General features: G+C 43.7%; 4 protein-coding genes and 1 non-coding gene across 7 annotated transcripts in view; all 5 read left to right on the top strand.

Annotated features, from left to right (window-relative positions):
* The window catches only part of neo1a (neogenin 1a), a 145,800-nt gene extending 136,068 nt beyond the window's left edge, over nucleotides 1-9,732 (top strand). The window contains exons 21-26 of the mRNA XM_065011183.1: nucleotides 2,940-3,178; nucleotides 3,480-3,572; nucleotides 4,045-4,218; nucleotides 4,863-5,141; nucleotides 6,426-6,556; nucleotides 7,420-9,732. Of these exons, the coding sequence (XP_064867255.1) occupies nucleotides 2,940-3,178; nucleotides 3,480-3,572; nucleotides 4,045-4,218; nucleotides 4,863-5,141; nucleotides 6,426-6,556; nucleotides 7,420-7,503 (1,000 nt within the window). The 3' untranslated portion in view covers nucleotides 7,504-9,732. The remainder of the gene's footprint in view (nucleotides 1-2,939; nucleotides 3,179-3,479; nucleotides 3,573-4,044; nucleotides 4,219-4,862; nucleotides 5,142-6,425; nucleotides 6,557-7,419) is intronic.
* Nucleotides 9,733-12,508: 2,776 nt separating this feature from the next.
* On the top strand, nucleotides 12,509-21,596 carry snx1b (sorting nexin 1b). Its single transcript, XM_065012310.1, has 15 exons — nucleotides 12,509-12,654; nucleotides 15,053-15,212; nucleotides 15,325-15,461; nucleotides 16,233-16,299; nucleotides 16,930-16,973; nucleotides 17,219-17,360; nucleotides 17,520-17,598; nucleotides 17,821-17,896; nucleotides 18,135-18,248; nucleotides 18,508-18,601; nucleotides 18,680-18,885; nucleotides 19,387-19,530; nucleotides 19,634-19,714; nucleotides 19,826-19,897; nucleotides 20,052-21,596. The coding sequence occupies exons 1-15, from the start codon at nucleotides 12,538-12,540 to the stop codon at nucleotides 20,100-20,102; spliced, it is 1,584 nt and encodes a 527-aa protein (XP_064868382.1). The 5' UTR covers nucleotides 12,509-12,537; the 3' UTR covers nucleotides 20,103-21,596.
* Nucleotides 21,597-21,909: 313 nt separating this feature from the next.
* csnk1g1 (casein kinase 1, gamma 1) lies at nucleotides 21,910-63,313 on the top strand. Of its 3 annotated transcripts, XM_065012308.1 has the most exons (14): nucleotides 21,910-22,123; nucleotides 24,176-24,254; nucleotides 32,141-32,508; nucleotides 35,638-35,678; nucleotides 39,276-39,345; nucleotides 47,988-48,139; nucleotides 48,483-48,717; nucleotides 49,102-49,187; nucleotides 49,275-49,359; nucleotides 49,597-49,745; nucleotides 49,846-49,953; nucleotides 52,091-52,198; nucleotides 54,866-54,972; nucleotides 59,137-63,313. In XM_065012308.1, exons 3-14 carry the CDS (start codon nucleotides 32,334-32,336, stop codon nucleotides 59,189-59,191), a joined length of 1,371 nt encoding a protein of 456 aa, XP_064868380.1. In that variant the 5' UTR covers nucleotides 21,910-22,123; nucleotides 24,176-24,254; nucleotides 32,141-32,333; the 3' UTR covers nucleotides 59,192-63,313. The 3 variants fall into 3 exon arrangements, with proteins under 3 accessions (XP_064868380.1, XP_064868379.1, XP_064868381.1); XM_065012307.1 differs by lacking the exon at nucleotides 24,176-24,254; XM_065012309.1 differs by lacking the exons at nucleotides 24,176-24,254; nucleotides 52,091-52,198 and having other exon boundaries at nucleotides 21,911-22,123.
* A 951-nt stretch (nucleotides 63,314-64,264) lies between these two features.
* LOC115114956 (small ribosomal subunit protein eS17-like) lies at nucleotides 64,265-69,043 on the top strand. Its single transcript, XM_065012306.1, has 5 exons — nucleotides 64,265-64,332; nucleotides 65,137-65,288; nucleotides 67,116-67,221; nucleotides 67,662-67,727; nucleotides 68,923-69,043. The coding sequence occupies exons 1-5, from the start codon at nucleotides 64,330-64,332 to the stop codon at nucleotides 68,998-69,000; spliced, it is 405 nt and encodes a 134-aa protein (XP_064868378.1). The 5' UTR covers nucleotides 64,265-64,329; the 3' UTR covers nucleotides 69,001-69,043.
* Nucleotides 67,443-67,570, top strand: LOC115114957 (small nucleolar RNA SNORA71). Its single transcript, XR_003861305.1, has one exon. It is a non-coding gene; the product is annotated as a small nucleolar RNA SNORA71 (small nucleolar RNA).
* Nucleotides 69,044-71,113: the final 2,070 nt, after the last annotated feature.

The raw sequence follows: 71,113 nt of genomic DNA, 5'->3' as shown, positions 1-71,113 counted from the left end.
ACCACTTAATTTGATTCCCCTCCTTCAACCGACATCACCCCCCTTCAACCGACATCACCCCCTTCAACCGACATCACCCCTCCCCCCTTCAACCGACATCACCCCTCCCCCTTCAACCGACATCACCCCTCCCCCTTCAACCGACATCACCCCTCCCTTCAACCGACATCACCCCTCCCTTCAACCGACATCACCCCTCCCTTCAACCGACATCACCCCTCCCTTCAACCGACATCACCCCTCCCTTCAACCGACATCACCCCTCCCTTCAACCGACATCACCCCCCTTCAACCGACATCACCCCTCCTCCCTTCAACCGACATCACCCCTCCTCCCTTCAACCGACATCACCCCTCCCTTCAACCGACATCACCCCCCTTCAACCGACATCACCCCTTCAACCGACATCACCCTCCCCCCTTCAGCCGACATCACCCCTCCCTTCAACCGACATCACCCTCCCCCTTCAACCGACATCACCCCTCCCCCTTCAACCGACATCACCCCCTCCCCCTTCAACCGACATCACCCCCCCTCACTTCAACCGACATCACCCCCCTCACTTCAACCGACATCACCCCCCTCCCTTCAACTGACATCACCCCTCCTCCCTTCAACCGACATCACCCCTCCTCCCTTCAACCGACATCACCCCTCCTCCTCCCTTCAACCGACATCACCCCTCCTCCCTTCAACCTACATCACCCCTCCTCCCTTCAACCGACATCACCCCTCCCCTTCAACCGACATCACCCCCCTCAACCCCCCCTTCAACCGACATCACCCCTCCCCCTTCAACCGACATCACCCCTCCCCCTTCAACCGACATCACCCCTCCCCCTTCAACCGACATCACCCCTCCCCCTTCAACCGACATCACCCCTCCCTTCAACCGACATCACCCCTCCCTTCAACCGACATCACCCCTCCCTTCAACATCCGACATCACCCCTCCCTTCAACCGACATCACCCCTCCCTTCAACCGACATCACCCCTCCCTTCAACCGACATCACCCCTCCCCCCTTCAACCGACATCACCCCTCCTCCCTTCAACCGACATCACCCCCCTCCCTTCAACCGACATCACCCCTCCCACCCCTCCTCCCCTTCAACCGACATCGACCCCTTCAACCGACATCACCCCTCACCCCCCTTCAACCGACATCACCCCTCCCTTCAACCGACATCACCCCTCCCCCTTCAACCGACATCACCCCTCCCCTTCAACCGACATCACCCCTCCCCCTTCAACCGACATCACCCCTCCCCCTTCAACCGACATCACTTCCCCCTTCAACCGACATCACCCCCTCACTTCAACCGACATCACCCCCCTCCCTTCAACCGACATCACCCCCTCCCTTCAACTGACATCACCCTCCTCCCTTCAACCGACATCACCCCTCCTCCCTTCAACCGACATCACCCCTCCTCCCTTCAACCGACATCACCCCTCCTCCCTTCAACCGACATCACCCCTCCTCCCTTCAACCTACATCACCCCTCCTCCCTTCAACCGACATCACCCCTCCCTCCCTTCAACCGACATCACCCCTCCCCCTTCAACCGACATCACCCCTCCCCCTTCAACCGACATCACCCCTCCCCCTTCAACCGACATCACCCCTCCCCTTCAACCGACATCACCCCTCCCCCCTTCAACCGACATCACCCCTCCCCCTTTCAACCGACATCACCCCTTCCCCCTTCAACCGACATCACCCCTTCCTCCCTTCAACCGACATCACCCCTTCCTCCCTTCAACCGACATCACCCCCCCTTCAACCGACATCACCCCCCCCTCAACCGACATCACCCCCTTCAACCGACATCACCCCCCTTCAACCGAAATCACCCCCCTTTATTGCTGGTGGCCAGTAATAAACTGGTCCTGAACATCTCTAAAACCAAGAGCATTGTATTTGGTACAAATCATTCCCTAAGTTCTAGACCTCAGCTGAATCTAGTAATTTAATGGTGTGGCTGTTGAACAGGTTGAGGAGACTAAATGACTTTGTGTTACCCTAGATTGTAAACTGTCTTGGTCAAAACATATAGATTCAATGGTTGTAAAGATGGGACAGGTCTAGCCATAATAAAGAGATGGGGACAGGTCTAGCCATAATAAAGAGATGGGACAGGTCTAGCCATAATAAAGAGATGGGGACAGGTCTAGCCATAATAAAGAGATGCCCTGCTTTTTTGACACCACACTCCAAAAAGCAAGTTCTGCAGGCTCTAGTTTTGTCTAATCTTGATTATTGTCCAGTCGTGTGGTCCAGTGCTGCAAGGAAAGACCTAGTTAAGCTGCAACTGGCCCAGAACAGAGCGGCACGTTTTGCTCTTCATTGTAATCAGAGGGCTGATATAAATACTATGCTGCCAGTCTCTTGGCTAATAGTTTTTATAAGAAACATTAATGTGTTGGAAATCCCAAATTGTTTGCATAGTCAACTTACACACTGCTCTGACACACACACTTACCCCACCAGACATGCCACCAGGGGTCTTTTCACAGTCCCCAAATCCAGAACACATTCAAGAAAGCGTACAGTTTTATACAGAGCCCTTATTGCATGGAACTTCCTTCCATCTCAGATTGCTCGAATAAACAGCAAACCTGGTTTCGAAAAACAGATAAATCAACACCTCATCGGCAAAATAACGCTCCCTTATTAGACCTTGTTAGCTTGTGTCTATACATTGATATGTAGGCTACGTCTGCCTTTAAAAATAATATGTATGTAGTTCTGTCCTTGAGCTGTTCTTGTCTATTAGTGTTCTGTATTATGTCATTCTGTATTATGTCATTCTGTATTATGTTTTGTGTGGACCCCAGGAAGAGTAGCTGCTGCGTTTGCAACAGTTAACGGGGATCCACCTCCCCCTTTTTAGCTGACATCTCAACCCCCCCTTTCCTCTTCTCTAACCCATAGGAAGCGGGCGGCCTCCAAGTCGTCCAACAGCTCCCACAAGTACAAGGGCAACTCCAAGGACCTGAAGCCTCCAGACCTATGGATCCACCACGAGCGGCTGGAGCTCAAGCCCATTGACAAGTCCCCCGAGCCCAACCCGGTGATGACTGACACCCCCATCCCCCGCACCTCGCAGGACATCAACCCCGTGGACCCCAGCCTGGACAACAGCCTGCTGCAGAGACGGAACTCCTACCGAGGTCAGGTTGATGTAGTCAATTTGGGGATTCCTTTGTCTGTGTTTTGAAGAGGCAATGTCTTTGTCGTTGTCATGCTAAACATTTCCTGCTTTTCATACATTTAACATTTCATACATTGTGTTTAGAGGGAAGAATCACCACTAACCAAACACAGCCTCACGACTGAGTCACAGATTTCTCTCAGGAGCCAGATTACCAAATCCTACGATTGTTCCTGTCAATCCAAGAACAGTTACATTTTCAGACGTTCTTCATTCAGAGTCACTACCAATAGTGATCAAGGAAAAATTCTGACTTGCAGGCCACGAATCAGAAGACAGCATATCTGCGCTGGCAGGGCGCCGGGGGATGCGGCCTAAAATGATGATGCCCTTCGATACGCAGCCCCCCCAGCGTAAGTGTGTGTTTGGGATCTGTGCTCTCATTGGTCAATACACTGAGGTCAATAGATTATTTACCACTCAGACTACCGTACTGTTCAGCTGAAAGGAAAAGAATATGCTGGTTTCTCCCTCCCGTGATAATGCACTACAGTCAATAGACTGAGCGCACTACAGTCAACATGTGGTTCTATAGGATCTGTTTCTATATTTTAGCCTTCATCTCATTTCAGTTTAACACATTCATTCACTACCAAATTATGCTGCCAATTCAAATGTACATCAGACGCACTCTGTGGAGTTATTGTATACGTGTGTATGGTTAAATACTACTGCTTTATGGTGTCACTATGAACCTGGCCTGTGTGTGTGTGTGTGTGTTTGCACGAGCGCAAGCATGTGTGTGTATTTGAACAGCACTGCTTCCCCAACCCTTCGTCAGCGCGGCTGGTTAAATGTTGTCTCTGTGTGTGTGTCCATTCACAGCTGTGATTAGCGCTCACCCCATCCATTCCCTTGATAACCATCACCACCATTATCACACGGGCAGCCTGGCATCCCCGACACGCAGCTACCTCCATCACCACCAGGGCAGTGCCCACCTGCGCCCGCACGCCTGCGCCACCCCCATCTCCTATCTAGACATGGTGGGCTCCACAGGTGAGAGACCGCTGCCGCCCGCAGGATGGAGGAGGGATTACAAGCGGGCAGCGCCAAGGGCCCACCTGGTCTTTCTGTCTGTCTTTCTGGCCTGATTTTGAGGAAGAACACAGGAGCATTATCTTTCATCTTCATGTCACATCCTCTTATCTGTGGGTCCACTGTGGGGCTGTCACATCCTCTTATCTGTGGGTCCACTGTGGGGCTGTCACATCCTCTTATCTGTGGGTCCACTGTGGGGCTGTCACATCCTCTTATCTGTGGGTCCACTGTGGGGCTGTCACATCCTCTTATCTGTGGAGCGGTCTCATTTCATTGTTCTTGTGGCCTTGTCCACTATTCACTCGCCGATACTCATTAGTGTGTGACTTGCCTAGTTAAATAAAGGTCAAACGAATAAATAATAATTGTAATTTATAATACATGAAACCAGTCATGACACCTTTGAGTGTTGCAGAACCAAACAACCTTGATAACACATTTATTCCATATTTTCCACCAAACTCATCAGGCTTCATCCTGACGCTGATACTAACGCCTCTTATTTATGGACACAACCACTCTAGAACCCAGGCTATACACATACTGTCTCAAACACACCATCCACTGACCTGTCCCCCCCCACACTCCTTTTGTGACTGCAGAGTCGGTGAGGAACACCCCCAGCACAGAGCCCCTCCCACCCCAGGCCCAGCCCCCCTGCCAAGCTGAGCACCAGCACCCGGAACCCGAGGGCAGCTACCAAGACTCCACGGCCACCGACGATGAGCCCAGCGCCAGCGGCAGCTACTGCAGCACCGGCCAGCCCCCCACCGCCCACGTGCGCCCCACTCACCCACTCAAGAGCTTTGCCGTGCCCGCCAACCCCGCCGCCATCTTCGAGTCGCCCGCCCTGCCCAGCATGCCGCTGCTTACTCAGACTGGTGAGGAGCACATACACGCATGCATACATGTACACACATATGCACACCATGCATTAGGACAGGCGTATGTACACATACAGGTAACTGCCAAAATAAAGGAAACACCAACAGTGTCTTAATAGGATGTTGGGCCACCAAGAGCCACCAGAACAGCTTCAATGCACCTTGACATAGATTCTACCAGTGTCTGGAAGTCTATTGGAGGGATGTGACACCGGCCTTTTTTTTTTACCCCTTTTTTCTGCCCATTTCCGTGGTGTCCAATTAGTAGTAGTTAGTCTTGTCTCATCGCTACAACTCCCGTACGGACTCGGGAGAGGCGAAGGTCGAGAGCCATGTGTCCTCCGAAACAACCTAGCCGCACTGCTTCTTGACACAACGCACATCCAACCCGGAAGCCAGCTGCACCAATGTGTCAGAGGAAACACCGTACACCTGGCGACCTGGTCAGCCTGCACTGCGGCCGGCCCGCCACAGGAGTCGCTAGTGTGCGATGAGACAAGGACATCCATGCCGGCCAAACCCTCCCTCCCATAGAGCCAATGGTGCGTTGCCCCATGGACCTCCCGGTCGCGGCCGGCTGCGACAGAGCCTGGGCTCGAACCCAGAATCTCTGGTGACACAGCTAACTCTGCGGTGCAGTGCCTTAGACCACAGCGCCACCCGGGAGGCGTGACACCGTTCTTCCACTAGAAATGCAATAGTTTGGTGTTTTGTTGGTGGAAAATGCTGTCAGGTGCTGCTCCAGAATCTCCCATAAGTGTTGGATTGGGTTGAGATCCAGTGACTCTCACACACACACACACACACACACACACACACACACACCCTATGCTCCTTTGATACACCTGTTTCAAAGTCACTGAGATCTCTTCTTCCATCCATGGGAGCCAAAATAACGGGCAACTGTAGACACCCTAAGAATGATGGGATGTTAATTGCTTAATTAACTCAGAACCTGCTTACAATATACTTTGTATCCCTCATTTACTCAAGTGTTTCCTTTATTTGGGCAGTTTTCTGTACATGTTTTACACTCCCAAACTGCAGATGAACATACATTTCGCTACACTCGCATTAACATCTGCTAACCATGTGTATGTGACAAATAAAATTTGATTTGATTTTAGAGCTTCTTGAGAAAGGAAAGGAAACACATTTAATGAAGATGACTTGTGATTCCCTCTAACTATCAATCCCTTTGGAACTGTGTCTGTCCGTCCTGTCCTGTCTCTGTCTCTCTTTCTGTCTGTATCTCGGTCTCTCTCTCTGTCTGTATCTCAGGGCCCCAGCTCCACTCAGTAAAGACAGCCTCCATCGGCACCCTGGGCAGGGTACGGCCCCCCATTACAGTCACGGTGCCCAGTGCGCCAGACGTGCCCGAGACCAGTAAGATGCTGGAGGATGTAGACAGTGTGAGTACTGCTCCCCCCAGGTCTTAGTGTAGAAAGGCTACAACATGCTGATTATGACTGTTAAATCAGCTGGCATATCATGTAATGTTGGTTGTTATTGTAGTTTGCACACACTTTAAATACAGGAAGTACACATGAATTACTGTCATGTTGGGGTAAAAACCTGGTCATAGATCAATCAAACCCATTGAACTAGTGAATATATTCCAAGAGCATGTCATGTTTCTTTTTGGACACAATCCTAAATGACATTGACATGGATTTTAATCACATTTCTGTTTCTTTTCTCTCTTTATTCTTTGCAACTTGTTGCCTCCCTCACTGTTTTATGGTGTTATCGTTGGCTGCTTGTGATCATTGATATTATTGCATTCAATTTCTAATACTTCCTCTAAACCCATTGGAATGGTTTTGCCCATGATAATTCCCCTTAACCCATTGGAATGGTTTTGCCCATGATAATTCCCCTTAACCCATTGGAATGGTTTTGCCCATGATAATTCCCCTTAACTCATTGGAATGGTTTTGCCCATGATAATTCCCCTTAACCCATTGGAATGGTTTTGCCCATGATAATTCCCCTTAACTCATTGGAATGGTTTTGCACATACATTGATGTCTTGCACCCTTTCAATGCCTTAACATATTGGTTGGCTGTTGATGCTGCTTTGTTTGTCTTGGACTTGGCTTCATGCTGCAGTCCCATTGACCAATTCCCCACCCACCCTTTATTTTGTAAACCTCATTACTCCCACCCCCGCCAAAAACAAACTGACCCTCTCCTCTCCCTTCCCCAGGTCCTTGCCTCCCTCCCCTCCTGTTCCTCCCTTGCTCCCCGCAGTAACCCTGTTCCTTTCCCTCAGAGCTACGAGCCTGATGAGTTGACAGAGGAGATGGCCCACCTAGAGGACCTGATGAAGGACCTGAACGCTATAACCACAGCCTGAGAACCACACGCCCACTCATTACGCTGCTCACACACATACAAGCAGACACACACACACACACACACACATCCAGGTAGTGACACACACACACAGGCAGGAACACACACACTGCCAGCCCTCAGCAAACTGGGAGCCCGATGCCCCGGTACAAAATGGATACCGTAAATGGATCTTACACACCCCACTCGAGACAAAACAAAAATCTCAACTGAAACTTTTCAACTTTTGGCTTACCTTGCTCAGTCTCAGGAAGGAGATGGCCATTTTAAAAAGCGACAGTTCACCTTTTTATGAAGAAACATTCTCAGAGACGATATCTAACATTGGTCGCTTTCAACCAGAAGATTGTGAATTTTCTCAGCACAAAAACTGAAATGCATCAGAAGGTTGCTCTCATACTTTGGTTGCCGGGGAGACCGCTCCTATGGTTGCCGGGGAGACCGCTCCTATGGTTGCCGGGGAGACCGCTCCGACAGACATCATATTGTGATTCCAAGTCAAGAGGAAGAGTCAAATATGCCGGTATTTCATGTTGGTGCTCACAACACAATCTAAACACAGTGTTTGTTTAATTAGTGTCACTTATTTGTGCGTTTTTGTATATCTATTGCCCTGTTTCAGTGAAGTGAACGTTGGACAACAGTCCCCTCCATTTCCATAAAAGCGGTAATTTTATAGCTATCATTTTGATCCAATGACGTCTGTTTTCCCTACTGTGTTATATATTGTGCCAAGTCTCTTATTATTCTCTAATATGCCATGTATGTTTTTTACATATCCGTATAGATATGTACATATGTTTTTTTAAACGGCCTCATTCTATTCCCCCCCCAGCCTAGCCAATCATTTCATTTTATTTGGGAGGAGAGTGACAAAATAGACCCTCAAACGTTCACTTTTCATATCTTGTAGGGAGATGCCTTGCGTGTTAGTACATTACATTTGAATGGTTTATTGCGTTCTCTGGCATTGTGTTGCCCCTTTATACATTGAAATGTTCAGTCTTTTTTTGTTTGTGGGAGCTCTGTTTCAAAAAGCCTTACGAAACGTGTCCGTACGTTTACATTGGAGATGACTGTGCCCTCTGTGGACGTTTTCCAGTTACACTGTGATCCCTCTGACACACAGCATCACCACTCTCAGGCCAGCCTGGCCTTGGAGTGCCAAGTAGTAGGGCTTGTTAGCTGGTGTCCTTTCAGAACCATCTGTGGGACATGAACCCTCCAGAGGCTGCTGGACTCGGAGTGCCTCACCTCGCAATCACACATCCTACCCAGTCAGTCGTTTCAATGGAATGGCAATATATCATATGAAAGTGCTATGAAATGGATGTCTTGTTTCCAAGAGCCAATATTTGGTTGAAGAGGTCTGTTTTTTGCTCTTTATCTCTCTCTGTCGTGTGAAAACCAGGTTTTTCAATCAAGGATAAGTGTTTACTGTTATCTGAGGTCTCTTAAAGAAACACTGCTTCATCGCTCTTTTTAAATGCTACTTGCAACGATGTTGGCCTATTGAATGGGACTCCCAGATTCAGATTTTTTTTTTACATGTAGTTTGTTTTGTATGAAGAAAAAATAAACTTGTTCTGTACACAATTCCAATGTAAAAAAATTAAATATGATAATGTAAGAAGCTAGTTTTTCATCTGCCCTCTACCCAAAGAAATGTAATTGCAATCCTAGTTACATGCTCTACTTTTGTGAATACCATGTTTCTCATAATGTACATCATCATGAATGTCAATATAACTGTAAGAGATTTTACTTATGGATACAAAAGGAACATGTATAAAGAATTTAAAAAAGAAAGTGGACCGTGGGAAAAAGACAGGACGCTATAACCCGTTGGGAATAACCTATTAAGTTGTAGACAGTCAAGCCTGTATTGCACTTTTTCACAATTTTTGAAAAAAAAAAAAAAATCTTCCATATCTTGTGTTTTAAATATAAAAGTGATGTTTCTGTAAAGTAGTGTCCTAGGTTAGCAGCAGGCAGCTGGTCTTGTTTTAATGGTCATTTGTTTTTGAGATATGAAATTGAGCGGCAGGTTTTACTGTGCTGCTGAGGTATTCTGTTGCTTGTTTCTGTACAGAGATCTCTTTGCTTTCTGTAGGATATTCTGTGGCTTTAAAAAAAAAAAATGTTTGAGAAAAAAAGTTTTTTTATTTTTATTGGTGCCCTTATACATTGTGTATCCAACTATTATGAATACTAACAAAGTTGAAGCTTCTACTTGTCTGTTTTGTCATGCATGTCGTATTTTATTGGTTGTGTGTGTTTGTCGTGCGCGTGTGTTTGTGTGTTTGTGTGTTTGTGTGTGTGTGTGTCAATCTATTTCTCCATGAGACTTTTTAATGGGTGACTTACTGCCTGCCTTCATAGACTAGGTGTAACATCGTAAATGGAAATCGGGGACACTCAAATAAGTATGTTACGTTTGTATGGAAACACAAGACAGGTGGTTACTTAAGGTAAAAACAAAAGGAGGGTGGATGGATGGGCGTTATAACGTCTAGGACTTACATACAGAAAAATAGGAAATGCTCTAGGATCAGGTTGATGTACACACCGTGCCTTACTTATTCTCTATAATACTTACTGTAGCTCTGCTTAATACCAGTAACCAGTCATTGACCTGTTGGCACAGGCAACACTTTCATATACTGAGAGTCAACTATATATAGGCTGGAGTGTGATTGTCAATGGAGGAAGGGGACCTGAGGAGACATTGCCACTTAGATCAAAGAGACGCTAGACGTGTTCACTTAGCCTGGTCCTAGATCTGAAAATACGCTTAGCAATGTCTTTGCAGCCATTGTCAAGCCGAACTTCCCTTCTTTAAAAAAAAATGAACTAAATAAAGAAATACACAAACTTGTCAAGCCAGCCAAAGGAGGTTAATAGTTTTTACATTTTAAATGAACCAAGCCAGTGGAATACGTGAGCTGCATGCAGGTAAAAAGATGTGCACATTTATGGGGCTGAAGAACAGTATCAGAACGAACCAGTGACTCGGCAGTAAATCCAGATCTCTGTGAAGCTCAGTGACAACATAAGTGTTAATGGGTAGGAGAGTGAAGGAGGACGACTGTCAGGACCGAAGATACTCAAGTCAAAGAGAGAGAGCTAGGACAAAGCTCTTGCATCTATACACATTCTATGCAAATGAATGAAAATTAAATTGTTTTCTTCCTTTGAAACTCATCTGAAAATCGAGGACAGTCAAATTTGATCTTAACTTAACCAGGCAATTCTATATTAACCCCCAACATTACTTGGCTAGCATAACAATAGTTTACCTATCAATTATTACATCTATTAATGGGGTTGGCCACATATAAATGCTTAGAACGTGAGAAATCCTTCATCGGCAAGACAAACCTGTTCGGTCATGAGGACTCACACAGGGGAGAAATCATACAGATGTCCAGAGTGCAGCAAAAGCTTTTCTAAAGTCATTTGAAAATTCATCATAGAATTCACACAGGTAAAAAATATATCGGTGTAAACGATGTGGCAAATCCTTCAGTCACGAGGTTAAACATGTAGACTCACACAGGTGACAAATCACATCAATGCGAATAAAGTGGAAACTCATTGAGGGCGAGGCCAGACTGGCCCTTTGAGTTCTTTCCGGTTTCTCAATGGAGAAACCGGAAGTTGTACGTTGACGGTCAGCGGAGATGACGCGTCCATAACCATACAATTTCAATCCATTTTTCACATACAAAAATATCTGAGTTGAACTTTGGACGGGCCGAAGGATACGTAACCATCCGTTTAGCGAATTAGAAAAGAGCAGGCGTTGTCCATTCTCCACGGGTCAGTACGGCCTTGACCTTGTAGTCAGAGCGGACATTTGGTCAAGCATACGACATTTCAAACAGGGGAGAAACCGTTTTGCTGCAATGAATGTGGTTCATGCTACACCAGAAATTCAAGTCTTAAAAGCATTTTGTGCTTTATGTGTCGAAAATGGTTAATATCAACCACTAAAATGCCATCAGTCAATTCACTGAAGAGAAACTCCTGTGCTGCCATGACTGTTGCAAACTCTTCCAAAACAAGAAGAACATTGATAAAAATATCAAGATCAACAACGAGGAGAAAATATATTGCTGTCATATATGTGTCAAATGCTTTAGACAACAGTACACTGATGGGTATATGAAGATACACATGGAAGGAAGAGAATGGATTTCGTCTTATTAAAAACCATACAAACACAAAACATAGCCAATGCTTCTACAAAGGGAGTCTGGTTAGGCTCACTCAGTCTGATTAAAAAAACATTTTTAATTACTTTTTAATCTGTTTTCTCTTAGACTGTAGGCCTACATTTGAACTTTTATCTGTTTTCAAATGACACACTTCTGTCATCAATAAGAATCATTGTTCAGTAAAGTAGTCTATCAAAAATAAATTATTTTGAATGATAATTTTGGAGCTATTGTTCCCTTTGTTTTTCTATGGCTATCAAACTGTTAATTTGTCAGGACTCTAGGGGACAGAGGGACTTTCTCTCCTAACAAATACCTATAGAGGATCTCTTTCACAGCCTAATTTCCTTATGTCTCTGTCAGAATACTTTTTAAATACATGCTTCTTTGAGTCCTTCCTATAAATTGTGACTGATAACACATGACTGGATTAGTGAAGGGTATAAGGACCCTCGCTTTCATCTGTCAAATTAGTGATTAATTCAAGGAGAAGGTAGAGGTGTATTTTTAAAAACTCTGACCAAGCCACTTTAACCCATGCCTAACCTAACACCTGGCGCCACATGGTAATGAAAAAACATCACATATAATACAGAATGGCGATTGAAATACATTATATAGGCTAGATATTTTATACAAGGTGCTTCATTATATTGCTATTTCCAGCACCATTTACAGTTGGTCACACAATACAGTAGAAAGCATAGAGGCCTGTGACGTTCCTAAATGCGTTGCCGTTTAAATAACCAGCAGGTGTCGCTCCAGACAGTACTTTGCACTTGTCAACTTCCGTTTAGAGACGTATCATCACAGACATGGCGGCTAGCTCACGGCGGAATCCCCCTCCTCTCCCTGGAGCAGAGAACCAAGACCCACTTTCCGAAATGGCAGATGAAGACAGTGACGAAGGGGAGGATATATTCGTTGCCAATGTAAGCACTAGGCATATCAGATGATACCAGCTACAGCTTGTCCTGACTGAAACCTGATCTGTACACCATTCCATAGCATGCTAATGTTAGCTAAGCTAGTAGCCCTGTACACTACAGAACGGAGTTTAGCCAGCTAGCTAGGCTAACATTAGCTAGCTACCTGTCAAGCACAACTCTTCAAGTCTCCATTCTGGTACAATCCATTAGATAGCTTACTGACGTTAACTCCTTTTGTTTTTTTGATTGCAGTCAGCATGCTGCACTCACTCAAACAATTACTAATTTATTAAGCGCTGCACTCCAGCCTAGATATCTACATGTGTGAAGCTAGTCACAAAAAGGATGAACCATAATAGTGGAATTTTCGTTTCGCTTTCAAAATAAAAGTGATACAAATAGTGGAAACGTGCTAAATTTGGACTAGCTAGGTAATGCTAAACAATGTAGGAATGTTCTTACACATTCAACAAAAGACTAATTAGTTTTGACACAAAGTAAAAATCAGTTGACATCGCACTGTGGATGTATTAGACTAGAATTGCATTGTGGGCATACTTATATTTCATTCTACAGCCTTGCCTAAACATCACAGTTACCATGGTTATTCCATGGATAATCCGTCTGAAAGAAATCGCTGTAAAATGAAAATAAAAATATGCAAATCTATGCAAGCTAAAATGTTGAATAAAAATGATATGAGGTTACTGTCCGTGCAGAACCTACCGGCGCAGCAAAAAGTAAAGTAAACAATTATTTACTGTGGACATTTGATTTCCAGCACCTGTCAATTCTGTCACTTGTATTTTCCATCTCCTTAGCATTTCACGTGATGCACAATATGTAAACAATAGCCGAATGTAATCGAACATGGTCCTGTCTATGCTTCGGTTAAACTCGGCCATTGTTGATATATTGTCCAAGTCATGCGAATTGCGTCAGTATTGGAAATAAAAAACAGAAATACAAACCGATATACAGACCAGCGTACTGAAATTCGTGTTAATAACACTACTCTGTGGATAGTCTGTCTCGGATTACCGCCTATATAAGGAGAAAATCAGGTAAAGTATGTTTAAATTAAGTTTATTCAACGTTCTGACTTGTCTTATGACTGTTCACAAAAAGTGAGCCTACATGTTAGAGATGAGAGAAGAGTCTGCCACGCTCGGATTCGTAGAGACTATGTACAGGCTAACCTATGGATGTTGCACCCATGAAATGGAGTATCAGCCTACTCCGTGACATTCACAGAACGCTAATATGTGTGAAAACACTACACAGTTGTGTTCTGTGAGTGTCACTCAATAGGCTGATACCCTATTTCATGGGTGCAACATCCTTAGGTTAGGCTGTACAGTGCATATAAGTATGCCACAAATGCATTTCTAAAGTCTACATCCACCGTGCGATTTCAACTGATTTGTATTGCTTTGGGTCAAATTAACTAATTATTGTCTTGAATCTGTATAACATCCGACCATTAACTAGTCCAAATATGGCATTATTCCACTATTTGTATTCGTTTGAATCTCTTTTAATGGGGCACTTTTATTTTGAACCGCAAATTCCCAGATTGTTGCTCATCCTTAGTGTGGCTAGCTTCACACAGATGTAGCTAGCCAAGGTGGCTAATTCTGTTTTGATTTTAGCCCATCTGGGCAATGGTTGACCTCTTGTCCAGGACCGGGGCAGCTGATAATGTAACAAACTAGCTTGTTAAATCGGTTCTATTTTTACAACTTCACTGCACGTTGGCTAGCTAGTTCTACTAATATCTATATATCTAACTTCAGTTGGACATACACTTGTTTCCACCCAAATAAAGGAAAAGATGAGAAATTGTCTTCAAATCCCATAGTGGACATCAGTCTACACTTGACCAGTTACCCCCACCTTCATTTTGGACGAAAATGAGTTTGATAGTAATGGACATGTGGCTATGTAGGCCCATGTATTCTGTTGCATAATTGTAATACAGCAATGTAATACATAACTAAAGGGACAATTCACTATTTTCCAACACTAAATTCATCATCTCCAACACCCCCAACATCAACATGTGAACATGGTGGGTTTATATGCTTTTGAGTCAAAAAACACATCTTCCTATCTCTTTTACTTCAAAACACAAATGCACCATTTTCATATGTTGATGTCGAGCTGGTGCTGGAGATTAATATGAAGTTAAACATTATTTTTTATATAATTGCCTTTGTCACAATCAACTGACCTGGCCCCTTTTCACTGATAACCCAAGTCCACCCCACACAAATAGTGTGGTTTGTGCTTCTCCTTGTATGTGAAAGGTTTAAATGCCGGCACTAAAAAAGTGACCTGTTTTAATACCCTCAATTCTAAGTGCTGTACTCTTTATTGATGTTTTTGTATTGCCCTTCAGAGCAACCCTGTTGCAGAGGCCTTTCAGCCTGACACAGCCAATGGTGAAGAACCAGCTGACCTCTTCAGTGAAGCAGAAACTAGCACCGCTGTCAACAGTTCCATCACAACCTCTAAGTCCAACGGTGTCCATTCAGACAATGAGAATGATCTATTTGCAGGTATGTTATAATTTTTACCTTTTATTATTACCCCTACTAGACTGAAAAGCAGAATTGGTTCATCTCCCTGTGCTTATGTTGTATGTGGCCCCCCTTTCCCCTGTCCCCTCAGAGGTCTCGGTGGAGCTGTCCATGGAGAACCCCAGCACCATAGCCAGGGAGAACCCCAGCACCACAGCCAAGTCCTCTGGAGCTGAATTCACCCCGTCACTTACACTGTCAGCAACACAACCTGAGTCTATGGAGCAGGTAGGCTACAACAGGACATCAGCAACACAACCCAGGTCTATGGAGCAGGTAGGCTACAACAGGACATCAGCAACACAACCCAGGTCTATGGAGCAGGTAGGCTACAACAGGACATCAGCAACACAACCCAGGTCTATGGAGCAGGTAGGCTACAACAGGACATCAGCAACACAACCCAGGTCTATGGAGCAGGTAGGCTACAACAGGACATCAGCAACACAACCCAGGTCTATGGAGCAGGTAGGCTACAACAGGACATCAGCAACACAACCCAGGTCTATGGAGCAGGTAGGCTACAACAGGACATCAGCAACACATCCCAGGTCTATGGAGCAGGTAGGCTACAACAGGACATCAGCAACACAACCCAGGTCTATGGAGCAGGTAGGCTATAACAGGACATCAGCAACACAACCCAGGTCTATGGAGCAGGTAGGCTACAACAGGACATCAGCAACACAACCCAGGTCTATGGAGCAGGTAGGCTACAACAGGACATGCCCAACATATTCCACCACAGTTTAGTTTAATGTAATATGTTGTTGTCTGCTGCTCGTTGCTTTGGAGGGCCATTATGCCATAACGTAATTATTATCAGCCCTAAAAAGACAGATACAGGGGATAGGGAACACTGCTGACCTTATGAGACTAGCAAAACCACAAATGTTTTCATCATATGCAGCATTAGCAAAAGAGAGAGAATAATAACAGTAAATGTAAGTGCAATTTCCCGAAGTCTTGTTGTTCACCAGCTCATTTCCACCAATTCAGTTGGAAGAGGAAAAGGATGAGGACAGCTTTGACATGGAGGTTGCTGTCACCAATCCAGAGAAAATTGGTAAGGAATATTTTTTTCTCACTATCTGTGAACTGATGTTTAGCAAACTTTTAGAAGCATTGGAAGTGTGTATTGTGGTTGAATCCATGGAAGCTATGATGTAATTATCTCATCTTCCTCTCAATTGAGTTGAGTTTTTAAAGTAGGAAGCCAAGATGGCATCGCTGGGTGAGGGAGTGTTTTCTTGCTTGTCCAAGCAACTTTGAGGGTTAGGAGTCTAATATTGTCTATCAATATAGCAAGAACTAACTATAGCTTTAGCTACACATGGCAAGTTGAGAATTTTGATTTTGTCAATTTGAATGGGAAGAACACAACAAAGACAACAGAAGATGGAATATCAAAGCCTCACAGAAGCCGCCAGGCATGCTAGCTAGCTACGACAAGAGCCAGAACAGCATGGATACACAAGATGCCGTGAGCTCAAGACGGACCAGGACCAGATCCTTGAAACCTCTTTACCTCAGTTTAGTTTTTAAATGTTGTTCACGCTTGGTCCTGGAGGGTTGTAGCCAGGATATGCCTGTTTTTTATTTGATTTTACAGTTTGTGTGTCATTTTCCCGTCTCTCGGATTTCATATTTGAAACTAAACTATGTCTCAACCTGACAATGTGATTTTCCCTTTTAGGAGATGGCATGAACGCTTACATGGCCTACAAGGTGTCCACTCGGGTATGTAACATCTGCAGCAGCAAAATCAGGACTTTTTAAACAACTAGTTTTCGTTTTGGTCATGTATATAGTAGTACTCCCAAACCATTTTTTTCTATACTTTGCACTGTGACCATGAACAATTTGAAGGAATTACTCTGCTTGTGTTGAGTAGGCCTACTTCTGCCAGTGTCCTCTATGAAATCAGAACTTGTGATTTTGTCTTGCGCAAACTGATACTAAGCCTCACTATTTCCACCCCCTAGACTACATTACCCATGTTCAGGAACAGGACATTCTCGGTGTGGAGGAGGTTCAGTGATTTCCTTGGGCTGTATGAGAAGCTGTCAGTGAAGCACTCCCTGAATGGCTGTATCATCCCTCCACCACCAGAGAAGAGCGTTGTGGGTAAGGAACTACATTTGTCAGTTCATGTCTGCCAGCCAGTTTCAAAAACCTGGTTGCAGGCATAGTATGCAAACCCGGTAGATTTCACAGGTGCAGGGTACTGATCACGGCACATGAAATACAGAAAGACACTAGTAACACCATGTCTTGACTCCCTAGGGATGACCAAAGTGAAGGTGGGAAAGGATGACTCTTCCTCGGCTGACTTTGTGGAGAGGAGGAGAGCGGCTCTGGAGAGGTAGAACCTGAAGAAGCACCTTTTACCATTATTGTACTCAGACTTTACATGTACAGCACGGTGAAGTATCATGTTCAGATTGTGTTTTATATTAGCCTGTTGATATTTGTCATATTCCTTTGCTTTTGTGAAGAATGTATTGCTGTATCTTCATTGCTATGGCAGGCATTGCATTGTTTCCTCCCTGTAGTCTAGCCCGTTGATATTTGTGGGATTTTTTAGGTACCTGCAGAGAGTAGTGTGTCACCCGTCCCTGTTACAAGACCCTGATGTCAGAGAGTTCCTGGAAAGAGACGAGGTAGGTGCTCTAAAGTCATTAGCTGTCAATACTGTCACAGACTACTGGAATCATGCATTAATTTGTTCACTGTCTGCGTGCGTGCGTGTGTCTGCGTGCGTGTGTGTCTGCGTGCGTGCGTCTGCTTGTGTCTGCGTGCGTGTGTGTCTGCGTGCGTGCGTGCGTGTGTCTGCGTGCGTGCGTCTGCTTGTGTCTGCGTGTGTGTGTGTCTGCGTGCGTGCGTGTGTGTGTCTGTCAGCTGCCTAGGGCGGTGGGTACACACACACTGAGTGGAGCTGGCTTCCTGAAGATGATCAACAGAGCATCAGATGCTGTCAGTAAGATGACCATCAAGATCAGCGACTCGGATGCTGTAAGACAATCACTGTTCTGGTTGATTTACTCAAATGCCAAACAAGAAATCATAGCAGTAAAGTCAGTTATCTAAATTAATGTTGGAGCTTTTGCATTTTATTTTTTTTCTGTAAAAATATGATATTTTTCTTTACTGTCTGCTAAACGGGATGCATATGCCTCTGTAAAGCTTTGGGTCGATACGTCCCCTTTGTCATTCAAATTAGTTTAATTGATGTAGATTGGTTGCCTGATCTTACCTCCCACGTGTGTTCCAGTGGTTTGACAACAAACTGCAGGAGGTGGAGAGCGAGGAGCTGCAGCTGAGGAAACTCCATGCGGTGGTGGACTCCCTGGTCAACCACAGAAAGGGTGAGATTCACAGAAAAAAGAGCTTTAAAGCAGACCTTCTTTTTTAAATTTATGACCCTGTTATATCTGTTTCGTCAGAGCTCTGCGGGAACACAGCAGTGTTCGCCAAGAGCATGGCCATGCTGGGCAACTCGGAGGACAACACAGCTCTGTCCCGGGCCCTCTCCCAACTGGCCGAGGTGGAGGACAAGATGGAGACGCTACACCAGGAGCAGGCAGCCAGCGACTTCTTCATCTTGGCAGAGCTGCTGGCCGACTACATCCGCCTACTAGGGGCCGTCAGGGTACGGAAACTTCATTCTACATCCGCCTACTAGGGGCCGTCAGGGTACGGAAACTTAATTCTACATCCGCCTACTAGGGGCCGTCGGGGTACGGAAACTTCATTCTACATCCGCCTACTAGGGGCTGTCTGGTACGGAAACTTCATTCTACATCCGCCTACTAGGGGCCGTCAGGGTACGGAAACTTCATTCTACATCTGCCTACTAGGGGCTGTCTGGTACGGAAACTTCATTCTACATCCGCCTACTAGGGGCCGTCAGGGTACGGCAACTTCATTCTATGGCCTGAATTTTAAATAGAACACTACGACTACATTAACTGGATGAGTAAATCCAAAATGTCAATGGAAGATTAGTGCAAACGTTGCTAGCTTTGGTGCTAAACTGGGTAGCTACCAGCTAGAATCTGTGTGCCCTCGATGTGAAGTTGATGTGGTGCAGATTTTGTTCTGAACTCGTGCTGTGCGCTTAATTTGGGCATTCTCGTTATGTTGTCCTCAGGGCTGTTTTGAGCAGCGCATGAAAACGTGGCAGCGCTGGCAGGAGGCTCAGAGCACCCTGCAGAAGAAGAGGGAGGTTGAGGCAAAGCTTCTGTGGGCCAACAAGCCTGACAAACTACAACAGGCCAAAGAGGAGATCACTGAGGTACAGGAGCCAGCACTGTGTTAATGCATGCTTAAAGGGAGGTGGTATTGCTTTGACTTCTAGTTCCACATTACTCTCCTTATTCTCCTCATGTCTTTCACAGTGGGAGGGTAAAGTCACTCAGTACGAGAGGGATTTTGACAGGATCTCTGTAACCGTTCGCAAGGAATTCCTCAGGTTTGAGGTAAGGATTTATTTTTTTTTTGCATCGGAGCAACATCGTGCTCCCGTATTCAGGATAGTTTTGCATGAGAAAATCTACATGACAGTTATTTTCTTCCCCTCCATCTAACAGAAAGAGAAGTCCAAGGACTTCAAAAGCCAGATAGTGAAATATCTGGAGTCTCTTCTACAGTCTCAACAGCGGGTAATCTGTACTCTTTAAAAATATATATATATATATTTATTTTTTAATCTCTTCAAATGTGTATTTTTTCATGTAACTGTTTGCTTGAAATGTTGGCCTTTATACTCCAGATATTGATGTGCTCTCTTTTCACTTTTCTCCCTCTTGGATCTAGCACGTAAAGTTCTGGGAAGCATTCCTGCCTGAAGCAAAAGCGATAGCATGATGAGGCTTGAGGACGTTAGAAAGAGAACGACTGCCTTTTTGAACACTTTACCTCCTGACTATGTACCCAGAAGACAATGCAACAGAATGGACAACTACTCTACAGCTCATCCATATTATTTTAGCATTAGTGATTTATTTTCCAGCCTTTCAGTATGCTCTACATCGGCACAATGTATCGATTCAACAGAGATGAATTTGACAGTATAGCTTTTCTAAGTGAACAAGTCAGTGGTGTAAGTGGGATATTTTTTACTCTGTGTTCTTGGGCCATCCTTACTCAGATAGGAAGAGTTTGACTTAACAATCCTAAAGTGTTCACATTTTGAGGTACTTCCCTAGAGTAGTAGTGTTTGTTTACAGTGGAGGGCAGTTCATAACTGTTTACAAAAGCTCATGAAATAACTTTTGGATCCACAAACGCATAGGGGAATGTAGTAAATTGTGTGTGTCGTGTGAAATACCACTTTGACTAGAGAGCTCATTCAAACTGATAGACGGACTAATACCAACTGTCCACAATTTGTGCATTTGCAGACCTACAGTGAAGGGACAAAATAATGGAAGCATGGAGTGTATGTTTATGGTGACCCATCAGATGAGTGTGCCTGTCTGTGCGTGTTCACCTTTGTTTGATCATCAGTTGATATACATCTGTAACCTCAAATAATTATGACCAACAACAGTCTTTCTGAACTGACCATCAGTATATTTTTTACATCTGTGTTCAAACATGTAGCCTCATTGAATTCAATGTGATTGTGAAATGTGTCATGTTCAGTGTTGGAAAAAGTACTCAATTGTCCTACTTGAGTAAAAGTACAAAGTAAAGGTCAATGCTATACATAAAATTCCTTATATTAAGCAAATCAGATGGCATGATTTTCTTGTTTTTTATTTATTTACAGACTGTGGCACATAATTCTATTCTGCCTCAGCATTCAAAATGTAATAAGTTATTTTGGGTGTAGGGATAAATGTATGGGAGTAGTACATATCTTTAGAAATGTGGTGGAGTAAAAGTAGTGAAATATAAATAGTAATGTACACATACCCAAGTATTTTTTTCTTCAGTACTTTAAACCACTGGTCAAGTTTCCTCACAATTTTGATAAACTAGCAACAGTGCTTGACTTGGACTGAAATAGGTGTCAGTACTCATTTTGTGTGCTGGTACTGTTAAGGTGCAGGAAGTCCATAATACTTTTGAACTAAATATTCTATATAAGGTGCAGGAACTCGAGCAGTAGAAAATTAGGTGCGGCTATTCAGTTCCGGTTGGGGTTATACCCAAATCCAGCACAGACTAGCAGTGTGTAATGATGATGAAAGCAAAGTGATAACAAGTGTTGACTCCTTTAGTTTTCTTACCCAACATTTATATGAGTGTCTGTTCTTTTTCCTCGAGATGTGCTTTATTTTTGTAACCACTCGCATTTAGATAAGATATTCCTGAAAATTCTATAGAAGTGAGTAATAAAGATGATTGACTGAACTTCGTTTAATGTTTGAGGCAGTTTTTTTTGTCCATAAAATGTTATCAGTATCCAAAAATGTAGGACGGAATATCAAATGGAGGCTATTTGGTGCATGGTTTCAAACATTCTATCCACATAATATACATTTCAAATAACTGAGCTTGTATCATTGCATTGTTAAAACCATTGAGTTAGAACATTTGAAGTCATATACTCAAATAATTAATCATCATTATTTAAAAACATTTTTTTAAACTTGGGCCCCCCCCAAAAAATGTATCGAGCCCTGTGCAACCTGGAAGTGTTGACGCAAGCGGGTGTGTCGTTCAAAGCTCAATGGTGCGACTGCCTGTACTTCCGGAGAACGTCAACCTTTGACGAACAGCGAGATAGCAAGAAGAAGACAAATAATGAAAGGGTTGCTTGTCTCTCTCTATTGACTGATAATTATACAATATTTATATTTGATAGAATTAAATACACTCGAACACTTAGGTGAATCGCAAGAGGCGTCCGAATCAACAGCAGGAGTACCACAGCTAAAGTAAGTCGGTGGTTGTTTGCATGATGATAGCTAGCCTCGTTGCTAATGACGATAACTACTAGCGAACGTTAGCTATTTTCCATTTCCTCGTTCCACCTAATTTGGGTTAACCGAAATTACGTTCCCCCTGAAATAAATGTAGTTCCATGTCAATGAGGCTGCTATAGCTAAATACCAATTAAATAAATGGCGCTATTAATTGGCCTGCTAGCTAGCTAACGTATCCAAGCAAGTAACGTTATTGCTTTTTCATCCAATTCAGTTTGTTTTGTATAACCTAACGTTAGCTAACTAGCTGTTGGCTGGATATATGAAAGTTATGGTTGGATAAAATTGTGGTTGCTGCTAAAAGTGGTGGTGGTTGCTTTTGACAAAATAAACGCTATCTATCTAGCTAGCTAACGTTATAAACATTCCCATCATTGGTGAAAGCTAAGTAACTAGCAAGCTAAGGTCAATTTACACATCTAACGTTACTGTAGGTGGCTAGCTAATCGATATGTCCACATTGTCAGGAAGTATCTTTTGTCTATGGAAGAAGCATATAATAACAAACGTCGCTGCTGGCATCGTTTTTTAGCTTGTGGAAAAGCATCTCTGCAGTTAACGTTAAATCAGTATTGTCCCTGTTAGCTAGGTAACGTTATGTCTTGTTATTAAATTGTGTAGGCCTAGATATAGCCATTATTTTTTGGGGCGAAAAAGATTAGACCTACAGTAGAATGATTACTCATTTGATGTTAATCTGGCTATCTGAGACGAAATATATTGACGTGTATATAATATAAATTACGTTATTTACAGTATATATGGACATACAGTACCAGTCAAGTTTGGACACACCTACTCATTCAAGGGTTTTTATTTTTTTCTATTTTCTACATCGTATAATAATAGTGAAGACGTCACAACTATGAAGTAACACAGATGGAATCATGTAGTAACTAAAAAGTGTTAAACAAATCAAAATATATTTGAGATTCTTCAAAGTAGCCACCCTTTGCCTTTATGACAGCTTCAAATCAAATTTGATTTGTCTCATGCGCCGAATACGACAGACCTTACAGTGAAATGCTTATTTACAAGCCCTTAACCAATAATGCAGTTTTAAGAAAAATAATTACCTAAAAAATGGATAACAAATAGTTAAAGAGCAGCAGTAAAATAACAGTAGTGAGGCTATATACAGGGGGTACCGGTACAGAGTCAATATGCAGGGGCACCGATTAGTCAAGGTAATTGAGGCTGGAGTCTTTGACACTTTTTTTTGGACCTTCCTCTGACACCGCTTGGTATAGAGGTACTGGATGGCAGGAAGCTTGGCCCTGGTGATGTACTGGGGCCGTACGCACAACCCGCTGTAGTGCCTTGTGGTCGGAGGCCGGCAGTTGCCATACCAGGCAGTGATGCAACCAGTCAGGATGCTCTCGATGGTGCAGCTGTATAACTTTTTGAGGATCTGAGGACCCTTGCCAAATCTTTTCAGGCTCCTGAGGGGGAATAGGCTTTGTCATGCCCTCTTCACGACTGTCTTGGTGTGTTTGTACCATGGTAATTTGTTGGTGATGCGGACACCAAGTAACTTGAAGCTCTCAACCTGCTCTACTACAGCCCTGCTGATGAGAATGGTGGAATGCTCGGTCCTCCATTTCCTGTAGTCCACAATCATCTCCTTAGTCTTGATCACGTTGAGGGAGAGGTTGTTGTCCTGGCACAGACAGGTCTCTGACCTCCTCCCTATAGGCTGTCTCATTGTTGTCGGTGATCAGGCCTACCACTGTTGTTGTCAGCAAACTTAATGATGGTGAAGTCATGGGTGAAGAGGAGGGGACTGAGCACGCACCCCTGAGGGGCCCCCATGTTGAGGATCAGCGTTACAGATTTGTTGTTACCTACCCATACCACCTGGAGGTGGCCCGTCAGGAAGTCCAGGATCCAGTTGCAGAGGGAGGTGTTTAGTCCCAGGGTCCTTAGCTTAGTGATGAGCTTTGAGGGTACTATGGTGTTGAACACTGAGCTGTAGTCAATTAATAGCATGTTCCTTTTGTCCAGGTGGGAAAGGGTACCTGTGGAGTGCAATAGATTGCATCATCTGTGGATCTTTTGGCATTCTCTCAACCAGCTTCATGAGGTATCAAATCACATTTTTCAAATGTATTGGTCACATACACGTGTTTAGCAGATTATTGCAGGTGTAGCAAAAATGCTTGTGCATCTGGCTCTGACAGTGCAGTAATATCTAACAAGTATTATCTACGTTTTACAACATATACCCAATACACATAAAAAATAAGTAAGGAATGGATTAAGAATATATATAGATATGTCAGAGTGGCATTGGACTAAGATACCGTAGACTAGTATAGAGTAGAGGTCGACCGATTATTGGAGGACCAAAAAAAAGCAGATACCGATTTAATCGGACAATTTTAATTTTTTATTTATTTGTAATAATGACAATTACAACAATACTGAATGAGCACTTATTTTAACTTAACATAATACATCAATAAAATCTATTTAGCCTCAAACAAATAATGAAACATGTTCAATTTGGTTTAAATAATGCAAAAACAAAGTGTTGGAGAAGAAAATTAGTGCAATATGTGCCATGTAAAAAAGCTAACGTTTATGTTCCTTGCTCAGAACATGAGAACATATGAAAGTTGGTGGTTCCATTTAACATGAGACTTCAATATTCCAAGGTAAGAGGTTTTAGGTTGTAGTTAATATAGTATTTATAGGACTATTTCTCTCTATACCATTTGTATTTCATATACCTTTGACTATTGGATGTTCTTATAGGCACTATAGTATTGCCAGTGTAACAGTATAGCTTCCGTCCCCCTCCTCGTCCCTACCTGGGCTCGAACCAGGAACACATCGACAACATCCACACTCGAAGCATCGTTACCCATCACTCCACAAAAGCCGCGGCCCTTGCAGCGCAAGGGGAATAACTACTCCAAATCTAAAAGCGAGTGACGTTTGAAACAGTATTAGCGCACACCCAGCTAACTAGCTAGCCATTTCACATTGGTTACACCAGCCATTAGGCTGATAGGCTTGAAGTCATAAACAGCGTTGTGCTTGCGAAGAGCTGCTGGCAAAACGCACGAAAGTGCTGTTTATATGAACGATTATGGTTCTGCTGGTGCTCAGTCAGACTGCTCTATCAAATCAGACTTAATTATAACATAATAACACACAGAAATACGAGCCTTTGGTCATTAATATGATCGAATCCGGAAACTATAATTTCGAAAACAAAATGTTTATTTCAGTGAAATACAGAACCGTTAGGTATTTTATCTAACGGGTGGCATCCCTAAGTCTAAATATTCTTGTTCCATTGCACAACCTTCAATGTATGTCATAATTACGTAAAATTCTGGCAAATTAGTTCGCAATGAGCCAGGCAACCCAAACTGTTGCATATACCCTGACTCTGCGTGCAATGAACGCAAGAGAAATGACACAATTTCACCTGGTTAATATTGCCTGCTAAACTGGATTAGTAGTTATAACTAGTGATTATGATTGTTTTTTTATGAGATAAGTTTAATGCTAGCTAGCAATTTACCTTCGTTTCTACTGCATTTGCAAAATAGGCAGGCTACTCGTGAAGTGCAATGGTTAGAGCGTTGGACTAGTTAACTGTGCGGTTGCAAGATTGAAACCCCTGAGCTGACAAGGTGAAAATCTGTCATTCTGCCCCAGAACAAGGCAGTTAGCCCACAGTTCCTAGTCAGTCATTGAAAATAAGAATGTGTTCTTAATAACTGACTTGCCTAGTTAAATAAAAGGTGTAAAAAATATATATTTTAAAAAATTATCGGAAATCGGCCCCCAAAAATACAGATTTACGATTGTTATGATAACTTGAAATCGGCCCTAATTAATCGGCCATTCCGATTAATCGGTCGACCTCTAGTATAGAGTGCAGTTTATAGATATGAGATGAGTAATGCTAGATACAGAAACATTAAAGTGTCTAGTGATCCATTTCTAAAAGTGGTCAGGGATTCCTGATCTATGTGTATAGGCAGCCGCCTCTGATGTGCTAGCGATGGCTGTTTAGCAGTCTGATGGCCTTGAGAGAGAAGCTGTTTTTCAGTCTCTCGGTCCCAGCTTTGATGCACCTGTACTGACCTCGCCTTCTGGATGTTAGCGGGGTGAATAGGCAGTGGCTCCGATGGTTGATGTCCTTGATGATCTTTTTGGCCTTCCTATGCCATTGTGTGCTGTAGGTGTCCAGGAGGGCAGGAAGTTTTTCCCCGGTAATGCGTTGGGCAGACCACACCACCCTCTGGATAGGTTTGCGGTTGTGGTTGGTGCAGTTGCTGTACCAGGTGGTGATACAGTCCAATAGGATGCTCTCAGTTGTGCACATCACAAGGTAGGGGTCCTATACAGAAGATAGCCCTATTTGGTAAAAGACCGAGTCCATGTTATGGCAAGAACAGCTCAAATAAGCAAAGAGAAACGACAGTCCATTACTTTAGCCTTTCTGGCACGGGTGTTCTGCTAGCGACCCACCTCGACAACATACGGTGAAATTGCAGAGCGCCAAATTCAAAATACAGAAATGGTCATAATAAACATTCATAAAAAATACAAGTGTTAAACATCGGCTTAAAGAGTTACTTCTTGTTAATCCAGCCGCTTTGTCAGATTTCAAAAAGGCTTTACGGGAAAGCATACCATGCGATTATCTGAGGACAGCGCCCCGCATACAAAAGCGTCAAAAACATTTCCCAACCAAACAGATGCATCACGAAGGTCAGAAATGGTGATTAAAATAAATCGCTTACCTTTGAAGATCTTCATCTTTTTGCAATCCCAAAGGTCTGTTACACAATGAATGGTCGTTTTATTCGATCAAGTCCTTCTTTATATCACAAATGTCAGTTTATTTGGCGTGTTTGATTCAGAAATACACCGGCTCCAACTCGCCCAACATGCCTACAAAGGATCTAAGTTACCTGTAAACTTAGTCCAAACATTTCAAACAACGTTTCTCATCCAACCTCAGGTACCCTAAAATGTAAATAATCATTTTCAATACCGGCGAAAAACACCACCTGAGTGACACTTAGAAACAATACGACTACTTCTTCATTAAAAAACAAAACAAATTTAAACATTGAACATTTTCTGATGACTGTTGACTTCTAGTGGAAGCCATAGGAACTGTAATCTGTGTCCTAATAATTTGGCTTTCCCATAGAAAAGCATTGGGTTTCGCCTGCCAAATCAGTTCTGTTATACACACAGACATTATTTTAACAGTTTTAGAAACTTTAGTGTTTTCTATCCAATACTACCATGCATATGCATATCCTAGCTTCTGGGCCTGAGTAACAGGCAGTTTACTTTGGGCACCTCAGTCATCCAAACCTCTGAATACTGCCCCCTATCTCTAAGAAGTTTAAGAGGTGAAAGTTGGTCAATCTCAAAAATGTCATGAATTTTTAAAGTTTCTTCAAGTGCAGTCACAAAAACCATCAGCGCTATGATGAAACTGGCTCTCATGAGGACCGCCACAGGAAAGGAAGACCCAGAGTTACCTCTGCAGCAGAGGATATGTTCATAAGAGTTAACTGCACCTCAGAAATTGCAGCCCAAATAAATGCTTCACAGAGTTCAAGTAACAGACACATCTCAACATCAACTGTTCAGGAGACTGCGTGAATCAGGCCTTCATGGTCAAATTGCTGAAGAGAAACCACTACTAAAGGACACATAAGAAGGAGAGACTTGCTTGGGCCAAGAAACACGAGCAATGGACATTAGACTGAGTCCAAATTTGAATTATTTGGTCCAACCGCAATGTACTTGTGAGACGCAGAGTAGGTGAACGGATGATCTCTGCATGTGTGGTTCCCATAGTGAAGCATGGAGGAGAAGGTGTGATGTGGTGCCAGGGTCTCAGGCTAACCACAATGGCTATAGGAGGCACCAGACCCAGCAAGGTGTCAGGGTCTCAGGTTAACCACAAGATGTATAGGAGGCACCAGGCCCAGCAAGGTGCCAGGGTCTCAGGTTAACCACAAGGTCTGTAGGAGGCACCAGGCCCAGCAAGGTGCCAGGGTTGTTCTCAACCCACTTTTATCCTTTTATTTATGGCAGAACTCCCTTCCACCAAATGTGTACGATTACTGGAAATTATTGTTAATTGTCAGAAACTGAAAAATTGACCACACTATGAATTGTGGGTTTAAGGATGCAACACATTCTTTCTGTTCCGTCCAGTGTTGTCACGATTCCAGTACTACGAAACCAGATTTTAAACTCGACGGTCCTTTAAAATCCTACGTTATGTAAAATATTGTGTTTTGTAGTTTACAAAATAAACAAATATGACTGAGTGACAGCATAATATTTTTTCCCCCCAAACATTAGGACTGTTAACCTCAGGAAATTAAGTCTGCTTCATGTTTTGTTGCCTTTGCTTCTTTACTTCCTAGTATCACGATACTGGTATCATGACAACTCTAATTAGGTCAGCCCGTGTCCCGACAAGTTTTCTTTGAAGGCCTGCTTGGAAAAGTTGAGTTGGCCTGTGTTGTTGTGTGGGGAACTTTGAAAGGAAGTCAATGGGGCTGAGAAATTGCCTCAAGCTACAGTGCATGAGAGAAGACAGTGGGAGAACCAGCTGCTAGCTGGCACTGCCACAGTGGGAATCCCTCCATATTGCCCCCCCCCAGATCTGATCTTTCCACTAAAGGTTAATGACTCCTTTTTAGAGCAGGGGTGTCAAACTCAGTCCATGGAGGACTGTGTCTGCTAGTTTTGTTAGTTCCTTTTCATTTGGCCAAATAAGACCTAGACGACAAGGTGAGGGGAGTTTTTAACCAATCAGGGACCCTAGTTGATCTATAAAGAACAAGGGAGGAGTGAACCTGCAGATACTCGGCCCTGCATATGAGTTTGACACCTGTGACAAACTCTGATGTCTGAGCTACCTCAACTGTATAGCCTACTAGAGAGATAATGCGGCCTGTTGTCTGAGCTACCTCAACTGTATAGCCTACTAGAGAGATAATGTGGCCTGTCTGTTTGAACTAGAGAGATAATGTGGCCTGTTGTTTCAACTGTATAGCCTACTAGAGAGATAATGTGGCCTGTTGTCTGAGCTACCTCAACTGTATAGCCTACTAGAGAGATAATGTGGCCTGTTGTTTGAACTACCTCAACTGTATAGCCTACTAGAGAGATAATGTGGCCTGTTGTCTGAGCTACCTCAACTGTATAGCCTACTAGAGAGATAATGCGGCCTGTTGTCTGAGCTACCTCAACTGTATAGCCTACTAGAGAGATAATGTGGCCTGTTGTCTGAGATACCTCAACTGTATAGCCTACTAGAGAGATAATGTGGCCTGTTGTCTGAGATACCTCAACTGTATAGCCTACTAGAGAGATAATGTGGCCTGTTGTCTGAGCTACCTCAACTGTATAGCCTACCAGAGAGTAGAGTAGTACTTTATTGATCCCTTACTTGGAAAAATGTTTTATCACCACAGACAAATATCAATACTACAGCCTACACATAATGATTAACCGATATTAAGACAACTGCACCTCAGGACCATTAAGAGAGTTCTTTTTTTGTTTTAGCTAATAAATGCTTTTGTCTATCCTTTTCTGGGGAAACGAGCAATAACATTTGTATCATGGACGTAATCATAAATCATCACATTCAAAGACTGATGGCTATGAGTAAGAATATACTATATACTCCTATTACAGGATTTCCCACCGCCTGGTGTCTGAAAAACACTTCTGATGGTGTCATGCACACACATGATGCCAAAAAAAACTACTTAGCAGGAAAGCCATCAATGTTATGTTTTTTTGGCATCGTGTGTGCATGACAACAGAAGTGTATTTCAGATACCAGGATTTGGGAAATCCTGTGTTGAAGTTAATGGTTGTAATGCACAGATGGCTTAACATATGGCTACGGTCATATAGACTTAAAGTAAGGTAACCTACCCTGTTATCTAACTTTTATTAGATGACAGTATTAATGCAAGTTAATGTTATACCCACCACTAGGTGAGCAGCATGTAGTAAATATCGACCCCCTAAAAACACACATGAAGGCCAATTTCCAATTTGATTATTGGACTGGAAAAAAGTAGCACACTCATTCATATAAGGCAATCACACTAGTCATTTAGGTCTAATACAACCATGTATGCACACAAGATCCAGCATGACTGTTGTGCAGCCAGATAGATGGAAATGATTGCCTCTGGCTGGGACTGGATAAGTTGTCACCTCACCAACACCACTGCTGTCTTTGCTGTGCTGTGCTCTCCCTGTTTTGTAGTCATGCACTGTTTTGGGGGTTTATGTAATGGGAAGGCTGTGGAGCTGCCCTTGGGAGAGACTGGCTGTCTTTGACGCTGAGATAGAATTTGAGAAACTGAACATGAGTCACCGGAGCGTGCACACACACACTACTCCAGCTTCACCCATGCCTCCATGTCTCAGCAAATCATCTATGCTTTTCAGGATTCATTGTGTTGATATAAAACAAATACTTTGAGCAGTTATCGATGTGCAAACATAATTTAGTTGATGTGCAAACATAATTTGGTTGAGGACGCACTGGTGGCTCTTGGGAAAGGGAGCTTGCTTTGTAGGTCCATTGAAAGTAGTCCTAGGCTACATCTATTTTCACTACTTTTGTCTCCTGACTGATCATTTTATGAAGTTGTTACACACCACTGGTGTGCTGTTGTAATTAATGAGCAAGAAATCATTACTGACAATCAGGCAGTCTCAAGACCGTGTGATGGGGTTTACAATGATTAGGCCTGTTAACACACTCTCATGGGCAAGACATTCTGTTGATGAAGTCCAGGCTGTGTGTAAAGTTGTTATTTTGTTTCCCTGCTGTGAGACAACTTTATGTAATGGTTTACATAATAATCTCACTACCCACATCCTTGAGATCAGCCAGTGGGTGTAATCTAAGATGATTAAAATCACGACTTTCACTTTGTCTCCAGGGTCAAACCTCTTGACTACATTTCATGTTGGTTAGTATCTCTCTATCAAGTCTTCGGTGGTAGAGCGAGACGTACAACAATGTTGTTCTGTTCACCTTTCTAATAGTAGACAATGATAAGAAACTGACTGTAGTCCATGTGCTCAACTTTGTCCTACTCAACATATTATTTGTCTCCTTAAGGCTAGAATCCTTAGTTAAAACAATAACAAGGTGTTACCCTGCCTCTGTTTTGGTAAAAGCTTAGGGATGGGCCTAGAGAAATGTTAACTCAAATTCATAGGCAGAGCTATGTATGCAAGACCTGACCATCCATGATATCAAAATTATATTTCAATTGAGGCTATTGTTTACAGTAAAATAATCAGTTTATTTTGTGTTCTGAATGGGTATTGACAGTTGATCTAAACACTGCATTTATACATTTATAGTCATCAAATCAATGGGTAAAAATCATTAAGTTAAAAACATTGCTGTAGCAAGTAAGGATTCCTAGCTTTAATAAGCATGGTAGCTAACAGTCCAGCATGCTCTGATTTGAAGTATGTCCCGTTCAGCCAGACAAAAGATCTCAGTAGCTATATTTTCTTTTTATTTATGTTTTTTCTTTTTTTAACTGGTCAAGTCAGTTAAGAACAAAATCTTATTTACAATGACTGCCTACCCCGGCTTAATCCTAATGACGCAGGGCCAATTGTGCGCAGCACTATGGGACTCCCAATCACGGCCGGTTGTGATACAGCCTGGAATCGAACCGGGTCTGTAGTGACGCCTCTAGCACTGAGATGCAGTGCCTTAGACCACTGCGCCACTCGGGAGCCCATATTGGCCAGGTGCCTCGTAGGACAGTCAGTATAGATTTATTGATGGCCTGCTGGTGAAACCAAAGTGCTGAGTCATAGATCACCTCTTTAAACCACCATTGTCCTCATTCACTCGATGACATTGTACTGAGGGACTTCTCCTAACGTGTTTACTTCCTGCTTGCTCCCTAGGTCTCCTATCTCTTCCCTGGTCCGACCCCGATGTCGAGCACATCGGCCAGCCACCACAGTGAGTGGTAGGGGGGGGGCGAAGGGGCAGCCAGCGGCCCTGTGCCAGTGACGGGCTGTGGTGGGCACGGCCCAAGGCCTCTAACTGGATCCCTCGAAGCAGCAGCAGCAGCCGCCCGGCGGTTCCCGCAGTGCCATGGACCATCCAAAAGAGGGTGAGCGGCCGGCGAGGAGCAGCAAGGTGGCACAGGGGCGCAGCGGGCACTCCAGACCCTCCAGCTCCTCAGCCTCCTCCGGGGTTCTCATGGTGGGACCCAACTTCCGCGTGGGCAAGAAGATCGGCTGCGGCAACTTCGGAGAACTGAAGCTCGGTAAGAGGAGTTCATGTAATCTTTATAATGGTAGGACTGTATTTCATATTGATCCACCCAAGGACACTCGGTTTACATGTGGTAACATGAACTGCTCTTTGTTGTCTTGATAATTTCATACGATGTGTTGGACACTAGTGTTGTCATGATACCAACGTATTACTTACAATACCAGACCAAGTGTCACGATACTGAGTAGTATATTACCGTGGTTTATCTTGGCCAGGTCGCAGTTGCAAATGAGAACTTGTTTTCAACTAGCTTATCTGGTTAAATAAAGGTGAAATAATTGTTTTTATTTATTTATTTTTTAAATACCGTGCATCACTCTTGGTCACACAAGCCTCCCAGACCCAGTATCGCTTATGTTGTCCATAGTGCTTTTATTTTGGCCTCACGGGGATAGGCATATATTGATAGTGATTTATTCATGCCTGCTTCATAGTAATCACATAAATAATGCACAGTCTTTCAGTGGCTTGGCCTATCATGGCCAGGAACATAAAAGCCATATTTCAGATGCTAAATTCATGACATTCTGACAATCCAATGACACTGAGAACTGAGAAGGTTTATCAGCTTCAACGTGTGCTGTTATAACTGGTTATATTATAACCTCCCACAGCAACACAAGACCGACACAACAACTGTCTCTGAGACCCATCAGCACTAATGTTGTGTCTGTGTACAGAATTCCGTTGTAGTAGTACATGTGGTACTCTGCTATGCTGCTGTACCAATAATCAATGCATTTCTCTTAATTGAGTAGATTAGTTTAGTTTAGATTAGATTAGTACACGTGATGGCCATAGGCGGGGCCTGCTTGCTGAATGGAGCATGCTGGGGTCACACCAATGATGTTTATAAAACCTGGTATTGGCCATTGAGAGGTTTTGAAACTACCGGTCGGCCATATTGGCGCTCCTCATTTAAGAGCAGTCCTCCATAGGAATGACTGGAATTCTACATTATTTACATTTTTTTAAATAACATTACATTTATTTAACTTTTGTTTTCGTCCATAACATTTATCTAAAAATATATATGTTAAGGAAAATGTTATATTTTACTTTTGTGTTTAGCTCACGTAATATAATTTGAAAGTTTGCATAAGGTTTCTGTAATATAATATGAGGTTAAAACAAATGTAGACATTAATAAATGCATTTCTATAACTTTCTAAATATTTTTTTACAATTGTAGGGGAGACCCAAAATGTCAGTGCGGTGGCTTCAACACAGCGCCCACGCCTTAGTAATCTAGTGTATATAGACATTTGAAGTCGGAAGTTTACATTACACTTAGTTTGGAGTCATTAAAACTCGTTTTTCAACCACTCCACAAATTTCTTGTTAACAAACTATAGTTTTGGCAAGTCGGGTAGGACATCTACTTTGTGCATGACACAAGTAATTTTTCCAGCAATTGTTTACAAACAGATTATTTCACTTGTAATTCACTGTATCACAATTCTAGTGGGTCAGACGTTTACATACACTAAGTTGACTGTGCCTTTAAACAGCTTGGAAAATTCCAGAAAATTGTCATGGCTTTAGAAGCTTCTGATAGGCTAATTTACATCATTTGAGTTAATTGGAGGTGTACCTGTGGATGTATTTCAAGGCCTACCTTCAAACTCAGTGCCTCTTTGCTTGACATCATGGGAAAATCAAAATAAATCAGCCAAGACTTCAGAAAATAAATTGTAGACCTCCCCCAAGTCTGGTTCATCCTTGGGAGCGATTTCCAAACGCCTGACGGTATCACGTTCATCTGTACAAACAATAGTACGCAAGTATGAACACCATGGGACCACGCAGCCATCATACCGCTCAGGAAGGAGACTCGTTCAGTCTCCTAGAGATGAACGTACTTTGGTCCGAAAAGTGCAAATCAATCCCAGAACAACAGCAAATGACCTTGTGAAGTATCTATATCCACAGTAAAACAAGTCCTATATCGACATAACCTGATAGGCCGCTCAGCAAGAAAGAAGCCACTGCTCCAAAACCGCCATAAAAAAGCCAGACTACTGTTTGCAACTGCACGTGGGGACAAAGATCATACTTTTTGGAGAAATGTCCTCTGGTCTGATGAAACAAAAATAGAGCTGTTTGGCAATAATGGCCATTGTTATGTTAGCTGGAAAGGGGGGAGGCTTGCAAGCCGAAGAACAACATCCCAACCGTGAAGCACGGGGGTGGCAGCATCATGTTGTGGGGTGCTTTGCTGCAGGAGGGACTGGTGCACTTCACAAAATAGATTGCATCATGAGGTAGGAAAATTATGTGGATATATTGAAGCAACATCTCAAGACATCAGTCAGAAAGTTAAAGCGTGGTTGCAAATGGGTATTCCAAATGGACAATGACCCCAAGCATGCTTCCACATTTGTGGCAAAATGGCTTAAGGACAACAAATTCCAGGTATTGGAGTGGACATCACAAAGCCCTGACCTCAATCCTATAGAAAATTTGTGGGCAGAACTGAAAAAGTGTGTGCGAGCAAGGAGGCCTACAAACCTGACTCAGGTACACCAGCTTTGTCACGAGGAATGGGCCAAAATTGACCCAACATTTGTGGGAAGCTTATGGAAGGGTACCAGAAACGTTTGACCCAAGTTAAACAATTTAAAGGCAATGGTACCAAATACTAATTGAGTGTATGTAAACTTCTGACCCACTGGGAATGTGATGAAAGAAATAAAAGCTGAAATAAATCATTCTCTCTACTGTTATTCTGACATTTCACTTTCTTAACATAAAGTGGTGATCCTAACTGACCTTAAACAGGGTATTTTTACTCTGATTAAATGTCAGGAATTGTGAAAAACTGAGTTTAAATGTATTTGGCTAAGGTGTATGTAAACTTCCGACTTCAACTGTGAATCATAGATTGATGCATACACACTCATTTCTTGAGGCTGGACTGAAGTTCCCCTGAGCAACGCAAAACTCACTATTTTTCTATGGCTTTTTTGTCCTGCTCTGAAACTGCTTTTAGAGATGGTCATTTGCTGTTTACTAAGCTAAACACCAAAACACTCTATTTAGGCAAGCCCTTCAGTAGGTTGAGTAATAACCAAAGTGTTCTTATCTGAATGCCACCTCTCTCTCTGCTTTGTTTCAGGTAAAAATCTCTACACCAACGAGTATGTAGCTATTAAACTGGTAAGTACTCTGTCCTGAAAAAAATTAACTGCACTGATCAAAAATATAAACACAACATGTGTTGGTTTCATGAGCTGAAATAAAAGATCACTGACATTTTCCATACACATAAAAAGCTTATTTCTCTTTTTTTTTTTGCACATATTTGTTTACATCCCGTTTAGTGAGAATTTCTCCTTTGCCAAGATAATCCTTCCACCTGACAGGTGTGGCATATCAAGAAGCTGATTAAACAGCATGATCATTGCACAGGTGCACCTTGTGCTGGGGGCAATAAAATGCCACTCTAAAATGTGCAAATTTGTAACACTACACAATGCTACAGATGTCTCAAGTTAAGGGAGCGTGCAATTGGCATGCTGACTGCAGGAATTGAGTTGTTGCCAGAGAATTGAATGTTAATTTACTGTACCATAAGCTGGCTCCAACATCATTTTAGAGAACTTGGCAATGCGTCCAACCAGCCTCAACTACAGACCACGTGTAACCACGCCAGCCCAGGACATCCCCATCCAGCTTCTTCACATGCGGCATCGTCTGAGACCAACCACCCGGACAGCTGATAAAACTGTGGATTTGCACAACCTAATAATTTCTGCACAAACTGTCAGAAACCTACTCGGGGAAGCTCATCTGTGTGCTCAGTTCGGGGTCGTAACCGACTTCGGTGGGCAAATGCTCAGCTACAATGGACACTGGCACGCTGGAGAGGTGTGCTCTTCACAGATGAATCCCAGTTTTGACTGTACAGGGCAGATGGCAGACAGCGTGTATACCAGTGCCCAATGGTAGCAGTGGGGTTATGGTATGGGCGGGCATAAGCTACGAACACAGTTAGCGGTGACCCAAAGGCCTTATGTAGGCTACAGTTAGCGGTGACCCAAAGGCCTTATGTAGGCTACAGTTAGCGGTGACCCAAAGGCCTTATGTAGGCTACAGTTAGCGGTGACCCAAAGGCCTTATGTAGGCTACAGTTAGCGGTGACCCAAAGGCTACACGCATAATCTGTCACTCATCAATAATTGAGCAAAGGGGGCTACCTGGGTGGCCCAGTGGTCTAGGGCTAACCAGGTCGCCAGGTGCACGGCGTTTCCTCCGACACATTGGTGCGGCTGGCTTCCGGGTTGGATGCGTGCTGTGTTAAGAAGCAGTGTGGCTTGGTTGGGTTGTGTTTCGGAGGACGCATGGTTTTCAACCTTCGTCTCTCCCGAGCCCGTACAGGAGTTGTAGCGATGAGACAAGATAGTAACTACGAACAATTTGATACCACGAATTTGGGGAGAAAGGGGGGTAAAATAAATAAAATAATTTAGCAAAGGCCTAGTGAGGCACGCATGCGACCAGCCTCGATTTTACACTCCCAGAGGACACATCGCCTGAAAAACATCGGTCTCTGCCTTTGAAGCAGAAGACTGTTTTTAAGTTGTTGACAGTCAACATGGTGAGCCCTGGCAGTAATTTCTCTGAAGGACAGGTCTAGAGGAGTTTGGGGGCTGTCGTATGAGGCACTTGACAGCAGCACTGCTCTGTATGCTTAGAATCGGGCCAGAATGAATGCATATCAATTGTAGGCTACTGAAGTCTTTGTTTACAAACTAAGATTTCTAAGGGTTGATATTGAAAGGGAAATTAGACTTGTACTTTTTTATGTGGAAGTGACTAGGCCTAATTGTCAGCATACCAGCATACCACCCTGCATCCCACTGCTTGCTGGCTTGCCTTTGAAGCTAAACAGGGTTGCCACTAGTAGGTCCCTGGATGGGAGACCAGATGCTGTTGGAAGTGGGGTTGGAGGGCCCTCTGGTCTTAAGATCGAATCCCAATGCTCCAGGGCAGTGAAGGGGACATTGCTCTGCATAGGGTGCCGTCTTCCGGATGTGACATTAAACAGGTGTTCTGACTCTGGTCATTAAAAATCCCATGGCACTTATCCCAATTGTATAGGTGTTAACTAGAGGTTGACCGATTATGATTTTTCAACACCGATACAGATTATTGGAGGACCAAAAAAAGCAGATACCGATTTAATCGGACAATTTTTATTTTTTATTTATTTGTAATAATGACAATTACAACAATACTGAATGAACACTTATTTTAACTTAATATAATACATCAATAAAAATCAATTTAGCCTCAAATAAATAATGAAACATGTTCAATTTGGTTTAAAAAATTGTGCAAAAACTAAGTGTTGGAGAAGATAATACGTGCAATATGTGCCATGTAAAAAAGCTAACGTTTAAGTTCCTTGCTCAGAACATGAGAACATACGAAAGCTGGTGGTTCCTTTTAACAGGAGACTTCAATATTCCAAGGTAAGAGGTTTTAGGTTGTAGTTAATATAGTATATATAGGACAATTTCTCTCTGTACCGTTGCATATAATTGATGCGGTGCACATTCACGGAAAAATGACTGTCGTTGCTCCAACGTGTACCTAACCACTGATTGATTGTTTTTTATAAGCTAAGTTTAATGCTAGCTAGCAACTTACCTTGGCATCTTACTGCATTCCCGTAACAGGCAGGCTCCTCGTGGAGTGCAATGAGATGCAGGTGGTTAGAGCGTTGGACTAGTTAACTGTAAGGTTGCAAGATTGAATCCCCGAGCTGACAAGGTAAAAATTTGTCATTCTGCCCCTGAACAAGGCAGTTAACCCACCTAGACCTAGGCCGTCATTGAAAATATCAGCACAAACTTGTGCTTCAGTAGAACGGCATTCTATCAGCAGACAGCGCTCTGACTGGTATAGTCTACTTTTCTCTGGTACTTTTCTCAGTGTAGTCTACTTTTCTCTGGTACCTTTCTCAGTGTAGTCTACTTTTCTCTGGTAAAATGCCAGATTAACTTCAAGCAAAACATTAGGAACTGTAGCTGGCTGCATTCTTTCTATAGTAAACATTAGAAATTTGATGGCCGTGCATTGTTTTTTGCAACACAGGAAAAACTAGCTTATTCATTGTAAGCTCATTTACTTGTGTGGCTGCCAGCCAAATAGCGTTGCACTTCTGTTGTTATCTGATGAAGATGAAGCTATTTTCTGCCAAATGTGTTGCATTAATGTATTTTTGGTGAAGGAGAACTGTAGTTGCCCTCCCCAGACCACTTTATTTATATTGAAAGACCAAACACTTGACTTTCAATATAAAACACAGGTGAAATGATTTAAACTGATGTTTTTTGAAAATGCAGATTTCTGAGCTCTTAACGCGACCCCTGTAAAGGATACCTGCTAACATGTATTGAAGTTAATAGTCCTAATGCTCTTCATACATCACAAGCTAGGCTGGGATATGTGTGGCACAATGGTTGCCTGGCAGGACTGTTCTGGACAAGCAGATAAATAGTAGCTGGTGGAAATGCCAGATTAGGTGTGCCTCTAAAAGCTGTGGCACGGGAAATGACTCATGCCATTCTAATAGCTCTCCAGACGGCTATAAATTGCTGTACTACCAAAAAATATGAAGCTCGCAAAAGTCTCATTACAATTTAAGTCAGCAATTTGAACCCAAATGCTGTGGGGGAAACTGCCAGTCAGTAAAAGTGTACCCCCCCCATTGTTAATTGAAGTGCTTTGTTGTACCCTGTCGCGCAGGAACCAGTCAAGTCGAGGGCACCACAGTTACATTTGGAGTACCGGTTCTACAAAACATTAGGAAGTACAGGTAAGGTCACGCTCTGGATTATCTTCATTCCTGTTCCCTGGTGTTCTTGTGTTTGCTGCATGACAATCACTCAACTGTTTTTGGTTGATTTAACAAAAAGATTACCCCATATCCACAATAAGTGATTACTCGCTCTAGATGACAACGATAAGCTTTGACATTAATTTTGAGAATATTTTGGCTTCATTTCATGCAAGGGACTAGTTTGACCTGTAAATTGGTTGGACATCTCAAATATAAATGATTAAAATCCGTTGTGGTTGGTTTCTACAGCTGAGACTATGATCTTAACCTAGTTGAATGGGCTTGTATGACACATGAAGCACAACAGACAATGTTTGCAAGACAGGCACTAAGGGAAACCTAGTCAGTTTTAGAACAGAATGCCTTCAACTGAAATGTGTCTTCCACATTTAACCCAGCCCCTCTGAATCAAAGAGGTGCGGGGGGCTGTCTTAATCGACTGCCTTGCTCAGGGGCAGACCGACAGATTTTTACTTTGTCCGCTCGGGGATTCGATCCAGCAACCTTTCGGTCATTGGCCCAACGCTCTAACCGCTAGGCTACCACTATACCTCATGTTGGTTTTGACACTAGGATGTTGGTTTACCAGGGAGGGAGAATCCACAACAGGAAGGAAAGGCTATCCCCGTATTTCTCGCTCATACAACTTGAAGCCCCCCACCACCAGGCAGCAGAAAGCAACTTCCTTTCCCCCGTGCTGATAAGACTCCTTTGGCCTAATGTTCCTGGGAACAACTGCCCTGGTTGTTTGTGTGTCTGTTCTCTGGGGAGGAAGATAAGTGACCGTGGATGCATGGCTACGACAAGCCCTCTCCTTTGTCTGTGTGAGCCGCCGGTGGTGTTTGATCTCGGCATTTGCACCCCCCCCATACAGGAAGTGCTGTCATTCGCCACCACCAACACCTAGCAGAGATGTAACCCTTTACAGTTTACAGGTGTCACGTTTAAATGCCAGCTGTGCTAGCTATGGGTCATTATCTCAACGTTTAGAGAGAAAGTGTACGATGCTGAGGATGAATTTGAGCTCTCGGTTCTGGTTGCTGCCATGGAGGCCTTTTTTGTGTGACTCCTTCATATTATTACCATGAAAAGGGGGGGCTGAGACCTGTTAATACAACAAAATCTGGAATTGTATAACTTGCCTGTTTTTGTCTAAAGGTCTCCACCTAACAAGTTCTGCATACAGAACATGATTTTTTTTTAATAAAAAAAATGTTGATATGTTTTTAAGCAAATAGGCCTTAACGATTTGGACATCAGACAAAAAAATAATTCCCCCATAGTCATTGGTGCCTGTCTTGATGCTTATATGTTTCACACTGCTTGAATCAACTTCAGAAGAGGTGGAATTTGAGTTTGTTCAAACTTGCCTAAACATTCAACAGATGCTCACTGCTGTTGCATTTCTGTGTAGAACAGTTACTAGTTAATGCTGTATAGACCATGGTAGAAATGTTATCCCCAAAAGTTCACACAGGTTTCACATACAGGCACACAATTCCCCAAATAATACCCCCATCCCCACCCAGACATCCAGAAGGTTGAAAAAGTGACTCCGTTTCTCATCAAATAGTATTCACGACACCTCTTCAACTGTCCGTGACCCCATTTCCCTCAACACCCCCCACTACACCAGCCATTGTCAGGAATCTTGTGAAGACCTAATGATCATTAAAGAGCATTAGATTATGGGAAACACTACTTTTTTCCCCTCCCTGAGTATCTGAGGAAATGGGTGGAAACCCACACGCTGAGATACAATAGAAATGAAGGGATCTTTTAATAGCTGCTCTAAGAAGCTCCTGTGAAAACGGTACTTTTTCATTGGTGTTTTTTTGTTTGTTGGGAAAACAGTAAAACTCTACCGAAGGTCATTCTTCCAGAAATGGAGATAGGATATGTCCTTGTCAGACTCACGCCAGCCAACTATGGAGCAGACTAGTGCATCAGACAACAACATCAATTGCAAGGTTGCTCTTTGTTTCATAATCAGGTGTTTTAAGATTAAGCTTCAAAGCTGAAGCACGTCAGTTTTTAATAATACAGAAATACTTCCTATTGGACTTCCATTGTCTTTCAAGTACAGAACCACTTCCTATTGGACTTCCATTATCTTTCGAGTACAGAACCACTTCCTATTGTACTTCCATTATATTTCAAGTACAGAACCACTTCCTATTGGACTTCCATTATCTTTCAAGAGTGGCTGAGATGTACAACCAGTTTGTTCTCCAATTCTTGCGTCTGGCTTGGAATGTGAAGGTACTTCTTGTTCTTTTGCCCAGGTCACAGCTCTCTGAAGGTGCTGCCTAGTGCCTTTGCCCTACAGAGTAGATCGGTTGGTGTGAGTATTGTCTAGTCCAGGGGTGAGAAGGGCCCCATCGGGATGTCCACATTCCGATAATATTTATTTAGTCAAAAGTAATTTGCGGACCTGATAAAGGGAAGTTATTTGAAAACGAACCGGTCCATTTTTTTCTACATACTTTCGATCTAGTTTTAGACGATCAAGAGTGGCCTGATGTTTTTGTTTACCCAAAATAATCATTCCCCCACCCCCTAAAATAACCTCCCGCAGGCCAGATTGAATGGGATCTGGACAGCAAGGCCATATGTTGCCCATCCTTGGGCAAGTCCAACAAAGAGTATGCCGCTTCTACTGTCACGCTCGCAGACGTAAAGAGTGGAAAAAGCCAACCATGCGGAAACTCATTCATTATTTAGTGGGACTGCCTGTCTCAGCACCAACTTACCTCATATTACATTTTAGTCATTTAGCAGATGCCCTTATCCAGAGCGACTTACAACTAGTGCATTCATCTTAAGATCGCTAGGTGAGACAACATATTGCAATCGTAGTACATTTTCCCTTTATCAGCTAAGTCTGTGCTAGTGGGGAAAAGACAAATTCTGCTTTTTTTCTACCTCCTACCCAAGCTTTTTGGGTAAGTGAAAATGTTGTATGCTCCAAATGCCATGATGTCACACTCATTTCTGCTTTTCATCCAGTGTGCCAAGTAAAGGCCCTGGCAGGAGCCAGGCCCAGCACTGTACCACTACACCAGCGCTCTGGTCACCACTACAGCCTCTGATTGGCTGTCTGGTCACCACGACAACCTCTGATTGGCCAGGAGACACCTAGCCCATAAACCAACCGACCTATCATCTGAATGTCATTCAGCAGAAAAGTTCAATGAAATTTAAACAGAGCTGAATTTGTTCAATAAAAGTTGCCCCTTTTGTTCCTACTGACTTGAATGTCTATGGATTTATGGGGAAATGAGTTAACTTGTATAGCTCTGCATAAGTCTCAACATGCACTTGCACATTTAAATCCTGACTCCCCTCGGGATCATTATCTTGCTACCATTGAGGGCAGATGTTGGCTCTAGATGTGAGGGATAACCAGATGGATTAATGATTCAACCACATCTAATTGAGATGAATGGAAGCATCCTGTTTGGTGGAATGCTGCTGTTCTTCTTAAAGAAAGAGAGCAGCTTAATCTGTGCCCTTTCAGATTGGGGCTGTGTGCGGTTGTTGTTTCTATAGAAGACTAAACCCTTTGCTATATCATCTTGCTGTGAGGTCCTTCAGTGACATGGTACACCTAATGTTTCTGGGTGGATGGTTCTAAATGTAGTAAGAAGAGGATCAAGACATGCCAATGAGATGTACAGCAAAACCTACTCTACCAACCCAGTCCATGTCACTTGGTGCTATGCAAGGAGAAATTGCAGGCGAAAAGCACCCCGATTCTATTCGACTTGTCCAATCAATCTCAAACACAATATTTTCCAAAGTGTTGTCAAGTAAATGTTTGCTTGGGAACATTTTGTAGCGTGGGAGGGTTGGGCTACTCATTTGTCATTTCCAGAAATATCCATGATGTGTTCCTCCTATGGCTTTCAGCATGACTGCCTCTTAGCTGCAGCCTCCAACCGACCTCGTCTTACAAGCACCGCTGCTCTCAGAGAAGAGACCTCCCCCGTCCTCTCATGTGTTTATTGAAAGAACTTTGTTCCAGAGCAACATTATCTATAGCCCTTTCCCATAAACCGGCATAGATGGATCAGTCACATGACGGCTCTGTAGGCGTGTCATACACCGGCATAGATGGATCAGTCACATGACGGCTCTGTAGGCGTGTCATACACCGGCATAGATGGACCAGTCACATGACGGCTCTGTAGGGGTGTCATACACCGGCATAGATGGATCAGTCACATGACGGCTCTGTAGGCGTGTCATACACCGGCATAGATGGATCAGTCACATGACGGCTCTGTAGGGGTGTCATACACCGGCATAGATGGATCAGTCACATGACTGCTCTGTAGACGTCTGCAGGCAGTCAATGGTGCTCTAGGGCTGACTGGCTGGGACAGGTTGCTGTTAAGTTGGATTTTGCTCTGCCCATCTTCCTCTCGCTCATTCACCACAGGACCTTAACACGGGATCGTTTCTACGGTGATTCTCAAAATACTGAATGTTTTAGTTATACTTAGTATGTACCCTTAATATAATATCTTCCTTTGTCTCCAAAGAAGTACCAGCTTCAACTTAATATTTAATTGTGAGGGTAAGAGTTGCAATGACATGCTCTCCCCAGCCCCGGGGGGAAAACAAAAAAGTATATATCAATGCTGTTTGGACCGGTGGGTGGCTGGAAGTATCCAGATATTGCCCAACCCTAGTGAGGGTTTACTAGGGTTGCTTAAATATTATTTACTTAATAAATATTGACAGTGATAACACACAATGCTGCTTGATATAGGCCTACTACATCTTCACAGTGTGAATGTATTTTCTCTCTAGGAGTTCAGTAAGTTTGGACATTCCCCTGCATATCCCTGTGGGCATGCCTGGACTTGTTTCGGGGGGAACAAGTGTTTCCTTGTATTGTCAGCAATTGGTGGTTGGCATTTTCCAGGCTACCCAAACTCCTGTCTCCGGCCAAACACTACGACACGCCCACGGACATTAGTTGCTTCTCCGCAATGAGTCTGGATCTAAGCATATCCCCAATGATTTATAGGACGCAAACACATTCTAACCGTTCGGATTGGTCCCAGAAACCGATGGGTTGGACCAGAGCCAGAACACACGTGGCTAAAGCAGGGTTTTGAGAATGTGTCACTGGCTTTGATACTCTGATTTGGTTAGAAATGATCTAATGGCTGATGACTGTTTTGTACAACACCCCTCATTCTGACATCTCCTACAAACAACTTTAATGATAGCAATCTCAGACTGTAGCGAACAAAGAACAGTGGAATAATTCCGTTTGAGTTGTCAGGCAAGGTTGGCATATGGTAGTAGTTTTTAAAATGGTGCGACAGTTGAAACATTTTTATTTGGTTCGTTCAACATCTCAATACCATGAGTAGAGTACAGAAGCACCTTGTTCAGAATTATAAGCACAGTGCTGCAGTGTTATGAGATGAGAATATCTGATGTGCACAATGGCTTGAAAGTGGATACTAATGGTTCATCAAAGCGCTCTCCCGCCAGCCAATCCTTCCCATAAATGAATGTTTTATTACCGTAAGGCCCAGGCTGCTCAGTCATCTGTCCGGGATGGATGAAGTCTGCTTCCGCTCCAGTAATGACTTGTTTGGCCACCTGTGTCGCTCGTATTTTAGGCCTGACCAACTAGATTTGGTGAGGTAAACCTGCCCTTTGTCTCCCTGATTATGATTCGTCATTGACAGAACTGAACATCAGTCTACAGCAGGATCAAAATGTCCCAGTTAGCTAAATCTATTCCACCATGCATCTTCTGCCTCTTGGCAGTGACATGGGAGGTCCTGTTTGAAGCCTCTTATTAGCCCTTGTTCACAGCTCATCCCCACGGTGCCACTTGGTTTTTCACTCCTGCCTTGGCTCCCCGCGACCACCCGAGATGTCAATGCCTACTCCTGTTTCACAATTGGCAACCTACAAAACAGGCTAATTGGCCCCCGACAGACACAGCACAAAATAGAACCTGTTCCAGCTGTTTATTCCCCCCTAGTGTACAGTGCCTTCAGAAAATATTCGCACCCCTTGACTTTTTCCACATTTTGTTATTTTACAAAGTGGGTTTAAAATTGATTTAATTGTCCATTTTTATCAACGATCTACCAAAAGTAGTCAGTCAAAGTGGGGGAAAAATTCTAACATTAGTAATAAATTACTGAAAAATCAAACACCTTCTTGGTTCGATAAGTACATAAGAATCACCTTTGGCAGTGATTACAGCAGTGAGTCTTTCTGGGAAAGTCTTTTCCACACCTCCAGTCATGTTTGTGCCTGTGAGATTCAGTCTTAGTAGAAGCATTGTCTTCACTTCTCTAGCAGTTGAAATGCAAACAGAAAAACTACCTAGCTTGTGAATAACAACTTAATTAGCTAAGAAACACAAGGACAAAGTCTCACTACAGCAGACATCATCCGGTTTATGCCTTTTCGCAGATCTTCACGTGCGCATAGCCGCCAGCCAGGCAGTGTTGCTGCGCAAGATGGAATAGGCTATATAGGATTTGTAGTTCTTTGACTTTGTGTGATTAATTTACCAGCTATGATTCAAAACAGCAGAAATATTTTTGAAAAAAGCTGCTGCAGCATATATTCTACTGTAAATGTGATCGTACTTAACTATTTTTCTTGACAAATACGAGTGAAATGCTCGCACTGTGGAGCCCTGACCACCCGCTAACGTGGCTGGTGAAATAGACATCTTACCCGCCAATGTCAAAATCTACCCGCAGGTAGTGGGTGTTCATTTTAGGCCCTGTTGGTTGTTGATCATTACTAGACAACCATTTTCAGGTCTTGCCAATACATTTTCAAGCAGATTGAAGTCTTCACGGTCTTCTTGGTAAGCAACTCCAATGTAGATTTTGGTCTAGTGTTTTACGTTATTGGCCTGCTGAAAGGTGAATTTATCTCCCAGGGTCTGGTGGAAAGCAGACTGAACCAGGTTTTCCTCTGGGACTTTGCCTGTGCTTAGCTCCGTTCAGTTTCTTTTTTTATCCTGAAACTCTCCAGTCCTTAACGTTTACAAGCTTACCCATAACATGATGCAGGCACCACTATGCTTGGAAATATGAGGGGTACGCAGTAATGTGTTGTATTGGATTTGCCCCAAATGTATCACTTTGATTCAGGACGTAAAGTTAATTGCCCTGCCACATTCTTTGCAGTATTACTTAGTGCCTTGTTGCAAACAGGATGCATTTTTTAAATATTTTTGATTCTGTACAGGCTTCCTTTTCACTCAATTAGGTTAGTATTGTGAATGTTGTTGATCCATCCTCAGTTTTCTCCTGTCACAGCCATTAAACTCTTAACTGTTTTAAAGTCACCATTGGCCTCATGGTGAAATCCCGGAGCGGTTTCCTTCCTCTACGGCAACTGAGTTAGGAAGGGCGCCTGTATCTTTGTAGTGACTGGGTGTTTTGATACACCATCCGAAGTGTAATTACTAACTTCACCATTTTTAATTGAACCCATCTGCCCTTTGATAGGCATTGGAAAACCTCATTGGTCTTTGTGGTTGAATCTGTTTGAAATTCACTGCTCAACTGAGGAACCTTACAATTATCTGTGTGTGTGGGGTACATAGATGAGGTAGTCGTTCAAAGATCATGTTAAATGCTGCTGTTGCACATTTCTTACACATTTTAAATATCTCTCTAAGGTATGAAATGCCTGACATGTCAAGAGGAAAACTGATGATGCACTACCCAATTTCTAAATTGAACTTTTTGCATTCTACTATGACAACTTTCAAGAGTAAGTTGAAAGCATAAATGAGTTATTATTACTTCAAACACAGTTTGGGAACCACCTCACTACAAAACCTACTGCCTAGTATATACTGTATTAGGTTCACAACCTTTACATACAGGTGTAGAATCTTAATTTGAGCCAGTTTGCTAAAGCAGACAAATTATCCTGCAGCAATGGGAAGTGTGAATTATTAATGGACATTTTTGTAGTGGTTGATATGTTTTTCATAAGGTAAAATCAAGTCTGAAATGTCAAAGTGGAAATTGCAAACTTTAGATGCCTTTTTAAACATCAAATACACTAGACATTTTAAATCTCCTACATTGTGGGAAAGTTCTCCTGCAACAGGGTGATCAAATTTAAGAGCCTACATCTGTAGCCTACATAGAGCATTAGTCTCAACACACTGCAGTCAGTTGACCCTGTTTGAACAGTGCCATCCATCTCCGCAGGCTGTTTGGGTTTAGACTACTCCTTTTCCTCTGGTTAGTGCATACCTGGCAGGCATCGGTCTCTGACCTCTGAACCTCCGTGTCTGTGCTACTCCTCCCATCTGGCTGATCCATGATGCCTGTGGCTGCCCTGGGTTCAACCTCTCTCATCATTGTTAGATGAGACAGAAATAACATGCAAGACTTTCCCACCACAAGGCCACTCTACAGCTCCTCTCATTCCCAGGACTTCAATGCTGCTTTCAGTGCATGGGTCCACAGGAGTGTAACACAATTCAATTGGTCAGACCGACCTACATGTGGTTTACTATGTCAGCAGGCAACAAGGCAATAACTAGAAGTTGCCTTTGTATTATTCTAATAGTCCTCTTCTCCCTCGGTCTCTTTCAGCGGAAGGCCTGCCCCAGGTGTTCTACTTTGGGCCCTGTGGGAAGTATAATGCCATGGTTCTAGAGCTGCTGGGCCCCAGTTTAGAAGACCTCTTTGACCTTTGTGACAGGACCTTCTCACTAAAGACTGTATTAATGATTGCCATTCAGCTGGTGAGTTCCCAACATCAAATAATGCTAAAATTACAAGATGTGTTCAAACTGGTCTGCAATTCAAAGGTTGAGCTCAATTTCATGTAATTTGGAAAATTTTGTAATTAAATGTTTTTTCCCAGTTAATGATTTGGAAAGGGGCTTTTTTTTACATCATGAACTCATCCCCGGAAAATAATTGGATTATAATTGTCCCCAATCCTGCTGAGATCAGATTTTTGGGTCGAGTTTCTGTTTTCTTATTGAACCCTGATTGATTAACTTATTGGTCTAGTCTGTGTGTATCCATGCGTAGTTCAGTAGGACACTCTGTTACTGACTGTCCTGTGACTTTCCTATTCAGATCTCCCGGATGGAGTATGTGCATTCTAAAAACCTCATCTACAGAGACGTAAAGCCTGAAAACTTTCTCATCGGACGCGGAGGATGCAAAAAAGACCACATTATCCACATCATTGACTTTGGCCTGGCCAAAGAGTACATCGACCCTGAAACCAAAAAACACATCCCGTACCGGGAGCACAAGAGCTTAACCGGGACGGCCCGATACATGTCCATCAACACACATTTGGGAAAAGGTATGTCTGGTTTGCCAAGAATTTCGAAGGGGTGATTTACGTAGATGTTAGACACTGCTTTGTCAGCATGCTAGTGTTGTGAAACTTGATTATGAGGTGTTCATACTTTTCGATAAATCATGTCTGCTTGGATTTGGCCAATGAGTAGGCAACATTTCTTGTCATGGGCTTCTTCTTTTTTTCATTTAAGTTTGGTAAGGTTGCAAATACTAAGTATAACTTAGCCAGGGTTTATGAGTGACTAGGGCCCTTGGACTGTTATCACAAAAAGGGAGGCAGTTTCCCAGAAAAAGGTTGGGGTTAAATCAAGTTAAGGAAATTCTAATCATGGCTCACTGCGTTTTCTTCCTTTTTGAAGTGACTCTCTCTGGTTTTTATTAATAGAACAAAGTCGTCGAGACGACCTGGAAGCCTTGGGTCACATGTTCATGTACTTCCTCCGTGGGAGTCTACCGTGGCAAGGACTAAAGGTATGTCGGCAGGTCCTCTGAGATTTCCCACTTGTGCTGTGTTTGTAGCAACGTACAGATGTTAAACTTTATGTGGTTCTTTCACAGGCTGATACACTGAAAGAACGATACCAGAAGATCGGAGACACGAAAAGAAATACTCCAGTTGAGGTTCTCTGTGAGAGCTTCCCAGGTACAGCCTGACCATTTCTCTCATCCAAATCTAAAGTTGTTTTCAATGCAACACGTTCTGTATTATTATTTATTTAGTTATTTTACAATTTGATGATGGTAATTTAGCTAGTTGTAGGCCAGAGTACTTTTGGAGCCCCATGACTATGCTTCAGGATGTTGTATTTTTCCTCACATTACACAATGGTGCAGATGACTCATTCAAATCTACATCTACATTGGGTGTTTGCTGTTACAGAGGAGATGGCCACCTATTTGCGTTACGTAAGACGGTTGGATTTCTTTGAAAAGCCTGACTACGAATACCTGAGGACCCTGTTTACAGAGCTGTTTGAACGGAAAGGATACACGTTCGATTACACCTACGACTGGGTCGGCAGGCAGATAGTATGTAACTCCACTCACTGACTAATATTGGGGGGGGAAACAGAGCAGGCCTAAGTATTTTAGCTACAATATAACACTGGTTTACTGTTGTACCCCATAGCCAACACCAGTGGGGACTGTCAACATGGACTCTGGGGCATCTGCCATCACGAGAGAGAGCCACCCGCACAGAGACCGGCCCTCGCAGCACCAACCCATGAGGAATCAGGTAAGCTGGACCTCCACTTTCCCAGAGCTTCCAGTTCAACTGGCTCTGGAAACCCCTGATCCACACTGATGATTTGACAAGGGAGTGCCCTACCACAGTATTTTTCAATTAAGGAGCAAGGATCCTAACGGCTGTTACGTTACCCCTTTAGTTACTATCCCCCTAGCCTCTGGAATAGCCTGCCGGAGAACCTGAGGGGGACCGAGACTGTGGACATATTTAAAAAGGATCTTGAAACACATTTGACTGCTTTTCCTTAGGGTGCTTTTTAGTCTTTCAGTTTTTTAGTTTTTTTTTATCCTCTGTTATAAATATTTAATTTGTACCATTTTTATTTTTTTCTGTGAAGCGCATTGCATCCATGTCAATATAAATAAAGCTTGATTTGATTAGAGCAACCTACATCCTCCAACACTGAACCCTCCTCCTCCACCTACTTACTGAGGAGCAAGTTTTAGAATCTGTGGTGGGGGGAGTTTACAGAGTGGGTCCCTTGGGTGTGGTGGGGAGGTACCACAGCAGCTCCAGGCCATAACCCACTGAGTCAGACTCATCATTCTTACTCTGTTAAATAAACAATGGTGGTTGGATCCCACAGCTGCAGCCAACTGCGACGCTTATTAAGCATGCAAGACTGCGGGGCTTGTTTGACGCACATAATGGCAAAGATGCATGTGTATAAACCTCCTGGCATTTAACGGAACATTAAAGGTATATCTGGGATTGATCTTTTTTGTATTTCCTGGTTCAAAATGTTATGTATAATTGTGTTCCTTACAAAAGTAAGTTTAATGCTAACTTTATTTGCCAGTGCACTGTGGCTTTGAACCCATTGACACCATTTGATTCATAAGGGGCTACCTTAACCTTTTGCACATGCCACCTCTGCATGCATTCCTCAACACTGGCCAAATACCAGAGAGGGCAATCAGGCTTTGAGGAAGTTAACCATCACCTCACCACAGTCACATCACAATGGGAAATCTCAGTCTGAACCAAGCTCACACGCTGAATGTTGCTTGTTGATATGCAGACACTTCTATCATTCTTACTCTTTTAAATAAACTGCCAAAAGAGACAAGAAAAAGGAGTGAACCCTTTGGAATTACCTGGATTTCTGCATAATTTGGTTATACAATTTGATCTGATCTTTATCTAAGTTGCAACAGTAGACAAACGCAGTCTGCTTAAACTAATAACACAAACAATTATACATTTTCATGTCTTTATTGAACACACCGTGTAAACACTCACAGTGCAGGGTGGAAAAAGTATGTGAACCCTTGGATTTAATAACTGGTTGACCCTCCTTTGGCAGCAATAACCTCAACTGAAGTTTTCTGTAGTTGCAGATCAGACCTGCACAACGGTCAGGAGGAATTTTGGACCATTCCTCTTTACAAAACTGTTTCAGTTCAGCAATATTCTTGGGATGACTGGTGTGAACCGCTCTTTTGAGGTCATGCCACAGCATCTCAATTTTGAAGTAGTCATTAGCTTAGGGGTTCACATACCTTTTCCAACCCACACTGTGAATGTTTAAATTATGTATTCAATATAGACAAGAAAAATACAATAATTTGATTGTTATTAGTTTAAGCAGACTGTGTTTGTCTGTGTTGACTTAGGTGATAAAGATCTAATTTTTTGACCAATTTATGCAGAAATCCAGATAATTCCAAAGGTTTCACATACTTTCTTGCCACTGTATTCATGTATTACAGTCCCGTTGATTGAATCCTTCATGTAGTCAACTGCCCTGTGTTTATTCTGTCGTGTGATGACTGGTTCACTCAGGGCCAAATCCCAACTTGTGAAGCTCACGCCTTACTGTAACTTAGTTTTGTGTAGAGCACCCATTGATTTCAGTGGGGGAGATTTAAGCAAAAGTTTGAGTGGAATGTGCGTAGCGCCAAGTTAGTATCCGGCCCTCGGTCACTAATGCAGTTTCCTGCTTCGCCTTTTTTATTCATCTCTGCTTTTTTTCCCTTTCCTTTCTCGTGCTGCTTTGCATGACACCTGGCCACGCCCCCACACACACTTAAACCCCGCCCCCACCCATTCCACCCGAACTCGCAACGACCCATCCCACCCTCACTCCCTTTCCCTTCCATCACCACCACAACTCCCTGAGCAGACGGCAGCTTCTGACCGGAGGGGAGCATGGGAAGTGCAGCCCAGTCGGACAAACTCCTCCTACATGGCCTCCCACCTGGCATCGGACAGGCACGGGGGCTCAGTGCAGGTACACTACTACAACTCCACGTTGACCCATCAGTCCGTTGTCCACTTCCCCCTCCACCCCGTTTCCTCACATGGTGTGCCGGGGTCCACCACAAGTATGTCCATGGCATATGTTACACATCAATGGCATACTTTAGTGTGGAGGTGTGTGTGACAGAGTTAGAGATTTGGTGTGTGTGTGCTCACACATCTTTTGTCCTACAGCTGATAGCCCTTGGTCTTCTTTCCCTGTGTTTTTAGAAAGACAAGCTTCGAAACGGGTGACGACTGGTTATGACAAACTAATCTGCTTGCTAGCGGAGTAGACCACCTGTTTAGGTGAGGTGCTGGCTAGCGGAGTAGACCACCTGTTTATTAGGTGAGGTGCTGGCTAGCGGAGTAGACCACCTGTTTATTAGGTGAGGTGCTGGCTAGCGGAGTAGACCACCTGTTTATTAGGTGAGGTGCTGGCTAGCGGAGTAGACCACCTGTTTATTAGGTGAGGTGCTGGCTAGCGGAGTAGACCACCTGTTTATTAGGTGAGGTGCTGGCTAGCGGAGTAGACCACCTGTTTATTAGGTGAGGCGCTGGCTAGCGGAGTAGACCACCTGTTTATTAGGTGAGGCGCTGGCTAGCGGAGTAGACCACCTGTTTATTAGGACCACCTGTTTATTAGGCGCTGGCTAGCGGAGTAGACCACCTGTTTATTAGGTGAGGCGCTGGCTAGCGGAGTAGACCACCTGTTTATTAGGTGAGGCGCTGGCTAGCGGAGTAGACCACCTGTTTATTAGGTGAGGCGCTGGCTAGCGGAGAGACCACCTGTTTATTAGGTGAGGCGCTGGCTAGCGGAGTAGACCACCTGTTTATTAGGTGAGGCGCTGGCTAGCGGAGTAGACCACCTGTTTATTAGGTGAGGCGCTGGCTAGCGGAGTAGACCACCTGTTTATTAGGTGAGGCGCTGGCTAGCGGAGTAGACCACCTGTTTATTAGGTGAGGCGCTGGCTAGCGGAGTAGACCACCTGTTTATTAGGTGAGGCGCTGGCTAGCGGAGTAGAGACCACCTGTTTATTAGGTGAGGCGCTGGCTAGCGGAGTAGACCACCTGTTTATTAGGTGAGGCGCTGGCTAGCGGAGTAGACCACCTGTTTATTAGGTGAGGCGCTGGCTAGCGGAGTAGACCACCTGTTTATTAGGTGAGGCGCTGGCTAGCGGAGTAGACCACCTGTTTATTAGGTGAGGCGCTGGCTAGCGGAGTAGACCACCTGTTTATTAGGTGAGGCGCTGGCTAGCGGAGTAGACCACCTGTTTATTAGGTGAGGCGCTGGCTAGCGGAGTAGACCACCTGTTTATTAGGTGAGGCGCTGGCTAGCGGAGTAGACCACCTGTTTATTAGGTGAGGCGCTGGCTAGCGGAGTAGACCACCTGTTTATTAGGTGAGGCGCTGGCTAGCGGAGTAGACCACCTGTTTATTAGGTGAGGCGCTGGCTAGCGGAGTAGACCACCTGTTTATTAGGTGAGGCGCTGGCTGGCGGAGTAGACCACCTGTTTAGGTGAGGCGCTGGCTGGCGGAGTAGACCACCTGTTTATTAGGTGAGGCGCTGGCTAGCGGAGTAGACCACCTGTTTATTAGGTGAGGCGCTGGCTAGCGGAGTAGACCACCTGTTTATTAGGTGAGGCGCTGGCTAGCGGAGTAGACCACCTGTTTATTAGGTGAGGCGCTGGCTAGCGGAGTAGACCACCTGTTTATTAGGTGAGGCGCTGGCTAGCGGAGTAGACCACCTGTTTATTAGGTGAGGCGCTGGCTAGCGGAGTAGACCACCTGTTTATTAGGTGAGGCGCTGGCTAGCGGAGTAGACCACCTGTTTAGGTGAGGCGCTGGCTGGCGGAGTAGACCACCTGTTTATTAGGTGAGGCGCTGGCTGGCGGAGTAGACCACCTGTTTATTAGGTGAGGCGCTGGCTAGCGGAGTAGACCACCTGTTTATTAGGTGAGGCGCTGGCTAGCGGAGTAGACCACCTGTTTATTAGGTGAGGCGCTGGCTAGCGGAGTAGACCACCTGTTTATTAGGTGAGGCGCTGGCTAGCGGAGTAGACCACCTGTTTATTAGGTGAGGCGCTGGCTGGCTGACTAGAAGAGTAGAACACTTGAAAAACATAAGGAGAGCCACACTCTAGGAGCTCAGATGAAATGACTAAATAACCTAATAACCATGACAAACTGACATTATACAACCAGATTGATCCTTGTTGTGTTTGGTGCAGTGATAAGAATGCAGGTTGCGTTGACTTGGTTTAGCAATGCATGTTTTCGATTAAATAATCCTAAATAGGGTAAATCTTCATCAAATAATGCCCCTGCATTTTAGGGCTTCAGTATAGTGTGATTTAATGGCTAGTGTAATACATTTATGCCTCACATTTTACTCACGCCTCCTGATAAATATTTGGAGAGGTTCATTTAAGATGGAAAAGTTGATTGATTTATTTAAAATTTGAAAAGCTAAAACTGCGTGACAAAGCTTGATAATATTTCAATAAATACGGTTTTGATACAGAACACAATAGATGGTATTACTTGCAGTATACATCGTGTGCGTGCGTGCGTCATGGACTGGCACTGTTTTTGAGCGGTGAAGTTGTGGAAACGGTCATTGACTCCATCTGAATCAACCCTCTCTCCGTGTGCCACAGGTGGTCAGTTCAACCAATGGGGAGCTGAATGCCGATGACCCTCTGGCAACACACTCCAACGCACCAATCACAGTCCAGGCTGAGGTGGAGGTGGTGGATGAGGCCAAGTATGTATCAGCTCAACCCTCATCTCTCTCCAAATTTACTCCCTCTGCTTCACCTCTCCTCCTCCATCTCTCTCTCTCTCTCTCCTACTCCCTCTGCTTCACCTCTCCTCCTCATCTCTCTCTCTCTCCTACTCCCTCTGCTTTACCTCTCCTCCTCCATCTCTCTCTCTCCTACTCCCTCTGCTTCACCTCTCCTCCTCATCTCTCTCTCTCCTACTCCCTCTGCTTCACCTCTCCTCCATCTCTCTCTCTCCTACTCCCTCTGCTTCACCTCTCCTCCTCCATCTCTCTCTCTCCTCCTCCATCTCTCTCTCTCCTACTCCCTCTGCTTTACCTCTCCTACTCCCTCTGCTTTACCTCTCCTACTCCCTCTGCTTTTACCTCTCCTACTCCCTCTGCTTTACCTCTCCTACTCCCTCTGCTTTACCTCTCCTACTCCCTCTGCTTTACCTCTCCTACTCCCTCTGCTTTACCTCTCCTACTCCCTCTGCTTTTACCTCTCCTACTCCCTCTGCTTTTACCTCTCCTACTCCCTCTGCTTTACCTCTCCTACTCCCTCTGCTTTACCTCTCCTACTCCCTCTGCTTTACCTCTCCTACTCCCTCTGCTTTTACCTCTCCTACTCCCTCTGCTTTTACCTCTCCTACTCCCTCTGCTTTTACCTCTCCTACTCCCTCTGCTTTTACCTCTCCTACTCCCTCTGCTTTTACCTCTCCTACTCCCTCTGCTTTTACCTCTCCTACTCCCTCTGCTTTTACCTCTCCTACTCCCTCTGCTTTACCTCTCCTACTCCCTCTGCTTTACCTCTCCTACTCCCTCTGCTTTACCTCTCCTACTCCTCATCTCTCTCGCTCTCTCTCTCTCTCTCTCTCTCTCTCTCTCTCTCCTACTCCCTCTGCTTTACCTTTCTCCCTACACTGTCCCCTCTGTGTGTGTGGCTTCCTGGTTGTGTACTTTCTAAGCCTGTGTCCTGCGTGTCCCTATTACAATCCTTTGTCCTGGTAAGGTTGGGACTGCTCCTTTACCCCCCCATCAGATATCCTCTCACTTCTCATAAGCTCAGTGCAGCAAGAGAAGAACCAATGAAAACTCATAGAATGCAATGAGCATATCAAAACTCAGTGCATATCATGCAATATCATCTCTAGGATTACCCAAAATTAGATGGGACCTACTGACATTTTTTGGTGAATGAAATACCTGTAACATACCCAGCATAGTGAATGCCAACATTGAGTGTTTTGTCCTTCGATATAATATAATCTTATCCACCAGTGTCTGTTGCCCCCCAGCCTGGTTCCTCTCTAGGTTTCTTCCTAGGTTCCTTCCTTTCTAGGGAGTTTTTCCTAGCCACCGTGCATCTGCATTGCTTGCTCTTTGGCATTGCTGACATAAAGGGCTTTATAAAATATGTTTTGAAATTGTTAGGTGATTGGTTTGTCTCCCACTTGTTCATTCATATTCCCTTTTGATATGTTTTCCGCTGGCCCTTTGATTTTCCCGTCATCAATAGACTTCCTCTTTGATAGGATCCCACTGCGTTGAAAGCCAGGGCCCCAGAAGACAGTTCAATTAATGTGACAACAGCGTTTCCATAGCAATGAGGCGTAAAGCTCCGTTTTTCTCTTGTTTCTCTCCTTCCCTCCCTCGCTCTCTGGTAATCCTTTCTACATCCGTTACCAAAGGATTTTGTAAGTCTTGCTTGTGGTAATGAGCGTCCGTGATACAGTATGTTGAAGTAGAGTGAGGTTATACATCAGTTGAATAGTGTCCTTAGAACTCGTTAGAACTAAACAGGTGTAGGTAGCTCTAGAACCTAAGAGTTGGAGCCGTTGAGTCTTCAACCTTTTGAACCCTGTCGTGTGTGTGTGTGTGTGTGTGTGGCATGGTCTGTCCCATCAACTGCTGTATTAATCTGTCTTTTCTCTCTACACTCTTTCTTCTCTGTAGCTGCGTGAAAATGCTCAACCTGTGGTGAGTCCCTCTCTCCTAGTCCATACCATACCCATGGGACAGGACAGGGAGTGGACCAGCCTAGGCTGCTAGTGTAGTTGACTAGTACACACTGTGAAGGGACCCTGCTCTTATACTGTGAAAAACAGATTAAAAAGAGTGATCCATATATCCACTACTGATATAGGCCAGTGGGTTATAAAATCCTTTTCAGGCAGTCTATCTTCTCACTGATAGTGATGCTACAGATCAGCTGTATGGGTTAGGTAATATCTAATGATATCATTCTTTAAATAAAACTGTGCTTTTCATACATAGACTTGAATATAGGCTATTGAGTACTTTCTTTAAAAAAGTATATATATTTGGAAATGCTGTCATTCCTTGTTTTCTGTTATGGAGGCAGCCTTAAATCTACTAGCTAGCAGGGCACCTTTAATATTTACTTAAACCTACTAGCTAGCAGGGCATCTTTTTTTATGTTATATTTACTAAAACCTACTAGCTAGCAGGGCACCTTTTTAATATCTATTAAAACTTACTAGCTAGCAGAGCACCTTAAATATTTACTAGAACTACTAGCTAGCTAGGCACCTTAAATATTTACTAGAACTAACTACTAGCTAGCAGGGCACCTTAAATATTTACTAGAACTACTAGCTAGCTGGGCACCTTTAAATATTTACTAAAACCTACTAGCTAGCAGAGCACCTTTAAATATTTACTAAAACCTACTAGCTAGCAGAGCACCTTTAAATATTTACTAAAACCTACTAGCTAGCAGGGCACCTTTAAATATTTACTAAAACCTACCAGCTAGCAGGGCACCTTAAATATTTACTAAAACCTACTAGCTAGCAGGGCACCTTAAATATTTAACAAAACCTACTAGCTAGCAGGGCACCTTTAAATATTTACTAAAACCTACCAGCTAGCAGGGCACCTTAAATATTTACTAAAACCTACTAGCTAGCAGGGCACCTTAAATATTTAACAAAACCTACTAGCTAGCAGGGCACCTTTAAATATTTACTAAAACCTACTAGCTAGCAGGGCACCTTTTAAATATTTACTAAAACCTACTAGCTAGCAGGGCACCTTAAATATTTACTAATACCTACTAGCTAGCAGGGCACCTTTTTAATATCTACTAAAACCTACTGACAGGGCACCTGAGAATAGCAAAGGACTTCCTTAGGGTTCATCTCAATGCTGTGCCTTTTAAAAAGACATCCATGCCAGTCACTGTGTTGTTTGGAGAGCTGTGGCTGACCTATGGCCACTCACTGCATGCTGTAATAATCATCTCATTAGGCTCACTCTGTGCTGTGCTCTGTGTCTCAACCACTGTTGTTAATCACACCACTGTACTAAACACACTTGTCCTTTTACCTCAGACGCCCCCTGTCGGTTCTTCCTAGAACTGTTTTGACTTTGTCAGGGATCTTGGCAATAATGTGTTTTTCCTCTACCATCACCGTAGTTCTTATTTCTTCTAATGCCCCGAGTCAGTCTCTTCATGTTGATTCTACTCCTAGAGATGTTCTGATGTTGGTTAGAAGGAACGGATCTAACAAATTAACATTTCATGGCATCCATCCACTCATCTATGTTCTTGTAACCTGGCTTCAGGTCAGTTCCTCTGTCTAGCGATGCCATTTCCAGTGTTCCATTCAGGCATGGCAAGGCTAGTCAGAAGACAGCACATACAGGCATGGCAAGGCTAGTCAGAAGACAGCACATACAGGCTTGGGACCTGGCTATTGTTGCACATACAGGCATGGGACCAGGCTATTGTTGCTAACCCTTGAGGCCAGTATAATCTGTGTACACTGATGGTCATTGGCTGCCTTTACACAGGCAGCTCAATTCTGATCTTTTGCCACTAATTGGTCTTTTGACCAGTCAGATCAGATATTTTGCCAATAATTGGGCAAAAGATCAGAATTGGGCTGCCTGTGTAAACACAGCTATTGTCTAACACATTTCTCCTCTTGTCCTCTAGATGTTGAAATTAAATGACTTCTCACTTTAACAGTTTACCAGGGTGGTGTTCATTAGGGCACGTTTTAAAACAACGTTTTGGACAAGTTTATGTTAGACCCATCACTGCTTTGGTCTGTTTTCTTCCATTTGGTGCCTAATGGACATGACCCAGTCATAGTATCCGGTGTTGGCTTGCCTCTAACCAGTCTCTCTCCCCATCTAAAGGTGCTGTTGCTTCTTCAAAAGAAAACGGAAGAAGAACACCCCGCGACACAAATGATCAGCAGCACGCCTAGATCGCTCAAAGTCTTGCCCTAGATCGCTCAGAAGTCTTGCTCGATAAGGTTCTTAATCGAGAAAATCAATTAAGTCCCATTCAGACCAACAAAGAAGACCACGGGAGAGTGATGAGAGGCGATGTGCGTGCGCGCACACACACACACCCAAACAAGTGTGGCTGTCTTGATGGGAATTCCTTTTTGAATTGAGTCGTTTTTCCTCCACGGTGCTTGGGAGTATTTGGCGGGCCCCATTGTTGCCGGGATTGGGATCTTGGCTTTTGTAATTAGTTTAAGCTTGATTGATGGGCTGGACAATGGGAACACAACAGACGGTCTGTCAGCCTCCTGCTCTTTCATAAACACACACTGAATGTATGGGCGGGAAGTTAAATGTCTATGGGAGAATTTAGTAGATGGGACAAGTCCTGGGAGAGGAAAGCTTGTTGGCTACTGACTAACTACATGTAAATAATGGACCAATATCAGTTGGAACTGGTACACGACAATAAACGCTTTGGACTTCAGCGTAACAATGTCCACATGGTAGCAACCGAGTGGGCTTTACTTCACACTGTACGCTAAGGAGAGAAGAGAGGGATCTGGTGGCTTGAGTGTCCTCTTTACTGCTACTGTCCAATGCCTTAACCAAACCAGCACCCCACAGAGCCAGGAGAGGGTGACGCAGGAGGCCAGGCTCTCCATACTGAGAGGATATCTATGGTCCCTGCTTAATGTAATGACATAACATACCACCCTATGTGGAGTTCAGTTCCTCACTGGTGGTACAGTATCTATACAATGGGTGGTTCAGAAATAATGTTGACTAGGGGCAACACTTTTAGGGTTAATTTGGATGTTTGTCAGTGAACTGTCATGTAAAATTCAGTGCCATGTCAGCTTTGTGCGTTCAATCTCTATCTGCAATGTTAATAACACTGCAACACACTGTGTAAGCCCCTGGTCTCCTAGAATGATCTCCTCTTCTGTGTTGTTGAGGGAAATGCTCTTTCACATTTTCTGCAAAGCATAATCTGTGAGACCATTAATGATGATTGATCCCAAATGCCCAGTCCCAAATGGTAAACATGGGATTGCCTCAAAAGGATATTAAGAAGTACCTGGTAAAAAATCTGTCTTATATGGTGTTTTTTTCAATATCACTTTTTGTTTTTCCTTGCAAGTGTCATGGAGGATTGCCTTGAACAAACAAACTGGATGTCGACAATGTCACCATGCCTATCCTCTTCACAGCATTAATTCCATAGGAGTGACTTTTGGGTTTTATGTAATTATGTAGATTTTTTGTTAAATATATAGCTAATGTGAATTTCAAATGTGAGCAAATGTATTTTTCTCTTTCAAATAGCCATGAAGTATGAGAAACGGACAGAGGGGGACAAAAAGCTAGACTTTTGACTGCACTACATTTGTTGACCCACTGTTATTGACCTAAGACCTTGCTTTCCCCGTACTGTGTTGATGGATGTGCTCAATATACTTAATTGTAGCGGCCTTGTGTGCTAGGTCTGTTCTAACAATACACTTAACCAATTCTGTCTTTAAACCCCCTCCTTGTTTAACCCCTGTGCCATGACATATGTAAACCCACACAGTCATACACACCCTAGACATTAATGTATGATGTGATGTCGCCTCCTGGTGGGGTGTTGGATACTGATGTCCTAGTGACCATGGTTATGTTCAGTAGGGCACACTGTTGCCAAACGTTTTGCAACTGTAATCAATAAGCTGTGTTATTGTACAAGGTCAGGTAGTACCTCTCGTTTTGGAAACTTTTTTCTCCCTGCTGAACATAACCCAGGTTGGTCGTCCCATATGGAGGCACAATGCCTGAGGGGATGCCAACCGGCTCTACAGACCTCTATGAGCAGGCATGCTTGTATGTGCATAATGATATTGTATATATATATTATTATTTTTTCACCATTGTGACTTGAGCTCATTCCTCTGGGGTGTAAGTTATTGTGTTGAGAGTACTCGAATATGATACATCTATTGGACTTCTTCTGTTGTCTTTTACGTTTTATAGGTCAGTACGGTATTCCTCTGAGATGTCTGAGGGAATAACTGGTGAGGAAAAGGCGTTTTTGAATGACGGATATTCCTCATAGTGCCTCTTGAATGGGTGTTTTGAGGGAGGGGTTTGGCATTGCTGTCTAGCTTGCCTCTGTTGGATGTCTCTGGGTCCGTGGTTTAGCCTAGGGTTGGATTGGCATTCTGTTGTTCAGGGACATCAGTCGCTGCACAACAGGGTCGGGGGTTCATGTCAGCAGAAGGCTCCACCTGCTGGGTGTATGAAGGATTTTCTGTCAGGACTTCAATCCAGTGTTGCTCAGTCTGTTCTCGGGGTGGGTGGTGGGGTGTTGTAGCCCAGCGCTAACACCTCATTCAGCCAATCACTAACTCCTTGAATATTGGAGTCATTGTGTGTTAGTGCAGGGCTGGAACAATAATGTGCATCCTCTGGCTGTCTCCTGGGGATGTTTTGAGAAGCACTACTTTTAGTTGACCCACAGTGGACTAGCCATTACAGTTACACTGTGACATACCAGTTCACTTTGAAAGTGTAAGGTATTGTTGAATCTAGTGAGACAGACATTTAGAGAAAGGCCTTGAATGGTCCCTTCTGTTCCTAATGCCATCCTATGGACTACTATCCGCCGCCGTCACCTGTGCCAGGAAAATGTCAACTAGAACTCTGATGGAATTCCACCTCGTGTCCCACTGCCCTTTTTTATATATTTGTTTCGCCCATCTGTAATGTTGAAAGTGAACATTGTGGTTTGGAGCTAGCGATTTAAAGTCTATATTGTGTTCTTAAGGTGGCTGAGAGTAATACCATAATTATTGAACCACTTTTCAATTAATAATTGTTTTAATTAACTCATCAACCGTACATTTCCATTTCAGTGGACCATTTTATTTTGGAGTGGAACGTCACTTGTATACTTTGATGTATCTGTATCCTACTGTTAACAGTGGTCTTAATGCAGGTGTTGTATCACTGTTGAAATTCATTTCCTTCCTGCAATTTTGGCTTTACAGCTGATAAACATGAATACTACATTGATATGTGCATTCTAGTTTCCTCAAGCCTTTCCACAGCCTGTCTAGAATGAGGAATATTTGCTATAGTGTGTATTTGCATGGCTTATCTGGAGCAGATGTCTGCCTGTTTTAATGGCAAGGCTTCCTGAGGTGGATGTATGAAGCTAAGCCACCCGTACAAAGTTATTCTCTCTGGGCATAATGGAGCTCTACAAAGTCCTCCCATTGGCTTGATAAGTCCTACCCAGAGCACATTCCAATTTCAGGTGTCATTGCTTATACAGTACTACACCTTGCCTGTCAGTCAGACCTCATTGCTTTCAATTGACTTGTCTTGTGTTATTCACCATCTTATTTCCTGCATGTCCAAATGGCATGTAAATCCTTATAGCAGCGTAGAGGAGGATGAATGGAAAGAGATGGCGAGTCTTTTTTTGGGGGGGGGGGGTTGTTCTCTGGCACTTTCTTCCTGTCGTTGTACTGTAGAGTTGTCTTGGGTTGGTTGTATATGTCTGGGAGAGAAGTTGGGTGTGACACATGACTGCAATGTTTTAATTCTTTTAGGTTTTACAGAGTTCACCATTATATATTTTTTGTTTTTGTCAGTTGGATTCTGTTAAAGAATATAAAGATGTTTTTTCTTTCAAACTGTGGAAAGTAGAATTGTACAGTACCACAAGTTTATCCCCCTACTCTTGCTCTGGCAATTTATTTTCAAACCTATGATTTAAGAAATGAATCCTACAACTGTATTATGAATATTGTGTTGAAATATGAATGTTACTTCAAATCTATTTGAATGGTTTAACCTAGGTTAAGGGCTTCGTGAATGAAGGACCCATCTTTTGATTTCTTTTTATTATAATTTAATTTTAAAGTACAGAAAGATAAATGACCAGACTTTATCTGAAAGGCCTATTTTCCTCGGGATTCGTGTGAGACGTGTCACATGTATCCTTACAAATTCACTTTTTATTCCCTCCACGCTTTAAAGGGGAAACACAAGTTTGCACCCTTTTTTTTTTTAAATAAAAAAATCTCTCTTAACCTTTTCTTGTGAGTATGGGTCTGTTTTTTTCCAGTACAGTGTCACATTACATTATAATGAGCCATCTTAGAATTGCTGAGAAAGCATGTCACCCATAGAAAATAATATATATTTTTATGGTCACATCTTCTCAGGTCACTTTCAACCTATGGGAGAATCTCAATTGCGTACTCCTTACATCCTCTCGTCTCCTCTAAAACCTATTGGATGAGAGAGAGCCAGAGGTTCATCCCCTCCGACTTTCTCCAATGGGGTTTGAGGAGAGGACTCGCACTTGAATCTCCCTGTGACTTTTCCCTGCAAGGTTGCAGCTGCACTGCTTCAGCTTTCAAGGTTTCGTGGGCCGTACCCTTGATCATACATTACTACTAAGCTGTATAATTTAATACAAAACATTTTTGCAACAGTTCCTGCAATGTCATGCTATGTAGGCCTAAACCTGAGAAAACATGTGATTCACGTAATTATTACGTGTTGACAAAACGTTGAACATAATGTATAGCCAGCCTACTTCTTCCACACCAGTAAAAAATACATTGTTACACTCAGTGAATCTTAAATTCCATTTAAATTTTTTTTGATTTAACTAGGCAAGTCGGTTAAGAACAAATAATTATTTTACAATGACGTCCTACCGCTGCCAAACCCTCTCCTAACACGGACGACGCTGTGCCAATTGGTGCGTGCGCCGACAATTGTGCTTTGGGACTGCTGATAACGGCCGGTTGTGATACTGCCCGGAATCGAAACAGGGTTTTGTAGTAACACCTCTAGCACTGAGATGCCGTGCCTTCGACCACTGCGCCACTCGGGAGCCTATTGTATTACGAAGTGGACTTGATCGGTACATTTTGTATCAAATTCAATGCACAAAATGTGTTTGTGTGTCAAATGTAGACAACCAGTAGCGGGCAGTGTTGCAAAGCTACAAAAACAAATGTCTGCAGCATTTTCTTCCTGCTTCGTAGATAAACTTCCGGTCACAAGTTCCCCAGTTCTTTTCCGCCAGCCCAAGCCAACATGGTGGGTAATTTAACAAAGTTGAATACATCACAATCTGTTTCAATCCTTGTCTCTTATCAGTTCCAGACACGTCTACAAGCATATCAAATGTTAATTAAAATACGACATATTTTCACAGATATTTATTTGTGATTTGTTGCATTTTATTTACCAGTTTATTGTGTAGCTTCCCTAGCTTGTGAATGTAGCAAGCTAGCTTGCCGGTAGCTAGCACAAGATCTTTCAATCTAGTCACTGGTCTGCTAGCAAGCGGCACCACTATATCAACTAGCTGGCTAGTTGTGTTTACGGGTCGTGTAGTACGTAGTCCATCTGTCCCTTGCGTCTGGTAAGAATGAGTTAGCTGGATATAGCTAAGATTGATTAGCTATAAATGTTATTAGCTAACTAGCTGCTTAGCTAGCTATCTTGCCATCCATACCCGTGCAATTATTAACTAAAGTTATTTTATGTCAATGGTCTTGTGGTGGTCTGCTAGCCAGCCAGGAATTAATGTTGGTTGATGTCAAATGCAGTTACTTGTCACTCAAGGAGTTCTAGCTAGCTGTCTGCTGTCCAGAAGAAACAGTTGGCACTATGCATCTAGCTAACTAGCTATGCATATTCTGTTGAGTATTGTTCCTGTATTTGTGCTTTCCTGGGCTAGTTTGCATTAAGCTACCAGTTGTCAGGTTGAAACAATTCCAAGTGAACATGAATAATTGCAGTAATGATGTGTAGTAGTTACAGATATGCAATTTAGAGGTATTGTCTCAAGAAACTGGTGTGATTCTGCCGTTAATAAGCTGATGGTCTTCCCAACAGGGACGAGTCAGGACCAAGACTGTAAAAAAGGCCGCCAGGGTCATCATTGAGAAGTACTACACCCGGCTGGGCAGTGACTTCCATGTCAACAAGAGGGTATGTGAGGAGATAGCCATCATCCCCAGCAAGAAGCTGCGCAACAAGATCTCTGGGTGAGTGAATGCTCCAATACAAGCTTGGGTCACTTTCAGGCCTCAGACCACCCAATAACCACTTAATACCTCTGTCACATGATCCTGCTGACCCAAATCGTACTGTGCTTGCTCAGATATTTTCTTAACACATTGTAGTTTCCAGCACAGTTCCAGCGTCTGTGGCATATCCATAACCAGGCCAGTGCAGTACGGCTACGCTCAGTACTTTTAGAAGGGTGTCAGTCTGACCAAATGAAGGCTTACTATTTTGTCGCTTCAAGGAGCTTGTGTTGCTGAACCACGGCAGGCTTCTTAGCTCCATGTCCAACATTCCTGTGTTAAATCAGGGGCTTTTTTGCTTTGTCTTAAAGACAGAATAATGTAAAGAAAGAGTAAGCTGCTATTCTTGGTTCAGTTGGTTGGAGCTGGAGCGTGATGCTGGCAATGTCAAGGTTGAAAGGCTGTGGATTCAGTTCCTGCATGGATATCTTCATCATAATATACGTGTTGTGAACTGCTTTGAAGAACTCTTTGTAATAGATGTGTTGTGTTCCTGTATGTTTGTGCACATCGGTTGTTCAGTGGTTTAAGATGTTATAAGTGTAGTCCTATTATTTAAAGGACTAGTATTGGCTCAATAGTTGAACACTTGTGCTCACTTCATTCTCAGTGATAGTTGACCTCTAGTCTCCATGTTGAAGTTGGAGATATTTGGCCTGCCTGTAGACAAGTGGTGTTTCAATATTGGGCTTGTTGCACATTTAATAATTGTCTGATCCCAATGTAGGTTATTTGCTTCCTGAGCCGTCATGCAGAAATTGGCTTTTTTCTTGTTGCAAATATACAAGTAGGTAAAAGCCTTTCTGATTGAAGTCTTATTCTGATTATCTGAGTGTTTGTGGCATTGTTTTGTTTGTTTTCTCAAATTGACCCAGCCTGCTTCTGGGGTGAGAGGTTGTCTTGGCAACATGAGACCCTGTGCCTCATTCCTCATCTGCTTGAGAACTGTCCCTGTGCTGTAGGTGTAGACCTAGTGGTTGTTGACCATAGTCGGTGATCTTTGCCACTTACTAATAAAAGGGATTGGAAAGAGACGCTCAAATTGTAGTGTCTGTTGGTGCCCACTTGGGCAACCCAATTCTGATCTTTTTTGCCACTAATTGGTCTTTTTCACATCAGATCATTTTCAAAGCTGATTGATACAATGTCAGTAAACCACTGCAAGGCCTCCCTATCTAATCAAACATCATGAAACATGTTCAGGTTGTTTTACGGACTCGGTCTTAGTTATGAAACTCGTCAAACTATGATTAAGGGATTATTAGAGTCAGATGTATTGTTTTCAAGGCTAGGAATTAAGCTGTGTTGTCGTCTTAGGTCTCTCTTTATGTAGTGTTGTGTTGTCTCTCTTGTCGTGATGTGTGTTTTGTCCTATATTTTAATTTATTTTTAATCCTAGTCCCCATCCCTTTTTTGTCTTTTGGTAGACCGTCATTGTAAATAAGAATTTGTTCTTAACTGACTTGCATTGTTAAATAAAGGCAAATAAAAAGATGCCCTAAATCCATGCGCTAGTTTACTGACCTCTGTCTACTCTATACTGTTCTGTTCTAAGTACCCATCTGTGTACAGTACACCCTCAAGTGCTTATCTCTGTCATTGTTGGACATAACAGGCTGTAAAATCACCAGGAAATCAGCTCCGATTTTTTTTAATTTAGGAAATCTTTTCCCAAGTATTCCTACGCATAAATAGAGTCATATATGAGCCCCAATCTCACTGTATCGTCTGTAAAATGCCCCTTTTGTGTGGTCTGTAATTCTCCCATGCGTTTCACCTCCCTAGGTATGTGACCCATCTGATGAAGCGTATCCAGAGGGGCCCCGTCAGAGGCATCTCCATCAAGCTGCAGGAGGAGGAGAGGGAGAGGAGGGACAACTATGTCCCAGAGGTCAGTGGGGTTCCTCGGTGGTTTACCTCCAAGCCATGCATTTAGAGAGTTGGGACATTGAAGTTCCTGCGTTACGATGCATTAACATGACACTACAACATTCTATGGTAGCCACGTTAGCCTCCAGATTTACCTTGCAGTTTGGTCCTTCATCTTGCTTCAGATAACTTGAGAAATGTCCTTGCTGATTGTGATATCTATAAGGTTGTATTTTGGTGCCTACCTGTATCGAAAGTGGCTGTGGCATGGTTGTTGCCAGGTCATTGATAATGCAGGAAGATGGAACTGACAGATTTTCCCTGTGTTTGTTGGGCCGTCTATCCCTCTCAAACCCTGTATCTTTCAGACACTCATGCTCGGGTCTATCTTGAGAACACTGGCTCCTGATATGTTCCTATGAGATCCACTGTAAAGCTGATGGTCTTTGTTCGTGTCTGTAGGTGTCTGCTCTGGACCAGGAGATCATCGAGGTGGATCCCGACACCAAGGAGATGCTGAAGCTGTTGGTATGTTCAAAACCTCACTTCTCAGATCTCACTGCCTACCTACAGTCTTAGTCTAAACGTGATGTTTTCTTGTTAGGACGTGCTTGTGGATTGAGTACTCTGACCTCATCCAGCAACGATGTAGCCTCCTATCTCACACTGGACAGAACTTAACAGAGCAGAATGTAAACACACACTGGACAGAACAGAGCAGAATGTAAACACACACACACTGGACAGAACTTAACAGAGCAGAATGTAAACACACACACTGGGCACAACAGAGCAGAATGTAAACACACACACTGGGCATAACAGAGCAGAATGTAAACGCACACAACAGAGCAGAATGTAAACACACACTGGATAGAACAGAGCAGAATGTAAACACACACACTGGACATAACAGAGCAGAATGTAAACACACACACTGGACAGAACAGAGCAGAATGTAAACACACACACTGGACAGAACAGAGCAGAATGTAAACACACACACTGGACAGAACAGAGCAGAATGTAAACACACACTGGGCATAACAGAGCAGAATGTAAACACACACACTGGACATAACAGCAGAATGTAAACACACACACTGGACATAACAGAGCAGAATGGAAACACACACACTGGACATAACAGAGCAGAATGGAAACACACACACTGGGCATAACAGAGCAGAATGGAAACACACACACTGGACAGAACAGAGCAGAATGGAAACACACACACTGGACATAACAGAGCAGAATGGAAACACACACACTGGGCTGGTCATAGGGATTAGTGCAGTATTGGAACGTTAATAAATCGCTTCTCACCTAAAGACTGTAGCTCTGTACTTTTCCTGCTGTGTTAACACCACTACAAGGGAGATTTCACAATATCGTCCGTGGCCAATAGAAATGCGTCTATCAGATTTAGATGTGATAATTTTTCACACTAGTTTTGATGTAGTGAGCTACTTTAGTTAAGCACTGTTTCTCTGATAGTGTCTTATAGTTGATCACATATTGCTCTGTATTACTGTAGCTCAACTACTTCTGCTGCCAAGTAATTGGTAGCTTTCCCAATACTGAGTACAAGTAGGGCACTGGAAAGCTTTCCCCTCTTTGCTGGGCACAGTCAGTGTTATCTTCCTATGATGGACCTGTAATGCTCATTAAAGCTAGGTGAGGAATTGTTTGACTAAATCTGAAATCTTTCCTCTGTTAGGACTTCGGCAACCTGTCGAACCTGCAGGTCACCCAGCCTACCGTTGGAATGAACTTCAAAACACCCAGGGGAGTCTAGACATGTTTCATATCGCTGTCAATAAAGACAAGTGGAAAGGAAACACTGTAGCGGTCTCTTTTGCAAGGTCACAATCACACATTCTTACTCGAAGCCTGGGATTCAATCACATCAAATGTTAACCAACAATCGCAGATTTCCCTTGTGGCTCAGTTGGTAGAGCATGGTGCTTGCCATGCCAGGGTTACATTTACATTTAAGTCATTTAGCAGACGCTCTTATCCAGAGCGACTTACAAATTGGTGCGTTCACCTTATGACATCCAGTGGAACAGCCACTTTACAATAGTGCATCTAAATCTTTTAAGGGGGGTGAGAAGGATTACTTTATCCTATCCTAGGTATTCCTTAAAGAGGTGGGGTTTCAGGTGTCTCCGGAAGGTGGTGATTGACTCCGCTGTCCTGGCGTCGTGAGGGAGTTTGTTCCACCATTGGGGGGCCAGAGCAGCGAACAGTTTTGACTGGGCTGAGCGGGAACTGTACTTCCTCAGTGGTAGGGAGGCGAGCAGGCCAGAGGTGGATGAACGCAGTGCCCTTGTTTGGGTGTAGGGCCTGATCAGAGCCTGGAGGTACTGAGGTGCCGTTCCCCTCACAGCTCCGTAGGCAAGCACCATGGTCTTGTAGCGGATGCGAGCTTCAACTGGAAGCCAGTGGAGGGAGTGGAGGAGCGGGGTGACGTGAGAGAACTTGGGAAGGTTGAACACCAGACGGGCTGCGGCGTTCTGGATGAGTTGTAGGGGTTTAATGGCACAGGCAGGGAGCCCAGCCAACAGCGAGTTGCAGTAATCCAGACGGGAGATGACAAGTGCCTGGATTAGGACCTGCGCCGCTTCCTGTGTGAGGCAGGGTCGTACTCTGCGGATGTTGTAGAGCATGAACCTACAGGAACGGGCCACCGCCTTGATGTTATTTGAGAACGACAGGGTGTTGTCCAGGATCACGCCAAGGTTCTTAGCGCTCTGGGAGGAGGACACAATGGAGTTGTCAACCGTGATGGCGAGATCATGGAACGGGCAGTCCTTCCCGGGAGGAAGAGCAGCTCCGTCTTGCCGAGGTTCAGCTTGAGGTGGTGATCCGTCATCCACACTGATATGTCTGCCAGACATGCAGAGATGCGATTCGCCACCTGGTCATCAGAAGGGGAAAGGAGAAGATTAATTGTGTGTCGTCTGCATAGCAATGATAGGAGAGACCATGTGAGGTTATGACAGAGCCAAGTGACTTGGTGTATAGCGAGAATAGGAGAGGGCCTAGAACAGAGCCCTGGGGACGCCAGTGGTGAGAGCGCGTGGTGAGGAGACAGATTCTCGCCACGCCACCTGGTAGGAGCGACCTGTCAGGTAGGACGCAATCCAAGCGTGGGCCGCGCCGGAGATGCCCAACTCGGAGAGGTTGGAGAGGAGGATCTGATGGTTCACAGTATCGAAGGCAGCCGATAGGTCTAGAAGGATGAGAGCAGAGGAGAGAGAGTTAGCTTTAGCAGTGCGGAGCGCTTCCGTGATACAGAGAAGAGCAGTCTCAGTTGAATGACTAGTCTTGAAACCTGACTGATTTGGATCAAGAAGGTCATTCTGAGAGAGATAGCGGGAGAGCTGGCCAAGGACGGCACGTTCAAGAGTTTTGGAGAGAAAAGAAAGAAGGGATACTGGTCTGTAGTTGTTGACATCGGAGGGATCGAGTGTAGGTTTTTTCAGAAGGGGTGCAACTCTCGCTCTCTTGAAGACGGAAGGGACGTAGCCAGCGGTCAGGGATGAGTTGATGAGCGAGGTGAGGTAAGGGAGAAGGTCTCCGGAAATGGTCTGGAGAAGAGAGGAGGGGATAGGGTCAAGCGGGCAGGTTGTTGGGCGGCCGGCCGTCACAAGACGCGAGATTTCATCTGGAGAGAGAGGGGAGAAAGAGGTCAGAGCACAGGGTAGGGCAGTGTGAGCAGAACCAGCGGTGTCGTTTGACTTAGCAAACGAGGATCGGATGTCGTCGACCTTTTCAAAATGGTTGACGAAGTCATCTGCAGAGAGGGAGTAGGGGGGGGGGGAGGAGGATTCAGGAGGGAGGAGAAGGTGGCAAAGAGCTTCCTAGGGTTAGAGGCAGATGCTTGGAATTTAGAGTGGAAGAAA

The sequence above is a fragment of the Oncorhynchus nerka genome, linkage group LG27, assembly GCF_034236695.1.
Source record: "Oncorhynchus nerka isolate Pitt River linkage group LG27, Oner_Uvic_2.0, whole genome shotgun sequence".
Taxonomy (NCBI): domain Eukaryota; kingdom Metazoa; phylum Chordata; class Actinopteri; order Salmoniformes; family Salmonidae; genus Oncorhynchus; species Oncorhynchus nerka.
This window is presented reverse-complemented; position numbering and strand designations above follow the sequence as displayed.

Bases quoted from the DNA above. Each gene is read 5' to 3' on its own strand.
- snx1b (XM_065012310.1), top strand. From the start codon at position 12,538: ATGGCGGCTAGCTCACGGCGGAATCCCCCTCCTCTCCCTGGAGCAGAG. The intron at 15,462-16,232 runs GTAGGCTACAAC...CCACCAATTCAG, and splicing joins AACCTGAGTCTATGGAGCAG to TTGGAAGAGGAAAAGGATGA. The intron at 19,715-19,825 runs GTAAGGATTTAT...TCCATCTAACAG, and splicing joins AGGAATTCCTCAGGTTTGAG to AAAGAGAAGTCCAAGGACTT.
- csnk1g1 (XM_065012307.1), top strand. From the start codon at position 32,334: ATGGACCATCCAAAAGAGGGTGAGCGGCCGGCGAGGAGCAGCAAGGTG. The intron at 48,140-48,482 runs GTGAGTTCCCAA...TTTCCTATTCAG, and splicing joins TAATGATTGCCATTCAGCTG to ATCTCCCGGATGGAGTATGT. The intron at 54,973-59,136 runs GTATGTATCAGC...CCCCATCTAAAG, and splicing joins GAGGTGGTGGATGAGGCCAA to GTGCTGTTGCTTCTTCAAAA.
- LOC115114956 (XM_065012306.1), top strand. The intron at 65,289-67,115 runs GTGAGTGAATGC...TCACCTCCCTAG, and splicing joins CTGCGCAACAAGATCTCTGG to GTATGTGACCCATCTGATGA. The intron at 67,222-67,661 runs GTCAGTGGGGTT...TCGTGTCTGTAG, and splicing joins GGGACAACTATGTCCCAGAG to GTGTCTGCTCTGGACCAGGA.